At 48.7% G+C, this 70198-nt stretch overlaps 2 protein-coding genes and 1 long non-coding RNA gene across 6 annotated transcripts in view; 2 read left to right on the top strand and 1 right to left on the bottom strand.

Annotated features, from left to right (window-relative positions):
- Nucleotides 1-17202: 17202 nt before the first annotated feature.
- On the bottom strand, nucleotides 17203-44423 carry DNPEP (aspartyl aminopeptidase). Of its 4 annotated transcripts, none has more exons than XM_058438146.1 (15): nucleotides 44270-44423; nucleotides 31078-31171; nucleotides 30900-30988; nucleotides 30672-30785; nucleotides 30294-30419; nucleotides 29976-30106; nucleotides 29641-29716; nucleotides 29434-29541; nucleotides 28378-28455; nucleotides 27114-27197; nucleotides 25961-26121; nucleotides 25527-25566; nucleotides 25315-25416; nucleotides 17866-18033; nucleotides 17203-17351 (listed from the first exon to the last, which is right to left on the bottom strand). In XM_058438146.1, the coding sequence occupies exons 1-15, from the start codon at nucleotides 44327-44329 to the stop codon at nucleotides 17301-17303; spliced, it is 1482 nt and encodes a 493-aa protein (XP_058294129.1). In that variant the 5' UTR covers nucleotides 44330-44423; the 3' UTR covers nucleotides 17203-17300. The 4 variants fall into 4 exon arrangements, with proteins under 4 accessions (XP_058294129.1, XP_032610299.1, XP_032610307.1 ...); XM_032754408.2 differs by lacking the exon at nucleotides 44270-44423 and adding an exon at nucleotides 31765-31936; XM_032754416.2 differs by lacking the exon at nucleotides 44270-44423 and adding an exon at nucleotides 31582-31599 and having other exon boundaries at nucleotides 30900-30956.
- Nucleotides 32511-48048, top strand: LOC131383359 (uncharacterized). Its single transcript, XR_009213358.1, has 3 exons — nucleotides 32511-32738; nucleotides 32829-32990; nucleotides 47005-48048. It is a non-coding gene; the product is annotated as an uncharacterized LOC131383359 (long non-coding RNA).
- Nucleotides 48049-62563: 14515 nt separating this feature from the next.
- Nucleotides 62564-70198, top strand: part of DES (desmin) — an 8328-nt gene continuing 693 nt past the window's right edge. The window contains exons 1-9 of the mRNA XM_032754407.2: nucleotides 62564-63245; nucleotides 64304-64364; nucleotides 64460-64555; nucleotides 64704-64865; nucleotides 65037-65162; nucleotides 65534-65754; nucleotides 67967-68010; nucleotides 69839-69921; nucleotides 70125-70198. The exon at nucleotides 70125-70198 is cut by the window's right edge and continues 693 nt beyond it. Of these exons, the coding sequence (XP_032610298.1) occupies nucleotides 62668-63245; nucleotides 64304-64364; nucleotides 64460-64555; nucleotides 64704-64865; nucleotides 65037-65162; nucleotides 65534-65754; nucleotides 67967-68010; nucleotides 69839-69921; nucleotides 70125-70166 (1413 nt within the window). The 5' untranslated portion in view covers nucleotides 62564-62667 and the 3' untranslated portion in view covers nucleotides 70167-70198. The remainder of the gene's footprint in view (nucleotides 63246-64303; nucleotides 64365-64459; nucleotides 64556-64703; nucleotides 64866-65036; nucleotides 65163-65533; nucleotides 65755-67966; nucleotides 68011-69838; nucleotides 69922-70124) is intronic.

Here is a 70198-nt window from a genome sequence, read left to right as displayed (position 1 = left end):
TGGGTGAATTATATGTCAATAATGTTATTTAAAAATCACTAATAACTGGCCAGGCATGGTGGCTCATGCCTGTAATCCCAGCATTTTGGGAGGCTGATGGGGGCAGATCACCTGAGGTCGGGAGTTTGAGACCAGCCTGACCAACATGGAGAAACCCTGTCTCTTACTAAAAATACAAAATTAGCCGGGCGTGGTGGTACATGCCTGTAATCCCAGCTACTCAGGAAGCTGAGGCAGGAGAATTGCTTGAACCCGGGAGGTGGAGGTTGCAGTGAGCCGAGATCATGCCATTGCGCTCCAGCATGGGTAACAAGAGCTAAACTCTGTCTCAAACAAACAAACAACGACAAAAAAAACACCAAACACTAATAACTTGTTTAACAAAATGGAAGCACAGCTTTCCCCAAACTTTAGTTATTTGAGAACCACTAACACGATTTTTGGCTTATCTTTGTACCATTGTGCTATTACTGGCTTACTCTTCAAGTTGATGATTCATGCTTTTTATTTAAGTGAAATTGTTTTAAATTTATTTATTTATTTAGAGACAGGGTCTTACTCTGTCTCCCAGGCTGGAGTGCAGTGGTGCAATCTCAGCTCACTGCAGTCTCCGCTTCCCGGGTTCAAGCAATTCTTGTTCCTCAGCCACTCGAGCAACTGGGATTACAGGTGCGCACCATCAAGCCCAGCTAATCTTTGTATTTTTAGTAGAGATGGGATTTTATCATGTTGGCCAGGCTGGTATCTAACTCCTGACCTCAAGTGATCCACCCGCCTTGGCCTCCCAAAGTGCTGTGATTACAGTTGTGAGCCACCGCGCCCAGACAAGTGAAATTATTTTAAAGGGCAACTTTGCTACTGTAAATGGAAAAAACCGTTGTTTCTTGGCATAAGTAGAAGCTAATTATAAAATATAAAGACAAATTCCAGAGAAAGCGAGAGAAGATATAAACATGTATAGAGAGGCTCCAGCAACCTACCAGTGAGGAGGGACTTCAGGACTGACAAGTAAAGAGCGACCTTGGGCGCCGCCCCTCTGTCATCAGCGCTGACGCCCTGGGCCCACACAGCGGGGTTTGGTTTGGAGGTGGCTCCCAAAGGCGAGGGCGGAGCGGGGGAAGGTGAGAGCACCCAGGCATCCGCACAGGCGTGACCCTCTGCCCACCAGGCACCCTGCCCACACAGCGCGCCGCAGGAAGCCCTCCGCGTTGGTGTCCAAGCTCGAGCACCAGGTGGAGGCACCCGTGGCCATCAGGTGTGGGGTGTGGGGGGTGCGGAGAAGGCTAGAATTCCTCCCAATCCTCTGCTGCGCCCTCCCCTAGCCGCCTCCTCAGGCTGAGGGGAGGCCCCGGCCCGGGACTGGGCTCTTCCCGAGGTGGGGACTGGATGCCCGCGGTCTGGGCTCCTTCTGCCGGAGATGCCAACCCCCCAGCGCTGGGCACCTTGCCCTGACCCCTCAGCGCGTCTCGCATGGCTCGGATCTCGGTCCCTTGGGCACTCCCTCTTGCCCAACACCGAATTGGAGTTCTAGTTCATCTAGTTTCCACCCGTCTTCCGACGTTTAAGACCCCGCTTCCAAGACGCCCTCTGGCTTTCTTTCCCCATCCCGCACACTTTCCTAGCTTCTGAGCTGTGTGCACCCACCAACCCGCAGCCCTCCCTCAGGATCGCCCCTGCCCTTCCCCCAGGTTTCCTCCTGACCGTGGGGACTAATGGAGTCCCAGCCCCCCGGGCGGCTGCTCAGCAGCAGGAAGCAGAGAATCAGACGCATCCCCGCGGGGCCCCGCGCCCCATGCGCGCGCAGGGGCCCCCACATCTTGTTGGGCGTGCGCTGCCCCGCCTGCCCCGCAGCGACCGCGGCCAGAGCCGGGCCAGGCGGCTCTGCTAGTCCCTCTCTCGGCAGCGCAGCCAATCGAAGGCCGGCTGTAGCAAGGTCCCCAACCCCGGCTCTCCCCTGTCTTGGCGTCAGAGTCCTGCTTTTAAGAGTGGGGTGTTGCCTGAATATGGTCGACCCCTATCTAGAATCCCAACCCCCTACCTGCCTACACACACACGCACACCATATTGCCTCCCCCTCACTCCCACTTCTTATCACCAGGGATTAACGATGGCAGGGCGGGGGGAGCTTGATAAAATTCAGAATTGCATATTGGCAAATGGCACTGGGTGTCCTTCTTGAGAAGCAGTGGCCCTTACTTGTTAAAATAGTGTGCTGGGACCGGGTGCGGTGGCTCACGCCTGTAATTCCAGTACTTCGGGAGGCTGAGGTGGGAGGATAGATTGAACCCAGGAGTTTGAGACCAGCCTGGGCAACATAGTGAGACCCAGTCTCTAAAACAAATTTAAAAATTAGCCGGGTGTGGTGGCAGGCACCTGTGGTCCCAGCTACTTGGGAGGCTGAGATGGGAGGCTCATGTGAGTCGGGGAGGTCAAGGCTGCAGTGAGTTGTGATCCTGTACTCCAGCCTGGGTGACAGAGCAAGACCCTGTCTCTCTCTTCCTACCCCTCTCCCCGCAAAAAACACAGTGTGCTGGAGCCAAATCCAAGTACCTGCAGGCAGCTTTTTGCTTCCTCTGTGCCCCAGTTCCCTCATCTGTAAAATGAGTTTGACAGTAGCGTCTAGCTTACAGTGTTCTTAGAAGGATTAATAAGTTTAACACCTTTGAAGGATTTAGAAATATGATGGCACCGGCACATCATAAGCATACATCATAAGCACTCAATTAACGTTGGCTGTTACTGTTCTTTTTGATTCTCCCTCTCTGTCAGTGGCACCTCCTATGCATTGTTCGGGTTTCTCCCTGCAAAAATTTTCTCCTACAGTTTACATTTTTCCCAGATCCAATGCCATTGCCCTTGTTCAAACCACCATCATCTTTCTTTTTTTAAATTTTTTAAATGTTTAATAGAGACAAGACCTTGTAATGTTGCCTAGGCTGGTTTCAAACTCCTGGGCTCAAGTGAACCTCCTGCCTCAGCCTTACAAAGTGCTGGCATTACAGGCATGAGCCACCATGCCCAGCCGGCCGTCATCTTTCACCTGTTACTGAAATTGCATCTCATCTAGTTGCTTGGAGTAACTAATGACTTGGGGTGTGTTCTAGGAGCCTGGGATTGTGTCTGGTGTACTGTAGGTGCTCAATCATTCTTGTTGAATATTTGTTGTTCCACTCTTGCCTCCCTATAATCTCTTAAGCACCAGGAGAAGCTTTCCAAAATATAAATTAAAGCATGTTACTCCCTTGCTTAACACCATCCAATGGATCACCTCCTTTACACTTTTGAATAAACGCTAAATTCCTGACCACGGCCTATGAGCCCCAGCGTGATCTAGCCTTGCCTTCCTCTCCAGCCTCATTTCCTTCTCTCGTCTTGCTCGCTCTGTTCCCAGCCTCCTTTCCATTCTTTGAACACCTGAGTCCTTCTCAAAGGCCATTTCTGCTTCTCCCCACCCTCCATTGTTATCTCTTCGTTTCAGTATAAATCCCCCCTCCTCAAGTAGTTTCTGGTCCCTAGGAATGATTGTCACTTCATTACCTTCATGACATCACTGTTCCTGACTTCTTCGTTTTTTTGTTTGTTTCTTTTGTTTGTTTGTTTTGAGACGGAGTTTTTGCTCTGTTGCCCAGAGGGAGCGCAATGGCGATCTCGGCTCACTGCAACCTCTGCCTCTTGGGTTCAAGCAATTCTCCCACCTCCGCATCCCAAGTAGCTGGGCTTGTAGGTGCCTGCCACCACACCCGGCTAATTTTTGTATTTTTATTAGAGACGAGGTTTCACCGTGTTGGCCAGGCTGGTCTTGAACCCTTGACCTCAGGTGATCTACCTGCCTTGGCCTCCCAGAGTTCTAGGATTACAGATATGAGCCACCGTGCCCGATGGACTTCTTCCTTTGTTTACTTGTTTATTTGTGTCTCCCCACTGGAGTGTAAATTTCAAGAGGACAGAAGACATGTCTGTTTCATTGCTGTCACACTCTCAGTGTCTGGCTCAGGACCTAGCTCAGCCTGGATGCTCAAAAATGAAACAGACTCTGGGTCCTGAGGCACAGATGAAACACCTCTGCCTCAGTGCTCTTATCTGTTAGATGGGCAGCTCATCAGGGTGACTGTGAAAATGAAATGAGATGATGGATATAAAGCAGCCTCGTGTTGCACAAATGCATTGTGAGTCGAATTCTAGTTCCTTTCAGCTTCAGCCTCTCTGGGATTTGTAGACCTTGGCCCATGCCCCAAGGTTTCAAGGTGAAAGACCTTGAAACCCAGAAGGGCAGAGAGGCCTGGTCTGTTAGAGAATCAGGAGCAGAATCCAGGAGACCTGCCTTACAGTTCACCAGGGGGAAGGTGTGAGACAGCCCAGCTGACCCCAGGGAACAAAGGCTGCCCACCTTGATAGGGAGAGGGCAAGGCCTGAGTCAACCTCACCACAACTGGACTCAGCACCGGAGGCTGCTGAGGAGTTGCCTGTCTGCGGGTCATCTTGTCCTGGAGACAGTGAGGCACAGGCCGCCATGCCTGTGCCTCTTCTTGGATAGCCAGTGGGGATGGTGCTATCATTGCATTGAGGCCTGCAAGACCCAGGCCACCACCCTTTGTCAGGAAACAAGGTCTTCCCTCAAGGACAGGATCACCTCTGGTGGGAATCTCCTAGAGAAGAGGCAGCTCCTCAGGCCAGGTGCGGTGGCTCACACCTCTAATCCCAGCACTTTGGGAGGCCAAGGCGGGTAGATCACGAGGTCAGGAGTTCGAGACCAGCCTGACCAACACGGTGAAACCCCGTCTCTACTAAAGGTACAAAAATTAGCTGGGCATGGTGGCATGTGTCTGTAGTCCCAGCTACTCCGGAGGCTGAGGCAGAAGAATTGCTTGAACCCGGGAGGCAGAGGTTGCAGTGAGCCAAGATTGTGCCGTTGCATTCCAGCCTGGGCGACAGAGCAAAACTCCATCTCAAAAAAAAAAAAGAAAAAAAAGAGTGAAGAGGCAGCTCCTCAGAGATGGGTCAGAGCTCTGTGGGGAGCCCCAGGTGGGCATCTAGATGGTGAAGAGCACAAAGACTCTAGAAGTGGGTTCTCAGGACTTGCGCATGTGTACATGTGTTTATATGCATGTGCATGTGTTTATATGTGTGTACATGTGTTTCTATGTTTGTGCATGTGTGTTGTGTCCACGTGTTTATATGTGTGTGCGTGTGTTTGTATGAATCAATGTGTATTGTATGCATGTGTGTTTGTGTGTGCGTATGTAGGTTTGTATGTGGGGGAGATGTATTTGTGTATGTAGATGGGATGTGTGTGTCAATGTGTATACGTGTACATGTAGTGTACTTGTATTCATTGTCTATTACTTTTTTTAAAAATCCAGTTTTAGCAAAGAATATCTATGGCTTATTGCTACATGACAAATTACCCCAAAGCTTAGTGGCTTAAACTATAAACATCTATCTCACAGTTTCTGTGGATTGGGAATCTTGAGGGAGGCTTAGCTGGGTATTTTTGGTTCAGGGTCTCTCTTGAAGTTGCAGTGAAGATGTTACCCGGGGTTGGCTGTAGTCTTCTGAAGGCTTGCGTGGGGCTAGAAGATCCACTTTCAAGATGACTCACTCACCGTCCTGGCAAGACGATGCTGGCTGTTGGCAGGAGGTCTCAGTTCCCTACCACATCAGCCTCTCCATATGGCTGCCTGAGTGCCTCATGACACAGCAGCTGGCTTCCTCTGGAGTGAGTGACCTGAGAGAGAGAGAGAACCAGGCAAAAGCCACAGTGTTTTTAAAACCTAGCTTTGGAAGTCCCATGCCATCATTTCTGCCATATTATACTGGCCACAGAGACCAACCCTGATACACTGTGGGAGGGACTACACAAAGGCATGAATTCCAGGAGGTAAGGATCACTGGAGGTCAGCTTGTAGGATGGCTATCACATGCAGTATGTGTGTGTGGGTATGTGGGGTGTGTGTTTGCGGGTGTGTACGTAAAGATGTGTGTGTTTGTGTGTATATGTGTTTGTATGTTTTTGCATATGTATATATGGATAGATACATAGCAATATGTTTGTGTGACATGTATCTATGTATTGTTTGCATATGTGTATGCGTGTATTTATGTATATGTATCTGTGTATTGCACGTGTGTGTGTTTTGTGCACATGAGTATGCGTGCATGTATGTATTATGCCTACATGCATGTCTCTGTGTTTGTATGTGTTGTGCATGTGTGCATATGTGTTTGTGTATGCCTTTTTGTACGTATTTGTAGTATGTGAATAAGCATATGCATGTGTGTGTGATGGGATTGTGTATGTATCCAGGTGTATATGTGTGTCTATGCCTGTGGCTGTATATGTTTGCAAACATTGTATGTGCATGTGCACTTGTGTTGTGTGTGTGCATGTATGCTTACGTGTGCGTGTTTCTGTATAAATGTCTATGCGTAAGTCTGCATGTGTCTGTTTATGTGTGTATAGGTGTATATATGTTACGTTTATGTATGTGTGTGAGGTGTATGTGTGTAGGTTTGAGAATATGTGTGTGCATTACTATGTACATATTGCACTTGTATATATAAATGTGTGCTGGCACACGCATACAATCTTAGGAATGTCACCTGCTGTGGGAGGAAAGCCTGGAGTCGGGAGTGGGGAGACCCAAGGAGGAGTCCCTCTTATTCCTGGGGCAGCCCATGGGTGGAAGGGTCTGGAGCCCGGAGAGCAGGCTCTCCCTTGCATTTAGGGTATGTGGATCCATGGTCCTCTGCATCTGGCTTTCCTTTGTCAAGGCTTTCTGTTGTTGTCCATTTTTATTTGAACATTTCAGTCTTTCCTAAGCTGTCAAATAAAGCAGCAGAGAAAGGGCGGTCTCTATTGCCTGGAAGTTGAGAGTTCAGTGTAAACTAGCACCCCTTTGGGGCTGGCCTGCCTGGGGAAAACAAGGGGATTTCCCTGGAGAGCCCAGCTGACCCTCCCTCTCATCTCTTCTCTGCCTAGGGCCACTCTGGGAGCTTCTGGGTTTATTGGGCAAGAAGGGGGGCATTTCTTTACTTCTAATAATCCAGTCATCTTAGAAGCCACTCTTTTCCTCTTTCCATTTAGAATATTTCTGACACCAACTTTTGTGTTTAGAAGCTTCTATGCTTTTTTCTTTTTTAAAAAAGTATTTTTAACTTTTGATCATGAAAGGTAATACACATGAACAGAAGTAGACAGAATGTAAAGATACAGCTCAACAGATTTTTAGAGTGAATAGCCATTTATACTATCCAATGACAGGGTTCAGGACATGCCACCCAAAAACATGGCACACTGGCATGTTGAATATTTTAAGCCGGAAGGATCTGAGAAACAGCATGTGCAGGACAATCTCTGACTTCCCTGATCCTTCTCCCCTGAAGGGATCTCCCTGATCCTTTCCCCATGTGAAAGGTGTCCTTCCTCCAAAGATGGGGACATAGACAGGAATCTGAACACATGGGCCTTGCTAAGTCTTTTGGGTAAATAAAATTAGTTTTAAGATTGTTGGCAGGCCGGGTGCAGTGGCTCACACACCTAATCCCAGTGTTTTGGGAGGCTGAGGCAGGAGCATCGCTTGAACCCAGGAGTTTGAAACCAGCTTGGACAACATACTGAGACTTTGTCTTTACAAAAGTTAAAAAAGTAGGCCAGGCTTAGGGGCTCATGCCTGTAATCCCAGCACTTTGGGAGGCCGAGGTGGGTGGATCACTAGAGGTCAGGAGTTCAAAACCAGCCTGGCCAACATGGTGAAACCCCGTCTCTACTAAAAATACGAAAAATTAGACCGGCGTGGTGGCAGGCGCCTGTAATCCCAGCTACTCGGGAGGCTGAGGCAGGAGAATCCCTTGAGCTTAGAAGTTCAAACCTGCAGTGAGCTGTGTTCACACCACCGCAATCCAGTCTGGGCAGCAGAGTGAGACCTTGTTTATATAGATTAAAAAAAAAAAAAAAAAAGCCAGGTGCAGTGGCTCACACCTGTAATCCTAGCACTTTGGGAGGCCAAGGCACGTTGATCACAAGGTCAGGACTTCAAGACCAGCCTGACCAACATGGTGAAACTCCATCTCTACTAAAAATACAAAAATTAGCTGGCCATGGTGGTACATGCCTGTAATCCCAGCTACTCAGGAGGCTGAGGCAGGAGAATCGCTTGAACTCAGGAGGCGGAGGTTGCAGTAAGCCGAGATGGCTCCATTCCATTGCACTCCAGCCTGGGTGACAGAGCCAGGTTTCTTAAAAAAAAAAAAAAATTGTTGATAAAATAAAAGCAGAAATGTCTTTGGAGTTGTCAGCATTAAATAGAATGCAGAACTACAATTTTATTCTACCTGGGTTTACTGGTCAAACAATGTTATATCAACTAGATGTTTAAGGTTATAAAACTATAAATCTAAACTAAGAATAAAATATACAATAAAAATAAATTGCTTGATGCATATCAAGCATAGCAGTTTTTAAAAAAAGACAGAGAAGAATCATATATTTAACTTTTTAGGTTTTTTTGCTTCTGTGATTTTTTTTTTTAAACAGGGTTTAGCTTTGTTGCCCAGGCTGGAGTACAATGGCATGATTATGGCTCATTGCAGCCTCAACCTCCCAGGCTCGAGCAATCCTTACCACCTCAGCCTCCCAAGTAGCTAAAACTTCAGGAGAATGCCACCATGGACAGACAATTTTTGTATAGATGGGGTTTGGCCATGTTGCCTAAGCTGGTCTCGAACTCCTGGGCTCAAGGGATCTGTCCACTTCGGCATGCCAAAGTGCTGGGATTATAGGCGTGAGCCACCGTGCCTGGCCATTTTTTACACTTACCTAATTTGTCAACAAGAAAAATAACTTGAGATGATGGCTAGCTTTGTTTCGTGTTACAGTATGTCTGCCTGAAACAGTTTCCAAATCTTATTTGGTAACTTGCAAGCTTAAAGTTAGGTTAAATTAAGTAGTAGATATTCATTAAATGAACCATTTGTAAGTAAGATAAACTACTGAAACATTAAGTACTAAGCATAAATTTAAGCGTATATACTTCTGGCATCTTATTTTTATATGATATAGAGAAGCTAAATATATTTGGGTCTACTAATAAGCATGTTCTTTGCCACACTGAAAGACTGTACTATATACGGAAGCATATGTTCCTGAAATTATAAAATGGTATATTCACAAATTTACTAATCTACTACAAGATGCCAATATATGACAGGCAGTTCACAATTGCCTGCTTCCTAGTTTTCACTGCAAATTAGGGTCACTAAGGGTTAAAACTTATAATAAGTATACATAAATAAAACAATTAGACATCATAGGATGGAGGGAAACAACTTTGTATGCAAAGTATGCAAGGTATGAAGAACATATTATTAATTATTATTATTATTATTATTATTTGAGACCGAGTCTTGCTCTGTCACCCAAGCTGGAATGCAGTGGCGCGATCTCGGCTCACTGCAAACTCCACCTTCTGGGTTCAAGCGATTCTCCTGCCTCAGCCTCCCTAGTAGCTGGAATTACAGGCACACGCCACCATACCCAGCTAATTTTTGTATTTTTAGTAGAGATGGGGTTTCGCCATGTTGGCCAGTCTGGTCTCCAATTCCTGACCTCAGGTGATCCGCCCGCCTCGGCCTCCAAAATTGCTGGGATTACAGGCGGGAGCCACTGTGCCTAGCCAGCTGTGGGTTTTTCATAGATGCTTTTATCAGGTTGAGCAAGCTCTTTTCTATTTCTGAATGTTGAATATTTTTATTATGAAAGGGTTTGGGATTGTACCAAATGCTTTTTCTGCATCAATTGAGATCATGCGGGTTTTGCTCTTTATTCTATAATATAATGTATTACATTAATTAATTTTCATATGTTGAAGTAAACCTGCATTCTTGGGATGTCCACTTTATCATGGTACATGACCAGCCTGGCCAACATGGCGAAACCCCATCTCTACTAAAAATACAAAAATTAGCTGGGCGTGGTGGTGGGTGCCTGTAATCACTGCTACTCAGGAGGCTGAAGCAGGAGAATTGCTTGAACCCAGGAAGCAGAGGTTGCTGTGGGCCAAGATTGTGCCACTGCACTCCAGCCTGGGTGACGAGTGAAACTCCACCTCAAAAAACAAAAGAACACAAAACAAAAACAAAAAAAAAACGCACAAAAAACAAATTGCCACCTTTGTCATAAACCAAGTATCAAATATTCATTTGTCTCTACTCTGTTCTATTGGTGAGTTTTATTCTTGAACCAAGAATATACTGTCTTAATTTCAACAGCTTTTGTAATAAGCTTTGACAACAAATAAGGCAGTTGTCTTCTTCGAATCTTTTAAAAAAAAATTTTTAAGATATGGGGCCTCACTATGTTTGTCAGACTGATCTCTAACTCCTGGGATCAAGCAATCATTTCATCTCAGCCTCCCAAGTAGACAGGACTACAGGCATGCACCACTACACCCAGATCAAATCTTGGCTATAAAAAAGTATCAGCTTGTCTACTCCCACACAAAAAGAAGAAAAGCAAGGAGGAGGAGAGAAACTCTTGATATTTTTATTAGAATTGCACTGAATGTATATATCAGTTTGGAGGATAACATATTTTACAATATTGAGTTTCACATCATGAATAAGAGATATCTTCCAAATCATTTGGACCTTCTTTCATAAAATTTTCTCTATAGAGGCCGGGTGTGGTGGTTCACATCTGTAATCCCATCACTTCGTGAGGCTGAGGCGGGCGGATCACCTGAGGTCAGGAGTTCAAGACCAGCCTGACCAATATGGTGAAATCCCATCTCTACTAAAAATACAAAATTAGCCGGGCATGGTGGCACATGCCTGTAATCCCAGCTATTTGGAAGGCTGAGGCAGGAGAATCAGTTGAACCTGGAGGCGAGGGTTGCAGTTAGCCAAGATCACACCATTGCACTCCAGCCTGGGTGACAGAGTGAGACTCTGTCTCAAAACACACACACACACACACACACACACACACACACACACACACACACACACATTTTCTCTGTAAAGATCTTGCATAACTTTATATTTATTGACAGGTACTTGATTTTTATGCTTGTAGAAGTAAACCTTTTAAAAATTTCGTTTTCTACCCATTTTTTAATGGTATGTAGAAATAAAATTGATATTTGTATGTTGATTTTTCAGCCAGCTGTATTGATAAACTCTCTTATTACAGCCGGGTGCAGTGGCTCACACCTGTAATCCCAGCACTTTGGAAGGCCGAGGCAGTCCGATCACAAGGCCATGAGATCAGGACCATCCTGGCCAGCACAGTGAAACCCTGTCTCTACTAAAAATACAAAAATTAGCCAGGCGTGGTGGCGTGTGCCTGTAGTCCCAGCTACTCGGGAGACTGAAGCAGGAGAATGACTTGAATCTTGGAGGCAGAGGTTGAAGTGAACCAAGATCACACCACTGCACTCCAGCCTGGGTGACAGAGCGAGTCTCGGTCTTTAAATAAATAAATAAATAAATAAATAAATAAATAACTTTCTTATTAATTCAAATAGTATAACTTTTGGATTTTCTACATAACAAATAATACAAAAAGAAAGTTTTATTCCTCCCTTTCCACCTTTCTTTTATTCCTTTTCTTGTTTTAGTACATAGCTAAAGACCTAGAGTACAATGCTGAATCGTAATAGAATAGCAGACATCCTTATCTAAAAATCTCAGAAGAATTCTAACTTAGTTTCAGTTTTCCCAGAAGCAGACCTGGAGACAAGGATCTGTGTACAGGAATTTACTGGGAGGTGAAGGAAAACATTGGTTGGGGAGTGGGAAAGTGAGACAAGGAAGGGAAGGTGGCCAATAGAGGCATGTGTTATCAGGCTTAACTCTGGAGCAGAATTCTGCTGGGGGGACTCTGGGAGCCAGTGTAAACTACACGCCTCAGAGTTCTCTCACCCCAGATGGGAGGGAGCTGTGGTATTCAGACACAAAGTCTTGCTAGTTATTGTTTAGAGCTGCTCTGGGATGGTGCTTGAATTCCCCAGCACTTCCAACTGCTATGGGAGTGGAAAACTGTAGTCAAGCAGCAAAAGAAAGCCCTCAGGCGAGAAGTGCAGATGCTGGCAGCTGAAAACGGTACTGTGTACACTTAAATGGTACAAGTGACGGATACAGGTAAGTTGCCAGCAACGTCTTCTACAAACCCCTTCAACATTTTATCGCATTAACAAGTAACATTTGCAGTCCCCATAGGATAACGGCAGCTGCATAAGTCCAGCCTTTCTAGATACGCTCCTAAAATCATTTTGTCAATAAAGAGAGAAAGAAGGGGAAGAATACACATAATTGCTGGGCATGGTGCCTCACACCTGTAATACGAGGCCAAGGTGGGGGGAATTGGTTGAGTCCAGGAGTTTAAGACCAGTCTGGGCAACATAGTGAGACCGTGTCTCTACTAAAAACTAAAAAAAATTAGCTGGACGTGGGGGCGCATGCGTGTAGTCCCAGCTGCTCAGGGGGACTGAGGCAGGAGGATCACTTGAGCCTGGGAATTTGAGGGTGCAGTGAGTCAAGATTGCATCACTGCACTCCAACCTGGGCAACAGACCAAGACATGTCTCAAAAGAAACAAACAAACAACACATACACACACACACACACACACACACACACACACACACACACACACAATCCATGCTTATAGCATAACTAGGAGACAGAAAACACCACAAACTCTGATGGCAAAGGGTTGCCACCTGGCCACTGTTACTCTGAAGTCCTACTAGCACCATTAACACCAGGGAGCTCAGTTCTCTGGTAGCATTCCCTACTGTGAACCCTGGCCTACAAAGGACAGCCACCACTCAGTGAAAGTCTAGTAACTGTCATACTACAGCATGCAGGGTTTACCACCACCAAACTTAGCATTAACAAACAAATAAGAATCCTGGTACTTAGAAAATACACAGAATAGACTAAGTTAAGGAAAAAGGAGAATGGACAAATACAAGAGAAAGAAGGAGGAGGAGGAGGAAAAAAAAAGGAGAAAGAGGAAGAGAAGATAAAAGGGGCTGGGCATGGTGGCTCATGCCTATAATCCCAGCACTTTGGGAGGCTGAGGCAGGCAGATCACCTGAGGTCAGGAGTTTGAGACCAGCCTGGCAAACATGATGAAACCCCGCCTCTAATAAAAATACAAAAAAAAAAAAAAATTAGCTGGGCATGGTGACGCTCGCCTGTAATCCACGCTACTCGGGAGGCTGAGGCAGGAGAATGGCTTGAACCCGGGAGGCAGAGGTTGCAGTGAGCCAAGATGGCATCACTGCACTCCAGCCTGGGTGGCAGAATGAGATTCTGTCTCAAAAAAAAAACAAAAGAAAATTCTAAAAAAGGTAAACTAATCTATAGTGACAGAAAGCAGATCAATGGTTGCTTGGACATCAGGAGTGGAGAGAGAGATTGATTGATTGCAAAGGGGTACAAGAGGATGATGGAAATGTTCTGTATCTTGATTGTGGTGGTGGTTTCCTAGGTGTATATGGCATATCTGTCAAAATTCGTAGAATTTTACACTTTAAGTGTATAATTTCTTTTGAGATGGAGTTTTGCTCTTGTTGCCCGGGCTGCAGGGCAATGGCACAATCTTGTCTCACCACAACCTCTGCCTCCTGGATTCAAGTGATTCTCCTGCCTCAGCCTCCCGAGTAGCTGGGATTACAGGCATGTGCCACCATGCCCGGCTAATTCTGTATTTTTAGTAGAGACGGGGTTCCTCCATGTTGGTCAGGCTGGTCTCGAACTCCAAACCTCAGGTGACCCGCCCACCTCGGCCTCCCAAAGTGCTGGGATTACAGGTATAAGCCACCACGCCCAGCCTTCATGTATAACTTTTAACTCCCTGTAAACTTAATTACTGTTGACCAGAAGCTTTACTGATGACATAAACAGATTACCACATATGAAGTATATTCTATGTATTATACACTGTATTCTTAGAACAAAATAAGCTAGAGAAAAGAAAATGTTATGCCTGTAATCCCAGAACTGTGGGATGCTGAGACAGAAGGAATGCTTAGGCCAGGAGTTCAAGACCATCCTGGGAAATGTAGTGAGACCCTGTCTCTATAAAAAATTAAAAAATTAGCTGGGTATGGTGGTGGGCACCTGTAGTCCCAGCTATTCAGGAGGCTGAGTGGGAGGATCGCTTGAGCCTGGGAGGTGAAGGTTGCACTGAGCCAAGATCTTGCTACTGCACTCCAGCCTGGGCAACAGAGCAAGACACTGTCTAAAAAAAAAGGAGGGGGGGAGCTGGGAGAGAATGTATTTACTATTCATTAAGTGGAAGTGGATCATCATAAAGTCTTCATCTTTGTCATCACGTTGAGTAGGCCAAGGAGGAGGAAGAGAGGGGTTGGTTGGGGCAATAGTGGGAGAAGAGGCAGAGGAGGTAGAATAGGGGGTAGCGGGGGTGGGGGTTCAGGAGAGCCAGGCATACTTGATATAACTTTTTTTTTTTCCAAGATGGAGTCTTGCTCTGTTGCCCAGGCTGGAGTGCAGTGGTGTGATCTCTGCTCACTGCAACCCCCACCTCCCAGGTTCAAGCAATTCTCTTGCCTCAGCCTCCCGAGTAGCTGGAATTACAGACGCCCACCACCACCACAACCGGCTAAATTTTGTATTTTTAGTAGAGATGGGGTTTCACCATGTTGGTCAGGCTGGTCTCGAATTCCTGACCTCTTGATCCGCCCACCTCAGCCTCCCAAAGCGCTGGGATTACAGGTGTGAGCCACCGCACCTGACCGGTATAACTTTTATTGGGAAAAATCCACATGTAAGTGGATGGATTTGAACTGCACAGGTCCATTTATATGTGGATTTTCTTCCACCTCTGGGGTAACATTTCTATCACCCTCTTAAAGTTTTCTTGCACCCTTTTGCAACCAAATTCTCTCTCAATCCTTGACATTCAAGCAACCACTGGTCTGCTGTCACTATAGTTCAGTTGGCATTTTCTAGAATTTATCCCATGGGAAAAACTAAGGCAAATATACAATGATATATGTACATTTATCTCAGTGTTATTTAGCGTTGTCAACTGGAGAAAAAATTAAATGACCATTATTAACAGACTGAATAAATAATGACCATCTATACAATAAAATACTGTATGCCAATTTTAAGAGTAAATATAGTGCAAGGGTAAAATTTTTTACATAAGTAATCCATGGTACATTGTTATACAAAAGGAAACCATTACAAAAAGGGTAAGGCCCTTTTGTCACTCCTAACCCAGAAAATCACTGTAAAAGTTTGATGTGCATTTTTCCAGGCTTTTTCTATACATGTATACATCTACGTGCATATTTATATACACATAAAAATATATGATTTTTTTCTTTGAGATGGAGTCTGGCTCTGTCGCCCAGGCTGGAGTGCAGTGGCGCAATCTCGGCTCACTGCAACCTCTGCCTCCCCGGCTCAAGCTATTCTCCTGCCTCAGCCTCCCAAGTAGCTGGGATTACAGGCACCCACCACCACACATGGCTACTTTTTTTGTATTTTTAGTAGAGACAGGTTTTCACCATGTTGGCCAGGCTGGTTTTGAACTCCTGACCTCAAGTGATCTGCCCACCTCGGCCTCCCAAAGTGCTAGGATTACAGGTGTAAGCCACCGTGCCTGGCCATATAATAATGTTTTGAAGGTACATGGGTTTTGCACAAATTCCTTATCCTGTGTCCAGTTCTGCAACCTGCCTTTTCTACTCAACAATGTCTTTGTAATCTCTTCATGTTAGTACATACAATATACAATTTACCTTTTTCTCTATAGCTACCTATAATGGACGTTTCATAGTGTATTTGGCCTTGCCTTTACTGAGAAATCTTTAGATGAATTCTAACTTTTTGCCATTGCTAAATTAAATTTATATGTATTGATATAGAAATAACTCTATATTATATTAAGTTTTTTTAGAAAGCTGAAGTGGAATATTTATATAGAAATAAGCTTTTACATAGGTATCAAAAAGATTGGAAGGACACCAGTTTGCACAATTATTTTAGTGGAAGGAAGGAGGTTGGTTTATAAGCAGGCTTTGACTTTTTCTTTTTCTTTTTTTTTTTTTTTTTGAGACAGAATTTCACTCTTGTTGCCCAGGCTAGAGTGCAATGGCACAATCTTGGCTCACCACAACCTCTGCCTCTTGGGTTCAAGAGATTCTCCTGCCTCAGCCTTCCGAGTAGCTGAGATTACAGGCATGTGCCACCACGCCCGGCTAATTTTGTATTTTTAGTAGAGACAGGGTTTCTCCATGTTGGTCAGGCTGGTCTTGAACTCCCGACCTCAGGTGATCCGCCCGCCTCAGCCTCCTAAAGTGCTGGGACTACAGGCATGAGCCATCACGCCTGGCCTTTTTTCTTTGAGGCAGAGTCTTGATCTGTTGCCCAGGCTGGAGTGCGGTGGCACCATCTCAGCTCACTGCAACCTACGCCTCCTTGGTTCAAGCTATTCTCCTGCCTCAGTCTCCTGAGTAGCTGAGATTACAGGTGTGTGCCACCATGCCTGGCTAATTTTTTTGTATTTTTTTTTTTTAGTACAGACGGGTTTCACCATGTTGGCAAGGCTGGTCTTGAACTCTGACCTCAAGCGATCCACCTGCCTTGGCCTCCCAAAATGCTGGGAATACAGGTGTGAGCCACTGCACCCAGTCAGACTTTGACTTTTCCAATTTTTTCTGTGATAATCTTTTTTCCTGATAATATGTTCACAATCAAGTAATACCAGGGACTACTGAGAAGTGGATGATGAAGGGTGATAAGGTATAGACTATGCCCTTCTCTTTGCAGCTCCTGAGAGGGGCTGGGAAGGGATTTGGGGAGGGTGGGAAACAGCTTTGTCTGCCCAGAGCAGCTCTGAAGGTGGCCCAGTGCAGAACAGGATATCTGAAGGCAGAGCGGGACACCCATTCTGGGGATGGAAAGAGGGAAGACCACTGAGGCCATTTCCCAGGTGGAGGACTAGGGGTGGGAGAAGTGACCTTCCGCTTGAGGATCCAGCCCACCCATCACCCACTTCAGGCATGGACTTGAGACAGAGAAGAGATTTAAAACCAGATTTAAAACCATCAGCTCCCAGGAGTGTGGCCTCCTTCACCTGCTCCCCAACTGTTCTGGTTCCAAAGGTTCAAGCCAGGCTCAACTCCCACTCCTCTGATCTCCAAATAAGCATAGCACGGAGAGTCTGAGTGAAAATCCACTTTAATAATCCAGCTTCAGCTCAGCTGAGAACTTCCCCTCTCAGGTGCAAAGGGATGGCAGAGAAGTCTTTCCAAGAGGGCTCAATCCACTAAGAGATTATGGCTTAGAGAAGGGAACAGCTCAAAGAAGCCCTATAATGGGAGGCAACATGGAATTTGGAATTAGTGAGTGACCAGATGGAGATGTCCTGCCACCCACCTCCCACCAACACAAGTTCCAGCAAGAGAAGCACCGAGGTTTCATCTGTTCTTGACAGCCACCCCAGTCTTCCCAGCCCTGATCCTCTCTTCCCATCCCCTCATTTTCCATTTCTTTGGGTCAGGGCCCCTGAGCCTTGAGAAGAATAAGGACCCTTGTTTTATCTCTTTTTTCTCTTTTGTAGAGACATGGACTTGCCATGTTGCTCAGGCTGGTCTCAAACTCCTGCCCTCAAGCAATCCTCCCACCTCCCAAAGTGTTGGCATTACAGCATGAGCCACAGCGGTTGGCCAGGACCCTTGTTTTCCTACATGGCCCCAGCATGACAACTAGCCCCCATTACTCAGGCCAGTCACTTTGTGATGGCGATGTTGTCCCAGCAACCAATCCAGGCACTAGAGGGGAAGGATCCCAGCTGCCATGGAGAGGGTCTCGGGTGGGTGTTACCTTGAAGAGGGTGAGGGTCTGGAGGACTCCTGTGGTGCAGGCCATCTCCCGGATAGAGTGCATGGCCAGTTGGGGGCTGCCTAAATCCAGCACCCGCAGCCCCAGCCGAGAAGCCAAGATAGGTCCAATGGTGGTTCCACAGGGGGTGTCATTCCGGACCATGAGATCCTAGGGAGAGCAGGAGACCCATGAGCAACATGCAGTGTGTGCTTATCAGAGCCAAGGAGGACGCCATCTTAGAACTGCAGGGAGGGAAGCGGCCTGGGAGATGGTCCATTTGGAGCATAAAATCAAAGCCAGTGCTAAATGGCAGACCCCAAAGGACAATATATTCGGAATTGGTCCCATTCTATCTGCATTGCCACCACCCTAGTTCCAATCCATTCTTCACGCAGCAGGAAGGGGGATTTTTAAAAGTATCCATCCTTGTCACCCTCTTGCTTAATATCCATACTCACAGAAAAAAATCACTCAGTGGTATTAATGTCTTTAAAAATATTGCTACTGACATTTTGAGATGATTTTATTTATATTGTGGTAAAATAATAAGAAAATGAAAATATAATGCCAGATATCAAGGTTTTCAGTGTAAGAGAAAACAGAATTACAAAATCAAATAGGTAGTAACTATTTAAATAAGAATAATTTTATGAATAAGAATTACAGTATTAACTCATGATTTTTATTTAAAAATTTTTATTTTATTTTATTTATTTATTTTGAGATGGAGTCTCCCTGCGATGCCCAGGCTGGAGTGCAGCGGCACGATCTCAGCTCACTGCAACCTCTGCCTCCTGGGTTCAAGCGATTCTCCTGTCTCAGCCTCCCAAAAAGCTGGGATTACAGGCATGCACCACCACGTCCAGCTAATTATTGTATTTTCAGTAGAGACGGGATTTCGCCATATTGGCCAGGCTGTTCTCGAACTCCTGACCTCAAGTGATCCACTACCTCTCAAAGTGCTGGGATTACAGGCCTGAGCTACCGCACCTGGCTTCATGATTTTTAAAATATGTACTTTTTTCTTGCTATGTCCATGGAAATGGACCCAAAGCACCGTCCCCTCCCCCAAGAACAATGAACACTTGCAGTGCCAGACCATGGTCTCTAATACCACTGCTCGCCAAAAACTACCAAGTCTAGGGGGCGAAATGAACAAGACATGCCTGCAATTTTTGTTGTGCCAAAAAGCAAGGAGACTTCCAAGAGTCAAAGGGTACAGGAGTTATGCTGAAGGGGCTCCCACTGGTCAAAGCCATGACAATTCACAAATAAAATATACTAATTATAGAGGACACTGAATAAATGAAATTCCATGATTCTATGATAGTCAGAAAGGGAAAAGCAGGCCAGGTGTGCTGGCTCATGCCTGTAATCCCAGCACTTTGGGAGGCCAAGGCGTGCAGATCACATGATTCCAGGAGTTCGAGACCAGCCTGGCCAACATGGTGAAACCCTGTCTCTATTAAAAATACAAGAAACAGCCGGGCATGGTGGTGCACGCCTGTAATCCCAGCTACTCAGGTGGCTGAGGCATGAGACTCTCTTGAACCTGGGGGGAGGAGGTTGCAGTGAGCTGCGATCGCGACACTGCATTCCAGCCTGGGCAACAGAGCGAGACCCTGTCTAAAAAAAAAAAAAAAAAAAAAAGGAAAAGGAAAAATATTTCTTTGTCACTATTTGAGATGACATTTCACCTTGAAAAGTGGATAACGGAAAGAATTAGCATCTATCCTACTTTCCAATCAATAGGAATGATATTCCACGATAACCAAAGAACCCTAGTTGATTGGAGGGAAGAAGTTCCACTTCACAGAAGAATGGAAGACTGAAAGAATTCAGGGGAAGCGGGCATTTTTCGGTAAATTCTAATGAAATTACTGATTTAGACAAGGATTACTGTAAGTGTTAAAACCATTAGGTATCTGGTTAATAGGGAACTTATCACTTGTATGGGTCACTGTCAGGTCAATAGGGGGAAAACCACCATATAATGAAAGGATAAGAGGCCATTCCTGGTCCAGTGGTCAATCTTTGCAAGGCTAAGGGTGGCCCACCCAGATATCATGTGTGTGATGCCATATGAATACACCAGCCATGTCTTCTAGCCCAAAATGTTTAACTTGAGGCTGGGCACGGTGGCTCACACCTGTAATCCCAGCACTTTGGGAGGCTGAGGTGGGCGGACCACTTGAGGTCAGGAGTTCAAGACCAGTCTGGCCAATATGGTGAAACCCTGTCTCTACTAAAAATACAAAAATTAGCTGGGCATCGTGGTGCACACTTGTAATCCCAGCTACTTTGGAGGCTGAGACAGAAGGATCACTTGAACCAGGGAGGCGGAGGTTGCAATGAGCCGAGATCATGCCATTAGACTCCAGCCTGGGCGACAGAGTGAAACTCTTACTCTGTCAAAGAAAAAAAAAAAAAAGTTTAACTTGAATCCATCAAGTCTTTAGAAATTCCAGTTGATAGGAAATACGGGGCTTACAGACAAGCTAAATGACACCATGGGGCAGCAAGGAGACATATCCAGAAGTTTCTTGAATAAGCCAATGCTATTTAAAAAGGGGTGGGGGGAACTGTGCTACATTAGAATACATTTAAGCAACATATCAGCCAAATATAATGCATTGTCCTTGTGGGCGGCAAGCCACCCAGGCGCCGAGGCAAGAGACCGAAGACACGAGCTGTTCCAGTATAATAAAATATAAAACAAGTATAGTCATACCAGATATAGATCTTAGATATGATTATATATGAATATCATTAATCATTAGTTGGTAGTAATTACTCTTTATCCCAATATTATAATAATCCCTGCTCTATAATCATAACCTAGGAAAAACCAGGCCATACAGAGATAGGAGCCAAGGGGACATAGTGAGGTGTGACCAGAAGACAGGAGTGCGAGCCTTCTGTTATGCCTGGACAGGGCCACCAGAGGGCTCCTTGGTCTAGCGGTGACGCCAGCATCTGGGAAGATGCCCGTTGCCAGGTGGACCGTGGTCTAGCGGTAGCAAAAGGTGTCAAGAAACAACACCCGCTACTTAGCAGACTGGGAAAGGGAGTCACCTTTTCCCCGGGGGAGTTTAGAGAAGACTCTGCTCCTCCACCTCTTGTGGAGGGCCTGACACCAGTCGGGCTTTCCCGCAGTTATCCGGAGGCCTAACTGTCTCCCTGTGATGCTGTGCTTTAGTGGTCACGCTCTTAGTCCACCTTCATGTTCCATCCTGTACACCTGGCTCTGCTTTCTAGATAACAGTAGTAAATTAGTGAAAGTACTAAAAGTCTCTGATATGTAGAAATAATGGCGTTAAGCTGTCTCTTTGTCTTCTCTCTCTACCTCGGCTGCCGGGCAGGGAAGGGCCCCCTGTGCAGTGGACACATGACCCACGTGACCTTACCTATCATTGGAGAAGACTCACATTCTTTACCATGCCCCTTTTGCTTTGTATACAATAAATAACAGCGAAGCCAGACATTCAGGGCCACTACCGGTCTCCGCGCATTGGTGGTAGTGGTCCCCCGGGCCCAGTTGCCTTTTCTTTTATCTCTTTGTCTTGTGTCTTTATTTCTACACTCTCTCGTCGCCGCACACAGGGAGAGACCCACTGACCCTGTGGGGCTGGTCCCTACAGTCCTGAGTTGGATACTAGGGTGGGTCAAATACCTGTAAAAAAACATTTTGAGGATAACTGGGGAAAACGGAAAGTGATCTGTGCATTAGATGAGGTACAAGTTTACTGAAACAACAATTTCCTGAAATGGGGTTGGGAATGGTGGATCGTGCCTGTAATCCCAGCACTTTGGGAGGCCAAGGTGGGAGGACTGCTTGAAGCCAGGAGTTCAAGACCAGCCTGGGCAACATAGCAAGAACCCCATTTTTACTAAAAATAGAAAATTAGCCAGCATAGTGGCATGCATCTGTAGTCCCAGCTACTTGGGAGGTTGAGGCAGGAAGATCTGAGCTCAGGAGTTTGAGGATGCAGTGAGCTATGATCATGCCACTGCACTCCAGCCTGGGAGACAAAGCAAGACCCTGTTTCTAATTTTAAAAAAAAATTAAAAAAAAAAACTCAAATAGGAAGGTGAAGATGACTGAGTGAAAAGAGGCAACGAAAACATATCCAATATAATATCATTTTTAAAAAGCGTATATGAAGTTTATGCATAAAAAAAATCTGGAAGACTATACCAAATTTCTGCAGATTAGTGTTTTATTTTCTCATCTCTATCTGTATTTTCTAATTTTCTAAAATACATGTGTCCTACTTCTGCTGTAAGTTATTAAAGAAAAATCTCCCAATGTCTTCTCACTGCCTTAGAATAAAATTGAAATGCCTTTCCATGGCCTAGGTATTCCTGTATCATCACTGAGCTGGGCCTCTCCCCGACCCCCTCCTGCTCTCATCCTGGCTCTACCATCCTGCCTTCTCTCCTCCTAAAAGATGAGCTCATTCCTGGCCTCCTTGGGGCTTTTCTACTTGTGCCCTCTGGCTGGGACCCTTCCATAGCTGCCTGTTTCTCAGTGGTTAGGTCTCAGCTCAAATATCACGTCCTCAGAGAAGGCTTCCTGGGGGCAGAACAATTCAGCTTTCTGAAACGAAGAGTGAACACTTGCAGCAGAAAGAGCCCTGGGCTAGGAGTCAGGCTGCTGTGGTTCTACGCCTGCTATGATTGTCACTGGACCACCCATGCCTGAGTCCCTGATATAGACAGGTAGATAGATAAATATAGAAATAGATAGTCATGTACTACATAGTGACATTTCAGTCAAGGATAGACTACATATGACAGTGGTCCTGTAAGATTATAATGGAGCTGAAAAATTCCTGTCGCCTAGTGACATCACAGCTGTTGCGATGTTGTGGCACAATGCATGACTCACTTGTTTGTGGCAATGCCGGTGTAAATAAATCTACTGCCAGTCATATAAAAGCATAATATGTGCAATTACGTACAGTATGCAATACCTGAGAATGATAATAAATGACTATGTTATGGTTTATGTGTTTACTATATTATGCTTTCTATTGTTATTTATTTATTTTGAGATGGAGTTTCACTCTTGTTGCCCAGGCTAGAATGCAATGGCGCCATCTTGGCTCCCTGCAACCTCTGCCTCGTGGGTTCAAGCAATTCTCCTGTCTCAGCCTCCTGAGAAGCTGGGATTACAGGCGCATACCATCATGCCCAGACAATTTTTGTATTTTCAGTAGAGACAGGGTTTCACCATGTTGGCCAGCTGGTTCTGAACTCCTGACCTCAAGTGATCCACCCGCCTCGGCCTCCCAAAGTGCTGGGATTACAGGCGTGAGCCACGATGCCCAGCCTACTGTTATTTTAGAATGTACTCCTACTTATTAAAAAAAAAAAAAGTTAACTGTCAAACAGCCTCAGGCAGGTCCTTTAGGGGCGCCTTGTTATCACAGCAGATAGCAGCTCCCTGCATGTCACTCTCCCTGAAGACCTTCCAGTGAGACAAGATATGGAGGTGGAAGACAGGGACATTGATAATCCTGACCCTGTATAGGCCTAGGCTAATGTGTATGTTTGTGTCTTGGTTTTTAACCAGAAAGTTTAAAAATTTTAAAAATAACAAAAAATTTTAAAAATAGCAAAAGCTTATAGAATAAGGATACAAAAAAGAAAATACTTTTGAATAGCTGTACTATGTGTTTGTGTTTTAAGCCAAGTGTTATTACAAAGGAGTCAAAAAATTTTAAAAATGGAACTTTATAAAGTAAAAAAGTTGGCCAGGCACAGTGGCTCACGCCTGTAATCCCAACACTTTGGGAGGCCGAGGCGAGCAGATCACAAGGTCAAGAGTTCGAGACCAGCCTGACCAACATGGTGAAACCCCGTCTCTACTAAAAATACAAAAATTAGCCAGGCGCGGTGGTGCGTGCCTGTAATCCCAGCTACTCAGGAGGCTGAGGCAGAATCACTTGAACCTAGGAGGCAGAGGTTGCAGTGAGCCGAGATCGCGCCACTGCACTCCAGCCTGGGTGACAGAGACTCCATCTCAAAAATAAATAAATAAATAAAGTAAAAAAGTTACAGTAAACTAATTCATTGTTGAAGAAATACAATTTTCAAAATAAATGTAGTGTAGCCTAAGTGTCCAGCATTGATAAAGTCTGCAATAGTGTACAGTAATGTCCTAGGCCTTCACATTAACTCACCACTCACCAAGGGCAACTTCGAGTGCCATAAGCTCCATTCCTAAGTGCCCTATACAGGTGGACCATTTTAAATCTTTTATACCATATGCTTCCTGTACCTTTTCTTTTTCTTTTTCTTTTCTTTTCTTTTTTTTTTTTTTGGTTTTTTTTGGAGACAGGGTCTCACTCTGTCGCCCAGGCTGGAGTGCAATGACACAATCTCGGCTCACTGCAACCTCCACCTCCCGGGCTCCAGAGAATCTTCCCAAGTAGGGAAGGCCTCCCAAGTAGCTGGGACTACAGGCATGCACCACCACGCCTGGCTAATTTTTGTATTTTTTGGTAGGATGGGGTTTCACCATGTTGGCCAGGCTGGTTTTGAACTCCTGACCTCAAGTGATCTGACTGTCTTGGCCTCCCAAAGTGCTGGGATTACAGGTGTGAGCCAACACGCCTGGCCTTCTGTACCTTTTCTATGTTTAGATACACTTACCATTTTGTTACAATTACCTACAGTTTTCAGCACAGTAAGAAGCTGTACAGGTTTGTAGCCTAGAAGCAATGGGCTACACCACACAGCCTGGGTGTGCAGCAGGTTGTCCGTCTAGGTTTGTGTACGTGTACTCCATGATGCTCACACAACGACAAAACTGCCTAATGATGCCATTTCCCAGGACGTATCCCTGTTGTTAAGCAATGCATGACAGTATATATGTGTATATATGTGTATACACAATACTTTCATGTGTTATATACATACATGTATACAACATATATATGTACACACACACACACACACACACACACACACACAGGAGAAAGGACTAGATGGCTGATTTCTCAGGCAAGAGAGAAAATGAGTAGCTGTGGTTCCATACTCCCCAGCCCTGAACTTTTTCCCTGTGGAAGCCCCCAGTGTGTAGGAGACAGAGGGGAAGTGGGGTTGCTGCAGGGAAGGACAGGCCTACCATGTGCCAGGAGCACACTGTACCTTCAGTCTTCATAGAAATCCAGCAAAGTAGGCATTACTATCACCCCTATTCTACAGATGCGGAAACTGAGATTCAGAAAGTTTAGGAGACTAGTCCAAGGTCACACAGCTAGCACTGCAGCAGAGCCAGCATGGAATCCAGCTGTATCCAAAATCCCTGCTTTTCTCACTCTACTGGGACCCCCTCCACTCAAGGCCATCTACCAGGTTCCCTGTTCATGGGGGGCCCATCTGTTTGTGCCCCCACCAAGCTCCCTCCATCACACCTTCCCAGTCAGGGCCCACCCTCACCTGCAGGGGAACCTTGACTTTGTTGGCCACCTCTCGGATCAGGGCCTCTGACACTGCGTTTGAGGCATAGCGTTGCTTGCTGTTCACCTTGATCACGGGGCCCTGGGGAGATTGTCAAGGTGAGGCAGAGGTAATGACAGGCCCAAAGGGAATGAGTCGGGGCCCAGAACAGCCAGACCTCCAAGTCCCTAGGGAGAAATGGCACGTCTCACCTTGTGGAATAAGGGCCGGTGGTTCTCCTCATGCTTGTCCCTGTAAGAGACAGATAAGGGCCAGACATAGCAAACAGGAGCAGGCCTGTCAACACTCACCACCCTCCCATGGCAGACATCACTAATAGATCACCACTCTTTCCCACCCAGCCCAGTGGGACTTCAGAGTCATTCCACACACAGGGTTCCGGGCAGCCTCTAGCACTAGATGGAAACAAGTTTGTAGACAAAGACTATTCCACACACCTGGGTTAGGCATTGCATGACTCTGATCAAGTTGGTCTCGCAGTAGGGAAAAGGAAGTGCCCCCTGAACCTCCCGAGAGAATGAAGAAGGGAGAAAGGAAGAGGCTGGGGCCAGGGCAGAGCCTCAAGGCAGGTTATGCTTGGGTCTCCAGCTATGTGAAAACTGTGTGACTGGCACTAGAGACTCACAGGTAGTTGGGATGCACAGCATGGGCCATGTCTGCGCTGATCATGAAGGACTTGGGTATGGCTTCCTCGAAGGCCGTTGGGTGCTGGCACGAGGCTGAGATCCGCCGCAGCACCAGCTCTGTCAGAAGTGACTGTGCTCCCTGTGCACTCTCAGACCCCACCTGGCGACAGCAGAGTCCTGACTCTGGGAATCTGGGCTCAGGGGCCTGATCTTGGAAGCCAGTGAGAGGGGCCCACTGCCCACCTGGCCCAAAACCCCACTGAGTCACTGGGTGTTCTTAGCAATACCCCTAACCTGGGGTCATCACTGAACACCGGACGGTGGGCTGAGACCAAACTAACTCGCAGTCTTAACAGTACTGGTGGGTTTCCTGCACTGCTCCCCTTCCTCCTCTCGTGACCCTCACATCTGGAGCTCAGCACAGGTGCCCCACTACACTGGTCAATTTTCTTTTATGTGTATGACAGAGACTGCTAACTGTCCATGATATCTTTTATAACAGAACACCCAAGCTGTAGCTAAGCACTTAACTACCCAGCTAGAGATGACATTTCCAGGCTCCCCTGCAGCTAAGTTCTGTGGAATGTAAGCAGTGATGAATGTCACTTCTGGATCATGCCCTTAAAGCCAGGGGGTGTCTACTGCCCCTTTGCCCTCTCTTCCCTTCCTACTAACTCAGTGTAGACATGATGGCCAGAGCTGGAATGGCCACCCTGAATGCTGAAATAGAAGTCATGTGTTCAGGACAGCAGGGACCCCTCCTAAACTGCTAACTCTGACCTGGGTTGTTACATGAGAGAGCACTATCTGTTCAAGCTCTGTTATGCAGCTGAGACTGCAGCCTCATACACGCAGGCATCATGAGGACCTACTCTGTGCTGAGCCCTGGGACTACGAGGATGGACTGGGTAGAGTCCCTGTCCTAAAGGAAGAAGTTCACCATGTGGCACAAAGAAAGATACAGGAGAGATGGTCACCCTTGAATAAGCAGATCTATATTGAGTCAGAGGAGACACCAAGGGCTAAGGAGGCACACGCAGCATCTCCCGTCTTTGGGGCCCCCAGAAGAGCCCTGGCTCACGGTGGATGCCTGGCACAAGTTGGCTGTGGAAGACTCCACAGAGGTGACCCTCCCCAGAACCCTCCACGTACCTCTTCGTTGTCATAGAGTGTGATCATGCGCACGTGAGGCTCCGTGGCCAGGGAGCCAGGGCCTGCACAGGAATCTATCAAGGCCTGGTTCAGGGAAGGAAATGAGAGCATCATCTCCAACCTCCTTCTGCTGGAACTCAGCCCACCAGCACCTTGGGTGTGCACGTTCCCCCATCCACCAGCACCTTGGGTGTGCACATTCCCCTGTCTGCCTTCCATGGCCATGACTTTTATCAATTAGGGCACTGCCTGGCACAGGGTGTGGTGGGGACCTTTTTTTCTTTTGTTTTTGTTTTTGTTTTTTTTTTTGCCAAATAAATAGCTACATAGGTAGAAACTTTAGGGTGTGGTGGGGACCTTTTTTTTTTTTCTTTTTTTCTTTCTTTTTTTTTTTTTTTTTGGCCAAATCAATAGCTAGGCAGAAACCTTTTCAACTGGGACAGGAGATACCATCCTTTGGGTGTTCTTCTCTACATTCCCATGCAAAAGGCAGTAGGAAGATGTGGAGGACAGAGAGGAAGAGCTGAGAGTCCTGGAAAGCCAAAAGACTACACACATCACATAAACTGATTGGCCTCAGGGAAAAGACTAAGGTTCAAAGAGGTGATGGACTCCATCAAGGTGACGTGACTGGCTGGTTGCCTGCAGAAGTAGATGCAGGTCCCAGGTCCAGCTCTGGTCTCAATTACAGCCCAAAGCCTATCTCCAGCCACAGTATTACAGGGAAGGAGAGGCAGAAAAAGGCAGAGGGAGATCAAGGGCAAGAGGAGAGAAAGAAAGGGAACTGACTAGTGTGGAGAGAAGGTGGGGAATATCAAGGTGACTAGGAAGAGAGGCTACCTGACTGAGATCCCAAGAAACAGGGAGAAGGCTGGGGGCTTAAGCCTGGGGAGTGGAGTAGGAAGCAGAAGGAGGTGGATGATACTACCTTGTGGATGATAAGGCCTTTCCCTGAGGCAGAAGTTGTTAACTTCAGGAAATGCAGCAGGAGCAAGGCTAGGACAAGAGACCATGGTGCCCTAAACAACTTCTTAGCCTTCTTCTTGCCTCAACCCCCTGACAGTGCAAGGGCAGAGACCAAAGGTGGCGATGCTGAGGCTGCAGCATTTAGGGCCCCCTCCTGGTCCATCCAGCACCAGCAGACTGAGTGGGTAGACAATGGCCCTCTCTCACAACCTGCTGGGGCTTTAGGCAGCTCCCCCGACCCCAAACATACCACCTCTGCTGGTGGTTATGTGCTGCCTGGGGTGCCCCGGCTCCTCACCTGCAGGGCACAGAAGCAGCTGTGCAGATTGTCCAGCCGAGGAGCAAAGATGAACTCATCATAGGCACCACCCAAGACCTAGAGAGATAAGACAGTCAGTCCAACCTTCAATCCTCCACCCCCACTCACCTCTCTTTTGCTCCCAAGGGCCTCCTTGGTTTCTTACGCAACCTCTCCCTGACCCTTGGCTTAGGGCACTATTTTGTTTTTTCTTTTTTTTGAGATGAAGTTTCGCTCTTGTTGCCCAGCGTGAAGTGCAATGGCTCGATCTCGGCTCACTGCAACTTCCGTCTCCCGGGTTCAAAGGATTCTCGTGCCTCAGCCTCCTGAGTAGCTGGGATTACAGGCATGCACCACCAGGCCCAGCTAATTTTTGTATTTTTATTAGACAGGGTTTCACCATGGTGGTCAGGCTAGTCTCAAACTCCTGACCTCATGTGATTCCCCCCGCCTCAGCCTCCCAAAGTGCTGGGATTCCTTGCTAGGCAGGACCCAGCAGAGATTGGAGAAGGGGGCTGGGCTGGTGCTGAGGAACAAAAGGGTGGAGGCCAATCGCTCTTGACCTCTTCCTGTGGGTCAAGAAAAGGAAGGGCTGAATTGTTACCAAAAAGGCCAAGGAAGTAAACAGAGGAAGCCAGCCAAAAAACAGAAACTTAGTACATGTTCAAGCAGGACAGAGCATCCAGAGATTTAGCAATCTCTGACCATCAGCAACTGGGAGGCAGAGAACAGATGGCCACATCCAGGCCTCTTTCCCTAAGCAGTTCAATGTCAGTGTGGGTCAAAGCAGACAGGGCCCATGTGTAGAAGAAAATCCTGGCGAATGTGTAAAAAGGGCCAATTCCCAGATAGTCCTAGTAGGCAGGTCTGGGGTGGGGAACTTGTCTTTTTGAGAACCACCGCCCTAGAAGCAGTGGGGGATGTGTCTGCTGGGAAGAACTCGGATGAGAGTCACTGAGGGCTTGGTGGAGGTGACGAGTGCTTCAGCAGGACAGGCTACGAGTGGTCAGGATCCTGGAGGCCCTCCACCCACAGGTTCCTACAGCCAGTCCTCACCGCAGGCTGGGTGTCTGCAAGGCAGAGCTCCATCTCCACTATGTCCTTGGGGCTCAGCCCCAGATGGGCACAGAGCAGGGACATGAGGACCGAATGGTGCCGCTCATCCTGCAGAGCAGAAAGACGCTGGGAAGAGTCCATTCCTCCTCTCCTTCCCACTTCTCAGGGGACTCTGCCGCCCTCTCCATGATCAGGGGACTCTCTTACCACAGCATTGAGAGGCCCTGGCTCAGGAGTCCCCTTCTCCAGCTCCTCCTGGATGGCTGTGGCAAGAATGGGGACTCTGTGGGGAGACGTGGGTTGTGGGGGGATTGAGAGGAGGGCACAGCTGAGTGCGGCATCCATAAGTTCAGGTGCCTCCTGATGGGCAACTGCCTCTGCCCTTCAATTCCCAGCCCACTCCCCAAATGGCAAGGCTGTGAGGACCCTTAGAAATTAACTGGGTCCCAAGAGTAAAATGTGACTGTGGCTACCATTAGGTAATAATCACCTGGTACCATTCTCTATCCCTCCCAGCCACTGCAGCCCCGCCCCAGTCTCACAGGTGCATCTCTGTGTTGGGCCCAAAGTTCTCGTTGATATTTCGCTGCAGATGGATGGCCAGGTGTGGGATGCGAAGAATGGGCCGCTCCACGTGCACAAGCCGCTGCTCCAGCCGACCTGAGGTAGGGCACTGCGGCCAGCCAGGCCAGGTCAGCCCAGGGTGCCTCCTACCCCAGTGGTCAGTCTTCACTTCACTCAGACTAAGCAGGGTGGTCCTCTGACCAGACTGCCCCCACCCCTCTTCCCCACGGGTACCCTGAGGAGTGTGGCAGTCAGTCTTCTGAGGAGGCTCCGCCATCCCCAACCTCGGTTCCCACCTTGACAATGACGCGTCCAGCCAGAGTCAGGTCACGGTCAAACCAGGTGCTCCAGATCCCACCACCATAGGTCTCCACACCGACTTGCTGGAAGCCCACCTGGCTGCGGCGAGACCTACGTTTCACCTGAGTGTAAAGATGGAGAAGAAGTCAGAGAAGGCTTCATGACGAAATGTGGAGATGAGACTTTGGCTACTCATAAGTAACACAGAATATTAGTGTCACATGAAAGGCTCAAAGTGTGGAGGAAGGGGCCAACAAGTTTACCGTCTCCCTTACTCCAGGGGATAGAGGCCCCAGTTTGTACCTCCTAGTTCCCTTTTGCGCTGTACTCCCTCTGACATCTCCCCCCACCCCAACACCGTCCGAGTTCCTTACCCGGAGGCAGGGGCTGTCCGTGTGGGCCCCGATGAGGCTGAAGCCATTGCCAGGAACGTACTGGCCCCCTACAGCAAAAGCTATGATGGTGGAGGAGTTCCTGGTCATGAAGTACTGAGGAGAAAGGGAGGAAAGACAGGGGCGTGAGTTGCATTACCCAGCTGGCACACAGGGCTTTGAGACCCAGCCTAGGGACCTGCCTTTCCACCCCCACCCTACCCCCAGTACCTTGCTCTCGGGCTTAATATTCCATTTCTCAGTCTCCTTGAGTTCACTGAAGCCAGCCTGGAGAAGGCGGTTGCGGCACTCAGCCACAGCTGTAGGAAAAGCACCCTCTCACAGCGATGGAAGCTGGTGAGGGGCCCATCAGCCTCCACCCTCCTCCCTTGCCCTGGCCACCACTTACCGTGGAAAGGAGAGGGACTCCGGTTCACGAACTTGAGGAGTTCCTTAGCCGCAGTCTGCACCGCCTCTTGGCGGGCCTTACAGTTTATGGCCACCTAGGGGAGGGGGCGCTCAGACTTTTACAAGGTCTGGGACCCCTGATCTTTCACCCAAGTTCCGAGGATTCTCCCATCCCCACCCCTAGAAGTGACCACTCTAAGGCACAGACCTCTGCCTCCGCCCGTCCCCACCGAGAGACCCAAACCCAGGGCTGAAACTCTCCGTTGAAAGCTTCAGCCCGCCGGCCTAGGATCATGAGCCGGGCCCGCCCCTTAATCTGAACTTTAGCTCGACTGCCTAAGTCCCACCCCCATGTCCCTGCCCAGCTAGGAAATCCTGTTCTGCTCCCAAACTCCGGGATCCCAAGCGGGCCCCACACTCTGAGGTGGCCTGCATCACGTGCGCGTACCCAGCCCGGGGCCAAAGCCCTGTACCCCAAGGAGCACCCTGACTCCTCTCCACCCACCCAGTCTCTCGCAGGACTCCCCCTTCCAATCCCGGGAAAGTCGTCAGGTCACCCTCCGCGGAGCTTTCGGTTTCGCTTTGGGTCGGGCGGCCCCACTGCAGCACCGCGCTAAGCTTGGGCCCGGAAGGGCGCCGGACTCGGTCTGGGATCGAAATTCTAGTGGGGCCGTCGGGAGCCACCTACCTGCATGGCCCCGCGCGTGGGGCTGTGTCCGCTCATCTGGCCTCTGGGCTCGGCCCGCCCCCACCGCGCCGCCTGCCCCGCCCCTCACTAGCCCTGCAGGTCCCCCGCGTGCCCCTTCAGGCCGCGCCGCGCGCGCAGGCCTTCATCAGGCTTCCCCGGCCGCCCCGCCCCTTGCCGGGCCGCCCCGCCCCATGTCGGGCCTCCCCGCCCACCTCTCCTCGCACCTCGGCAGACCGCCCCGCCCACCTCGGTCAGCCCCGCCCCTCGACGGGCTTACCCTGTCCGCTCCGCCCCTCGCTGGGCCCCACCACCCGCCTTGCCCCGCCCCTAGCTTGGCCGCAGCGCCCGCCCCGCCCCTCGCCAGGCGGCACCGCCCGCCCTGCACCTCGCCAGGCTGCACGGCCCGCCCCGCCCCTCGTCAAGCTTCCTCGTCCGCCCCGCCTCTCGCCAGGCTGCACCGCCCTCCCCGCTTTGCCCCGCCCCTCACCAGGTTTCCCCCATCCGCTCCGGCCCTCTTTACCCCACCACTCGCCCTGCCCCCGCCCTTGCTCCGCCCCGCCCTTCGTCAGGCCTGCACGCCCGCCCCGCCCCTCGTCACGCTTCCTCGTCCGCCCCGCCCCTCGCCAGGCTGCACCGCCCGCCCCGCTTCCGCCCCATCCCTCTCCAGGCCGCGCCTCCGCCTCCGCCCCGCCCTCGTCTTCGCCCCTGCTGGGGCTGCTCGTTAGGCCCCGCCCCGCACCCCCGTCACCCCCGCCGCGCGACCCGCAGCCGCCGCCAGGGCCCTCTGCTGCCGCGGAGGTGCTAGGACAGCCGCGGACGGCCCGCCTCCCAGTGCCCTGGGCCTCGAGGCCAATAAAAAGCTCGCCCCCTCCAGCTCACCGGGTCCGACGGGTACGGTACAAAGTGCTGTCTCTCGCCACAGCCGCCCTTGTGACAATAAAAGCAATAAGGCAGATGTCCATGGGGCGCTCGCGGTGAGCTTTAGCTTTATGATAAAGCTTGGCCTGTTACCTCGTTTAATCTTCACAACTGCCCTATCAACTATGTACTCTTACTGTCCCCAGTTTATGCATGCACAAAGAAAGCTGAGATACGGAGACGGGTGATCCGTCGAGGTAATAAACGGCACAGGTGGGGTTTGAACTCCATCAGTTTGATTGCAGAGGCCTGGAACAACCCTACAGGCTTCTCTCGGATCTTTTCTGGACCTTTTTCTGTACGCTTTGGTAAGTGTTATGTCACACGGGAGGTCCACAAGGGACACAGAAGTTGACTTGCCCAAGATCACATAGCTGTTTGGGTGGATCTGGGATGTGACTCTGATATCTGTGCCCTTTCCATTTGTTAAAACAACAGAAAAAAAAATTCCACATTATTGGCAGTTCCAGTATTCCCATGTCAGGAGTAGTGAGTAGCATGTTTAAACCCCATGCACCTTCCTAGCTGCAGGAACTGATCAGGACTCTTAGTGGCCTCTAGATCCAAAACAGGGCCCAGCTACCAGGGGTCCAATCAAAATTCCAGAGATCCCAGGTTTGTGGAGCAACCTGCCGTTTATATACCTGGGGTGGGGAGTGACAGGGTGGGATGGAGAGAGGCTGGAAAGGTCCTGCAGCTCTCACTTCAAACTAGTAGATATGGCAGGGGAGTTTTCAAGAATTCACCCACTAGATGCTGGCTTAAATTCATGGCATTCCCTAACCGTTTGTTGAAATACTATTATGGGCCTGGCGCAGTGGCTCACGCCTGTAATCCCAGCACTTTGGGAGGTCGAGGCGGGTAGATCACTTGAGGTCAGAAGTTCATGATCAGTCTGGCCAACCTGGTGAAACCCCGTCTCCACTAAAAATACAAAAATCAGCCGGGCGTAGTGGCACGTGCCTGTAATCCCAGCAGCTACTTGGGAGGCTGAGGCAAGAGAATCCCTTGAACCCGGGAGGCGGAGGTTGCAGTGAGCCGAGATCGTGCCACTGCACTCCAGCCTGGGCGACAGAGTGAGACTCTGTCTCTAAATAAATAAATAAATACCATTATGTATAAAGCTCAATGCTGAGCAGGACGTGGAGAGAGCATTCTTGTCCTCCACCTCCTGGGGAGGGGACAAATTCAAGGAGGACAGCGAAAGGGCCGAAACAAGGCTACAATGTATAAGGGAAGGAGACAACCTGAATAAGGAACCACCTTTAATGTTCTTTCTGATCACAGAAAAGAGTACATGCTTGAGTAAGAGATTCAAACATCACCAAAACGCGTAACTTAGAAAGTGAGCCGGGAGCGGCGGCTGACGCCTGTAATCCCAGCACTTTGGGAGGCCACAGCGGGCGGATCACGAGGTCAGGAGATGGAGACCATCCTGGCTAACATGGTGAAACCCTGTCTCTACTAAAGATACAAAAAAAAAAAAAAAAAAAATTAGCCGGGAGTGGTGGCGGGCGCCTGCAATCCCAGCTACTCCAGAGGCTGAGGCAGGAGAATGGTGTGAATCCGGGAGGCGGAGCTTGCAGTGAGCCGAGATTGCGCAGTTGCACTCTAGCCTGGGTGATGGAGCAAGACTGTCTCAAAAAAAAAAAAAAAAAAAAGAAAAGAAAATGAAAGTAAACATTTGATAAATTGAACCTCTATTCTTGATTAAAAAAAAATCCCCTAAGAAACCAGGAAAAGGATAAAGGACATCTACAAGAAATCTACAGCAAATATTAGTGGGGAAATACAGAAGTGTTCCTATTCAAATCAGAAATGAGACACTAATGAGCTATTACTGCTGCTAGACAATGTGGAGCTGTAGTCAGAGCCAGTACCACAAAACAAAATTAACAATTGTATACGCGGAAAAGTAAAATTGGTCATTATTTATAGATTATATGATTACCTAGAATACCCAAGAAAATAAACGATCAAGCTGTTATTAGAACTGGTAGGAAGGGTAGCCTAATTTTAAAAACACTGACTTTCTTGTACAATAATCACCTAGAAAATATAAAAGTAAAAAGGTTCTTATTGACCGTTTTTGGTTTGGGTAAAAAAGAAAAAAAAAGTAAAAAGGCTATATTTACAAGAGCAAGGAATATTGTTAAATTTCTAGTCATGAACATATGAGACACCTAATCTCACTTTAAACAGGCAAATGCAAGTTAAAAATGAGATACTGGTTGGGTGTGGTGGCTCATGCCTGTAATCCCAGCACTTTGGGAGGCAAAGGCGGGTGGATCACGAGGTCAGGAGTTTGAGACTAGCCTGGCCAATATAGTGAAAGCCCATCTCTACTAAAAATACAAAAAATTAGCTGGACGTGGTGGTGGGCACTTGTAATCCCAGCTACTCAGGAGACTGAGGCAGGAGAATTGCTTGAACCCAGGAGGCGGAGGTTGCAGTGAGCTGAGATTGTGCTGTTGCATTCCAGCCTAGGTGACAAGCACGAGACTCCATCTCAAAAAAAAAAATAAATAAATAAATACAAAATAAAAATGAGATAACTTTTTTGTTTTACTTAGCAGATTAACAAAAATGGAAAAGATGGGTAATATCAAGTGTTGGAGAAGGCTTGGGGTAATGCAAGCATTTTCTGGAGGCTAAAGCAACTCCATGTGGGAAGCTAATCTGCCATGTTGACTTTTCAACAACCTCTGTTCCAGGAATGACTCTACGTTTTCTACTTTACCTACTATTACCATAAATCCTGCGCTTAGGCAGATTCACATAGCATTCATGACTTTGCCTGGGGGGTCAACTTCAATTGTTCGACACATTCTTTCCCTATGGTATGTAAGCCCTGGGTTTGCAGGGTAATCCACCATTTCATCTCTGAAACTATGGCCTCTATTCGTAAGTCCTTATGAAATGTTTCTTTCTGAGAGCCTGGATATGTCAGCCTCTTTCTTTGGCTTTTCAGCTTCCCTGAACTTTGGGGGTATGTTTACATAGACCTGCTCACCCCAGAAGACCTTTATACCCAAATTTCTGTGGTGTAAATGTTCCCCATGGCCGATTTCAAGCTGTCGAGATGGTGTCACTGAATGGAGTTGGGAAGAGCTGTGCGGAAGCATGCCATTATGTAGATTTCCACCATGCAGACACAATAGATAGAAATAACATCAACAGCATAGATTTAAGAAGGCAGTAAAATGTTTGGAAAAGTGATGGATTTTTGGTTTTTATTATCTGTAATATAATCTATTTAATTGTAAGTGTATATAATTTAGTTTTTTTAAATGATTGCTGTGTTTAACAACAAGCTCACCAAATTCCTGGAAATTTGACAATCAGTTCTCATGAGCTTGTCTAAGTTGGCCCCAGCACACTATTCCACCTGTACTGTACATCTTTGCTACTAAATGTGTGATCTCTTGACCAGTAACATCAATAACATCTGGGAGCTTTTTAGAAATGCAGAACCTCAGGGCTTACCCTAGAGTTATAGAATCAGCATCTGCATGTTAACAAGATTCCTAGATGATTTGAATGCTTGAGACACAGTATTTTAAAGTGCTGTGTAGCAGTTAATTAAAAAAAAAAAAAAGGAGGTCAGTCTTTAGGAATTGTTACAGAAAAGAATTCCAAATATACTGTTGAGTGAAAAAAAAGCAATTTCTAGAATGTAAGGTGAGGGCATTTAGATGAAACTCAGTGAGCTAAATTTATATTTCTAGATGTTATATAAATACATATGTAAATGGATAGAAACAGGTTTGGAAGGATAATGGTCACCTCTGGGTAAGGGAATGGTAATAGATTTGGAGTTCAGGTAGGAAAGTCATAGGATGACTAGGGATCAAGAAAGAAAAAGTTTCTGAGAATCGTTCTTGCCCTTGGCCTTCTGAAGAAATCTTCCCGGGCAGATCTTAGCTGATGTTTACAATGCTACCATTATTCATTCATTGTTTTGGTTTAACACATATTAAAGTGCAAATACTTCTGCGTGAACATAGCAGTCAGTTACATACACTTCAGTGTGAGTTGATAAGATACATACGTCTTTTTTTTTTTGAGATGGAGGCTAGCTCTGTTGCCCAAGCTAGAGTGCAGTGGCACCATCTCAGCTCACTGCAATCTCCGCCTCCTGGGTTCAAGTGATTCTCCTGCCTCAGCCTCCCATGTAGCTGGGTTTATAGGTGCCCGCCATCACACCCAGTTAATTTTTTTTTTTTGAGACGGGGTCTCACTCTGTTGCCCAGGCTGGAGTGCAGTGGTGTTATTTTGGCTTACTGCAACCTTCATTTCCTGGGTTCCAGTGATTCTCCTGCCTCAGCCTCCTGAATAGCTGGGATTACAAGCACGCATCACCACGCCTGGCTAATTTTTTGGTATTTTTAGTAGAGACAGGGTTTCACCATGTTGGCCAGGCTGGTCTTGAACTCCTGACCTCAGGTGATCTGCCCACCTTGGCCTCCCAAAGTGCTGGGATTACACGTGTGAACCACTGTGCCCAGCCTAGAACTACAAACTATTGATCCTACCTTTCCCTATTCCTCACTCCTGTCTTCATGTCTCTCCTACCTAGGATGAGCCATACATTCCACTGTTGTGCTCACTCCCTTGCACACACCTTCAAGTGCCTGCTCTAGATTTGCGGACTTGCCTGGCAAAACCCCAACCCTGACTGCAACCGGCTCCTCCCCTGCTCCAACCTGTGTGGCTGGAGAAACATCCAAGCCGTGCTGCCTGGTCTCACTTTAAACCAGGGGTGTCCAGTCTTTTGGCTTCCCTGGGTCACATTGGAAGAAGTGGAATAGTCTTGGGCCACAAATAAAATACACGAACACTAACAATAACTGATGAGCTAAAAACATTTCAAAAAAAATCTCATAATGTTTTAAGAAAGTTTACACATATGCATTGGGCTGCATTCAAAGCTGTCCTGGGCTGCACGCGGTCCATAGGCAGTGGGTTGGACAAGCTTGCTTTTTTTTTTTTTTTTTTTAGTTTTTTTGAGACAGAGTCTCGCTCTGTTGCCCAGGCTAGAGTGCAGTGGCATGATCTCAACTCACCGCAACCTCTGCCTCCTGGGTTCAAGCGATTCTTCTGCCTCAGCCTCTCAAGTAGCTGTGATTACAAGCATGAGCCACCATGCCTGGCTAATTTCTGTATTTTTAGTAGAGACAGGGTTTCACCATATTGGCCAGGCTGGTCTCGAACTCCTGACCTCAAGTGATCCATCTGCCCTGGCCTCCCAAAGTGCTGGGATTACAGGTGTGAGCCACCACATCCAGCCAGACAAGCTTGCTTTAAATTCAACCACTAACCTAGGTGTGTTCTTTGTACTGCCCAGAGGTCCTATTGCATCTCCTGGGCCATTTGCTGCTTTGCTCTCCTGGAGGACAGTTTCATCCAGTGTCCTCCTCCATCCCCACTCTCAGCTGAGGACCATGGTTCCCATTTTACTGTGAAAACAGAAGCCTTCAAAAGAGAATTTCCGCAAGTTTTAAGCTGCCACGCCTAGGCTCCTACCAGGATCTGAGCTCCATATTCTGCTGTCCTCGTTTCTGTGGGGACCATCTGTGCTCCTATCCAAGGCCACCCTCTCCACTTGTGCACAAGATTCCACCCCTCTTGCTTACGTAAGGGCACCATGTCAACTGTTCTTCCCTTTCTCCTGCATTATCAATCTCCACAGTTCTGGTGGGTCAAGCTGATTAGCATATACATGTGCTATAATTTCTCCCAAGAAAAAATAATCCTCCCTTAACCCCCAGTCTCCCTCCAGCAGTGGCCTCATTTTCCTTCTCCTCTTTATGTAAATCTCCTCTTTTAAAAAGAGCTATCTAGTCTTATGTTTTCCCAATTCCTCTTCTCCCATTCTCTTGTAAACCCTCTAGAATGAGGTTTTACTGCTATCATTCCACCACAACTTTTCTTGTCAAGGTCAAAAACAACCTCCACGATGCTGAACCCAAGGTCGATTTTCAGTCCTCATTGTCCTTGACCCATGGGTCCTATTTGACATAGCCGCTTGCTCACCTGGGGACACTCTCTTCACTTGGCCTCCCAGACACTTACTACCCTCACCACCACTCCTTTGGGTCTCTTCTGGCTCCTGCTCATCTCCCATCTTTAATGTTATTATTATTTTATTATATTCATGTTTTTAAAATAGAGATGAGGTCTCACTATGTTGGCCAGGCTGGTCTCCAACTCTGACCTCAAGCAATACTCTTACCTGGGGCTCCCAAATTGCTGGGATTACAGGCATGAGCCACCTTGCCTGGCCTCATCTCCTGTCTTTAAATGGAAGGCCTCAGGGCTCAGTGCTTAGAAATCTCTCTACCGTCACTCCCTTGCTAATCTCCAATCTCATGACTTTAAATAGTATCCATACCCTGACAATTGTCAAATTTACATATCCCTAGCCCAGATATCTCTTCTGAACTATATATATTCTCATATATACAATTGTTTTTGCACAGTCTCCATGTGTGTGCCTAATAGGAATCTCCAGTGTAATATGTCTTAATCTGAACTCCTTGTTCCCCAAACCTATTCCATCCACATTCTTCCCATCTCAGTGTTGTGCTGAACCCCTGTCCAGTCCAATAAGGAAGGCCCCAGGCTCAAGAGGCCAAAGAAGAGACCCAGAGCCAGCAAATGAGACAGGGTTTGTTTTTTTTTTTTGAGAGGGAGTCTCACTCTGTTGCCCAGGCTGGAGTGCAATGGTGCGATCTCGGTTCACTGCAACCTCCACTTCCTGGGTTCAAGCGATTCTCCTGCCTCAGCCTCCTGAGGATTACAGACATGCACCACCACGCCCAGCTAATTTTTGTATTTTTAGTAGAGACAGGGTTTCCCTATGTTGGCCAGGCTGGTCTCGAACTCCTGACCTCAAGCAATCTGCCCTCCTCGGCCTCCCAAAGTGCTGGGATCACAGGCGTGAGCCACTGGGCCTGGCCGACATGGGGTCTATTGAGGAGAACTTACATACAAGATGGTCCAGTGGTGGCGAGCTGGACAGTAGAACCACCGTCACCTGCAGAAAGCATGCATTTTCACTCAACACCTGCTCCCTAACAACCTCCACCTGGCACCTTCATTTAACCCAAAACAAAGCACCTCGATCCCCTGTATGGCCCTTTTTCCATAGGATGGGAAGGGGGCTCAGAGGTTCCTCATAGATGAGGATCTCTAGGTTGCCCACTCCAGGATTTCTTAGCTCAGAACTCCAAACACACATCAAGTATATCTGCCATTCAGGGTCATTCTCAGGGTGTGCTTCGGTTATTGCTGTCAGGTGCATCTGCCATACATTCAGTAAATGGCAACTTTGTCCTTCCAGTTTCAGGTCGTAACTCTTGGCGTTAGCCTTGGTGCATCTCTTTCTCTTGCACCCCATGTCAGATCCATCAGCAAACCCTGCCTCCCAAGCTCCTTCACAAAGCCTTCCCTAGCATCTCCAGAGGGAAGTGCTTAGGGAGGCCAATCCTCCCCTCCTAGTGCCAGTATCATCTCCTGTCTTAGGATCCACAGGAAGAGGTCTCTGTCAACTGGAAGTAACCTGTTGGCCTGTGATGTGTAATCAATTTTACTTTGCTGCTGCAATCCTCAGTGCCTGGCAGGTAGTGGATATACAATAAACACTTACTGAATTAAATAAATTTTGAAAAATAATTGTTCTTTGTGAAAAAGGGCCCTCATGGGATAATACTCAGCAATAAAAAGGGACAAGTGGTTGCTAAATGCAACACTGTGGATGGATCTCAGGTGCCTTATGCTGAGTGAAAAAATGACAAAATTATAGAGATGGAGAACAGATTAGTGGTTGCTCAGGGCTAAGGAGGATTTGGGGAGGGATTTGTGTGACTATGAAGGAGTAGCTCAGGAATATCTTGATGGTGATGGATAGTTCTATGTCTTGATTATAATGGTGGTTATGACTCTAACCATGATAAAGTTAGGGTTGCCAAATGAAATACAGAATGCCCAGTTTAATTTGAATTTAAGATAAACAAGGGCTGGGCGTGGTGGCTCACGCCTCTAATCCCAGCACTTTGGGAGGCCAAGGCAGGCGGATCACTTGAGGTCAGGAGTTCGAGACCAGCCTGACCAACATGGTGAAACCCCATCTCTACTAAAAATACAAAAATTAGCCGGGCATGGTAGCGGGCACCTGTAATCCCAGCTACTCGGGAGGCTGAGACAGGAGAATCGCATGAACTTGAGAGGTGGAGGTTGAAGTGAGCTGAGATCGTACCACTACACTCTAGCCTGGGCAACAGAGCGAGACTCCATCTCAAAAAAAGAGAAAAAAGATAAGGAATAATCTTTTCAGTATAAGTATGTTCCAAATATTGCATGGGATATGCTTATACTAAAAACAAAATTTAACTGAGCTTCCTGTATTTTCATTTGCTAAATCTGGCAAACCTAGAAAAAAATGGCATCGAACCCTATGCACACACATTTTACCTATGTCACTTTCCTGAGTGTAATACTGTGCTGTGCTTATCTAAGATGTCACCATCTGGGGAAACTGAGTGGAGGGCACACAGACCTCCGTGTACAATTTCTGCAACCTCTTGGGAAGGTAAAATTATTTCCAAATAAAAAGGTTTTCAGAATGGCCCTCAAAGGAAAACCAACTGCTCCTGTTAGTGATGAAAACAAAGAGGTATAGGAAAGTGCTGGTTACTAACCTTGCAAGTTTTATGGAACACTGTAAAACTGGCACTTCACAAAGGTGTTAAGATGTATCCCCCTTGAATGTCAATGCTCTTGTATAGTTAGTGACAGTATAACAAAGTGGTTATGAGCGTAGGCTCAGGATCCACACACCTGGCTCACATCCTGGCTCCTGCATTTATTAGCTGTGGGTCGTATTTGCCCTGTTGTGCCAAAGCCAGCCCCCCTCCCCTCCCACCCCCGTCTCTTTCCCGTTCCACATTCAGAGACATCAGGCAGGAAGCTTGAGACAGGCCTGCAAGTAGTTACATTACTGAGATTGGCAAACACTACAAATCAGGGCATTTTTTTTTCTTCCGGAGAGCTAGTTGGTTTTTTGTTTTGTTTTGTTTTTTTGAGACAGAGTTTCGCTCTGTTGCCCAGGCTGGAGTACAGTGGCGTGATCTTGGCTCACTGCAACTTCTGCCTCCTGGGTTCAAGTGATTCTCGTGCCTCAGCCTTCCAAGTAGCCTCCACATGATCAAGAATGTGGGTGGAATAGGTTTGGGGAACAAAGAGTCCATATTAAGACATTACACTGGAGATTCCTATTAGGCCCACACGGACACTGTGCAAAAACAATTGGATGTGTGAGACTATATATAGTTCAGAAGAGATATCTGGGCTGGGGAATATGTAAATTTGACAATTGTCGGGGTACAGATGCTTTTTAAAGTCATGAGATTGGAGATTAGCAAGGGTTACAGGCATCGGCCACCAGGCCTGGCTAATTTTTGTATTTTTAATAGAGACAAGGTTTTGCCATGTTGGCCAGGCTGGTCTTAAACTCCTGACCTCAAGTGATTCATCCGCCTCTGCCTCCCAAAGTGCTGGGATTACAGGCGTGAGCCACTGTGCCTGGATGCTTTTCTTTTTTTTAATTTTTGATTTTAGATGGAATTTCACTATGTTGCCCGCGCTGGTGGCAAACACCTGGGCTCAAGCAGTCCTCCCATCTTGGCCTCCCAAAGTATTAGGATTACAGTTGTGAGCCATCACACCTGGCCCAGAGAGCTAGCTGTTAAACGTCTACCATCACACCATAGACTTAGAGCCTTAGCTTCCTCATCTGTAAACGGGAGGAAGATAATCATAACCTCATAATGTTATGAGTAAATGGGATAATGCATGTAGGGTGCTCATCACTGAGTTCTTCAAATAGTTAAGTGGGCAGTACTTGTGAGCTCATATTATCTCTCATTTTAAACTGTGAGCAACTTAAGGGCAGGTCTCTGCGCTACTTATCTTGATATCTTTAGTGTCTGGCCTGACATGTAGTAGGTTCTCAATGAACGTTTACTAAATTAGTGAATAAATGGCAAATAATAGCAACTTGGGGCCGGGCGCGGTGGCTCACACCTGTAATCCCAGCACTCTGGGAGGCCAAGGTGGGTGGATCACCCCTGAGGTCAGGGGTTCGAGGCCAGTCTGGCCAACATGGTGAAACCCTGTCTCTACTAAAAATACAAAAATGAGCTGGGTGTGGTGGTACATGCCTGTAATCCTAGCTACTTGGGAGGATGAGGCAGGAGAATTGCTTGAACCCAGGAGGTGGAGGTTGCAGTGAGCCAAGATTGCACCACTGTGCTCCAGCCTGGGCGACAGAGCAAGACTCCATCTCAAAAAAAAAAAAAAAAAAATTAACTTGGGGTAATATGCCTCTAGAAAACCTGGACTTTTTCAGAAGACTTTTAGGACGCACTTCTTAATCTTTAAACATGAGGGTTTTCAGGCCCTGTGGCAGGATGCCAGGGGGGCCTGGGGTGCACTCCTACCACCCAAGGGTAATGTCTGCCCTTGCAGGCCCGGCTCTGAGCCCCCAAGGAATGCAGCTTCTGATGCACCCCCTCCAGGTGGCAGGCACAGGCCCTCGCCTTCCTCCGGGAGCCAAGATGGGGCATTTCTGGCTCTCAACCTGACTAGAGGTCATTTAATCCTCGCTGGATTTGTCTTGTTTATTTTAGTGAACAGGGCTGTTTACTTTCAGTTCGTATTTCTAGGGATGCTTACTCATTTTGCTTCCCGTTTATTTACTCTTTGCAAGCACTTGAGTTTGAGTAAATATGTCTATAAAGTTCTAGGGACTGGGTGATTCTGTGTCTGCTATTTTAATGGTCTTTAAACAGTGTCTGCTCAGGTAGGCATTTTATAGATAGGTTGAAAAGATAGGAAATTCTGTTCTCAGTGGCCTCTGACTCCTTTCCAAGCTGACAGCTGGCCACCAGCAGCTTATGAATCATGGCTTTTCATCAGTAATAAAAATATCAAAGGCCAACACCCATCTCAAACAGAAACCGACCCACCCTGGTCCACCAGACATGGGGCTTGGAAACTGGCAGGTGTTTAAACTCTAAGGCAGTGTTTAGGGTGCGAATCCCCCGGAGTGCTATTTAAAATGCAGATTCATGAGCCCCATACCTGAAACTCCTGATTTGGAAGATTTGGGCTGAGGCCCAGGGATCTCCACTTTTAACAGGTGCTGCAAGTAATTCTGCCATCTTTAGATCACCCTGAGAAACACTAATCTAAATTATCAAAAAACACTTGTGCCGATGGGTGGGCTGCCCTTGAACTCAGTTGTTGGGCAACGTGGAGAGAATAGGGCACCAGACAGGGTTGTTTGGAAAGATTAAATCCTCCAAAGTTAGCCAAGATGATGATGAGTATTATTCTGTTAAGCCAGTTGCTCGAGGTCTAGTTTGTTAGCAGACTGAAAGCAGGGGACCCTACCTCATTCATCTCTTTATCCCCATAATGCCTAAGCCAGTGCATAGCTCATGGAAGGCCAGCGCCCAGGAACATGTGTCTGCACTGGCTGGGACACTCCCGCTGACCACAGAACTAGACAGGTCCCAGTTACCTTGTGGTAGCCATTGAGCCAGCTGTTGGGGACAAACATGGTGGAGAGGCTCCGAGCCATGGTGACCTGCTCGCCTCCTCCCAAGGCTGGAGACTGGGTCTGAGTGGACAGGCCTGAACCGGGTGCCTTTGTTGCCGAATCCTCCCCCTGCCTTGGGCCCTAACTTCCGGGGCTCTCCGTCATTCCTAGAGCCCATTATGACATCACCAGTGCAATTTGAAGCAGTAACATCCTCAGGGCACCCCAAGCCTCAGGCTGACGTATGGTGGCCAACGTCTAAATGTTGACACCTGACCTAGGGGTGGGGGGTGTCTTGTATTCTGGGATGCTAAGGTTAGAGACTTTCTTCTTTCCTTGAAGAACTCCTCCCTCATTCTCTATTTTGGCCCCTTTGTTTGCTTCCTGCCAGCCAACGCTCTAATTATTTCACTTATCCGTGTTTACCTTTTTATTATCCGTCTCTTCCAACAGAATGTGAGCTCCAGGAGGACACGGCCCTCCCTGTTTCCTTGTTCCCTGCTGTGTCCCAGTACCAAGTACAGTGTCTGATATAGTAAGTGCTCAATAAAGACTTTCTGGGGCATGAAGACATGAATGAGAGGCTTCACTGGCTCTGGTCAGCCATTTATTTATTCATTCGAATGCATGCCTGGCGCATCTGTTGTGGGCCAGGCTCTTGTCGACCTGAATAACTCCAATTTCTGCCTTGAGGAGCTGCCAGCCTGGTGGCGGGTTGCTGGAGACACATCCTTTGTGTAATGCACTCTGACAGGGGCTATCTCTGAGCTCTAACAGAGATGGGGTTGCTTGGAGGAGCATGCTGTGGCAATGACAGGCTCTTAAACCAGAGAAATGGTATCTCGTCTAGCAGGATTTCCCCCGCCTGATTCAGGGAGCCCCATCTGCCCCGAGGCCTCTGCCTGTGCTGACAACCACTGGTGCTTGTTTCTGCTAATATTGCAGCAGGGTGCTTCTATAGAAGCAATCTATAAAACACCATTTACATCCATAACTGAATCAAAAAATCAATCCCCAACGCTCACTCCCATCAACAAACACGCTTTGAGGGCCTCCTGGGTGTGGGGCACAGTTTGATGGTGCCCTGGGAGACAGAGGGATCAGTAAAATGAGGACTCTGCCCCTGGGGGAGGAGGGGTTTCGAATCTCCCAAGGGAGACAGGCCACATGGGAATGGGATAATTACTGGACTCAGCGAAAGCCTGGATGCCAAGTAGAGAATGAAGGCTCTAGAACTGTGCTGGCTAGTACAGCAGCCACCAGCTATGCAGGGCTATTGAGCCCTTGACATGTGGCTACACCTTCAAGTACCTCTCACATTGAGAAGTGCTATACCTATAAAACAATGTACCACTGGATTATGTACAAAATATATGAAATATCTCCATTTTAAGATATTGCTTACAGGTTAAAATGATAGTATTTTGGATACATTGTTAAATATACTATCATTGCTATATTAGTAACATTAATTTCACCTGTTTTTATTACTTTTTTTTTTTTGATACAAAGTCTCGCTCTGTCACCAGGCTGGAGTGCAGTGGCACCATCTTGGCTCACTGTAACCTTCCCCTCCTGGGTTCAAGCAATTCCCCTGCCTCAGCCTCCCGAGTAGCTGGGATTATAGGTGCCTGCCACCATGCTTGGCTAATTTTTGCATTTCTAGTAGAGATGAGGTTTCTCCATGTTGGCCAGGCTGGTCTCGAACTCCTGACCTCAAGTGATCCACCCGCCTCAGCCTCCCAAAGTGCTGGCATTACAGGCGTGAGCCACTGCGCCCAGCCTGTTTTTATTACATTTTAAAATTGCAGCTACTAGAACATTCAAAATGACATACATGGCTTCCATTGTATTTCTGTGAGACAGCACTGGTCTAGGAGTAGAGGACCCAGCAAGGGACCAATAGCCTCTGTGACTGCAGCTGCAAGAATTCTGAGGAAATGGAACAATGAGGAGCCTGCAAGGGGAAACTGAAGATGGGTATGGGGAGGACATTTGAAAAGTTTGATCATGAAGGGAAGGAGGGAGGCGGCAGTTCCGGGAGGCCACCAGGGTCCCAGGGACAATCAGTAATAGATGCTCACCAGGTCTTCCTCTCCCTCCTGCCATCTTCCAGAAAGATAGACCCTGGGCACTTGCAGACACCCCCCCACCACTCACCCCCCGCACACCCCTGGCAGTGCTCTAGAGTGAGGCTCCTTCATTTCAGTCCTTGGCAAGGGGGAGTGAGCCAGAGATGGCATTAAGCTGCATGTGGCTGCTAAGTCATGGTAAGTAACAGCCTTGGCCAGGCCATCCATTACAAGGTGGGTTAAAAACACATCTCTCCTCCCTGACTCCCAGCTCTGGGCTCTGGGTAAAGGGCAATGGTGGGGAAGGGGAGAGATCAGGGATTCTGATATAGATGCAGCTGGGAGTTTGGTCAGTGTTTGAGATCAGGGAGGATTTTTCAGAGTAGCAGTGTGGCCCAGGAGGAGGAAGTCAGTTCCCTGACCTAGCCAGACAAAGCTCCCATTATGGACACTGTTTGTCAGGGGAAATCAGGCAGCCTGGATCTGATGTTCATTTCTCTGCCTGTGCCCTCCCCCTCAGCCATACACAGAAGCTGTAAACAGTCGAATACAAGGATTAACTCTGCGTGTGGTGTCTGGGACATTATGAACAACTCTTGGTGGCTGTGTTTGTGTCTGTGTTAAATTGATCTTTTTAACCCCCAGCACCTAGGACGTGAGGCTGCCAAGCTCGGTATTCAATAAATATTGATGGATGAAGGAACAATGGAAGAAAGGAGTGTATGGGTAAACAAATGACAAATATGTCAAAGCACGGACGCAGATTCTTAGAATGGGCTAATGCTGTTTTCTGCTGGATTTTTGGATGTGGGCAAGCGAGTTCTCTCACAATACAGATCCACAGTGTCTGGGTCAGAGGAGAACTGATGCTCGGCATGGCATTTCACCATCTTGCCTGCCTGCCTGGGGCCCTGGGCCTACAGGCTTTGAGGACAGTGTATGGCCAGGCTGCAGCCTTCTTGGGCTAAAGGTCTGCCTTTTAGTCTCTTATCCTACTTTTTAGAAGCCCTTTAAGGTCTTTGTAAAAGGAAATCTAATGTGAAGAATTCCAGGAAAACTGGATAAGCCTGACTATGGGTGGGCGTGACTGAATTACTTCCCGGGCTGGCTAAGGAAGGGCTCCCCCGAAGTGCATCGGAAGCCTGCAGCTTCTCCTTATGGCCACTGGAGGGCACTTGGACCATGAAATACGAGATCGTCTCAGCGTCCCAGGTCTTTGGAGATGGTGTGATTCAATTCAACAAACGTTTCGAAATCATCACCATAATGATAGCGCTTTTGTATTGAATATCCAATATGGTGCTAAACACCTTATATATATGTGTGCGTGTATATATGAACTTGCTTAATATTCACTACCATTGTTGTGAGTTACTTAGGCTATTTAGGAAAAAAAATCAAGGCTTAAAGAAGTCAAAGTACTTACCCAAGATTGCTTAGCTAAATAAAATTTGGGAGTAAGGACTTGAACTCAAGCCCTTGGGCACCAACCATAAGTAATAGGTGCACACAAAGCTGAAATGAGGACTCTCTTATAAGCAGAAAGACGCACACACCACACAAATATTATTGTTCCTGAACAATTTACACATTCTGAAATTGGAAGATGACTTACAATTTGTACATTACATGGTAATGTTTCTTTTTTCCCTTGAAATGATGTTATTAAATAAATGAAGTGTCTCACAATTCATGGTGTCTTAACTTGGAGGAAATAAAGTCATAGTAATACAAGACAGGGAAAGATAATTTTCATTTAACATTTAAATAGCACTTACTATGTCCCCGGAACTATTCAAAGCACTTTACATCAAGGAACTCAATGAATCCTCATAGGCACCCTCTGAGAAATGCATTATCACCCTCATTTACAGATGAGAAAATGGAGACACAAGGAGGAAGGCAATTGTCCAAGGTCACACAGCGAGGAAGAGCTGGGATCAGGGTCTCTGGTAGTCTGTTTCCAGTCTGGGCTCCAAACCACTCTGGGCTCTGAGAAGAACTTGGGAAATGAGGCTGGAGCTGGCCGTGAGAGGGAGACGGTAAGTGTTGCACTGTGGTAAGAAATGCCCTGTGGAGGTGAGGATGTTCCAGGCAGAGGAAAAGCATGAGCAGGCCAGGCGCGGTGGCTCACGCCTGTGATCCTAGCACTTTGGGAGGCAGAGGCAGGCGGATCATCTGAGGTCAGGAGTTCGAGACCAGCCTGGCCAGCATGGCAAAACTCCGTCTCTACAAAAATATAAAAATGAGCTGGATGTGGGTGGCAGTAATCTCTACTACTAGGGAGCCCGAGGCAGAAGAATTGCTTGAACCTGGGAGGCAGAGGTTGAAGTGAGCTGAGATTGTGCCCCTGCACTCCAGCCTGGGCAATAGAGCGAGATTCCATCGCAAAAATAAATAAATAAATAAATAAGAAATGCCCTGTGAAGGGGAGGGTGTTCCAGGCACAGGAAAAGCGCAGCAAAGGCTGGGAAGCAGGAAAGCACCAGGTGAGGACTTGGGCCGGGCTTGGAGATGGGGGCTCGGGCCTCAGGCCTGGGCTACTTAGAGGCCAGGACAGCAGAACAGAGTCTTGCAGAGCCAGAGCACCCTGGGGCCTCCTAGGGGTGGGGAAAAAGAGAGGAGTAGAATGTTGGGGCAGGAGGGTGGGGGGTGCTTCAGTCCAGGGAAGAGCTGAGGCCACTCTGCCCCGGCCACTCTCCAGGGAAGGGCCATTTGGGAAGTGCAGCGTGTGCTCAGGAAATGGCCAGATTGGGTTACCGGCAAGATTAAAGGAGCTAAATTGGGCCTGGGCTTGGGAGAGGTGTCCAAGAAGGGAATTGCACAGGACCAGCAGCTGGAAGGCCAGGAGAAGCAGCCTGGGACCTAGGGGTGGGGGCAGGGATCCTAGTCCAGGCTGGAAGCCCTCTCAACACCAAAAAGCTAGGATGTGGGGTCACCAAATAAGGGCCTCCTCACTTAGACGGGGCTGGGGCTGGGGTGGAGCCCCAGAGGAGAAAAGGAGAGGTTGGGAGAAGTTGGAGCATAGATTCAGCCCCATTCTGAGCTGGTGTCTGGAGCTCCAAGCCCTGTTCTGGCTGGGGAGTGGGGGGCACTATTGCTTGTAGGGTGTTGGTGGGAGAGCTCACTGCACAGCACAGAGGAACTGCTGGAAACAGCCTGGGGCCCTCCAGCGCCCTCTCAGTCCCAGCACCAGCCTGCCCACTCCTCTCTGCCTGATCCCTCCCCCAGCCTGAGTGGCAGCACCGGCTGTGGCCCCTCCCAGTCCCAAGGGCAGGCGGTCAGTGGTCTATTCTGGTACCCAGGGTGGCTGGGGCACCTGGGAGAGGGCAGAGGGAGCACCTGCCCCATTTCTTTGAGGCCGGATGAGGTGGGGGCATTAGGAGGGCCCTTTGGGATGGTTGGGGTATACCGTTCTGACTGCTGTGGGTGGGAAGAAAGAAGGCCAGCACTCTACTTTCAGCAAATTGTAACTCTGGGAATCTTTAGTTGGGAAGGGAAGTGTATCTGGGACACTCCTGATGCACTCTGGGAGCATCTGGCACTCACGAGCTTGGGCAGTGGGAATCCCCAGGGGCTGGCAGTGGACCCCGGAATCTTTTTGGAAACTTGAGGCCACAGATCAAGCCTGGACTTTGGTCTCAGTCCTCCTGGCAGCCTCTCCAGGACAGAGGTGTGATTGCTGCTACCCGAGGCTGCTCCCAGGCCAGTTGGGGGCAGTCTGGGGCCAGGGTGGACTGAGGGGAGCCTCTGCAGCCTGTGGGGAGCCCCGTGCCTGGCTGGCCTGTGAGTGGCATAGGGCAGAAGAGCCCCCACTGGATTCTTTATCCCTCAGATGGGAATAAAGAATCCTCTCCACCCGCCTTTCCTGTAGGCTAAAGTTCGGACTCCTCTGTCAATGGGGCCTGACTCCCTGACAGCCTCCCCCTCCATGCCTAGACCGTCTCTGGAGGGCAAGGGTTTTGGGGAGAGGAGCAGGGCAGAATGTTAGGAGGGACTTGTCCAATACTGGACAAGGGGCTTTTTCCATGGAGAGCCCCCGATGGGGCCGAGTTAAAAGGGGATAAACCTAGGGCTGTGTCTGCCAAATCAATATGTGGTAAGGCCTTGGAGACCACACAGAGAAATAAGCAGGACTTCTAGGAGACACTGACTAGGGCTAATCCAGGCTTTGTTTTTTACTTGCTATGCAACCTTAGGAAACTTACCTAACCTCTCTGAGGCTAGTATCCACAGCTCTAAATTGGGGATAAGAGTTACTTCAGTGTTGTAAGGATTAGAGATACCGTTATTCTATGTGGCAGCTATCCATAATACTGTGCCTGGTATACAGTAGACGCTCAGCGAGTGGTAGCTGTGTTATTCTCGGAGGCACCATAGCCCATAGGAAGAGCTAATGTTTGGAGTCAGGCAGTCCTGGGTCTGAATCTTGGCCTTGACCTGCTGACCTGAAGCAAGGACTTGAGCAAGTCCTTGGCCCCCACTGAACCAGTTTCCTTATTGGTCAAAAGGGGATACAAAAAATACTCGTGATGGCTGGCACTTACTGAGCACTCGAAGTGTGCTGGGCACTGTGCTAAGTGCTTTGCAGACAAGTTTCTCATTTAATCTTCCCAACAACCCTATACTGTAATTACCATTTCACAGATGAGGAAACAGGCTCAGAGAGGTGAGGAAACTAGCCCAAGAGTGGGAGATCCAGGATTTGAACTCCGGCCATGGCCTATCAGATGCTTCTCAAATTCCTCCCCTTGCCCACACCTCTGCAGAGTCCAGTGGAATTGAGGTCATGGGCTGCCTATCTGGCGGGTGAGAGAAGACAGAAGGATGAAGGGCTGGGCTATAAGAACATACAATGCTGAGGGCCCAAAAAAGGGTGTTGTGTGGAACCCAACCCTCATCTTTATTGTGTACTCGGATAGTTCAGAGAATAAAGCATCCTGCACAGCGGCAAGAACAGTTCAGGGTGCCATGGTGGACTGGGGTCTGCAGTGGCAGAGAAGGCCCTGGGGTCTGAGTGGACCCCAAGCTGACCGTGACTCAGCTGGTTGGAGGAAGAGGAGGATGATCCTATAAGGCTATAAATAGCAGCTGTGCATAGTGGCCCTGTGAGGTCATTGCCAGCCTGCTCAGGCCCTGTTTAAAGCCTCACAGCCTCAGAGGGATGTAGGAAACCTGGAAGGGGCCCAGGAGGGCAGGGATCTGACCAAACTGGAGGGGCTGAAGCAAAAAAGCCTATGAGGCAAGATGAAAGGAATGGGGATGAATCAGGAAGAAGAGAGAATGGAGTGATGGCACTGAGATCCCAACAGAAAATTCCAAGGAAGGGGTGCAACCCCTTTTCTTCATCTAGGTTGCAATATAAGAAAGAAAGAAGGGGCCCGAGTGCAGTGACTCATGCCTGTAATCCCAGCACTTTGGGAGGCCAAGGCAGGTGGATCACTTGAGGTCAGGAGTTCCAGACCAGCTTGGCCAACATGGTGAAACCCTGTCTCTACTAAAATATAAAAATTAGCCAGGCATGGTGGTGGTGGGTGGGGGGCGGGGGGCACCTGTAATCCCAGCTACTCGGGAGGCTGAGGCAAGAGAATCGCTTGAACCTGGGAGGCAGAGGTTGCAGTGAGCCGAGATTGCATCATTGAACTCCAGCCTGGGCAACAAGAGTGAAACTTTGTCTCAGGAAAAAAGAAAAAAAAAAAAAGAAACAGACCTTTCTCACCCCTCTCTTTGGGGTCAGAGTAGGGAGGTATGTCCAAGGATATTTCACTTTAAGCAAAGATAAACTGAGACCCAGAAAGGGGAGGTGACCAGTCCAATGTCACACAGCTTGCCTCAGAGCTGGTCCAGGACAGGTCCCCCAGTTCAGCCATGTGCTCCCAATGCATCAGGAAGCCTTCCCTGGGGCGTTTTCTTTTTTTTCTTTTAGAGACAGGATCTTTCTCTGTCACTCAGGCTGGAGAGCAGTGGTTCAGTCATAGCTCGCTGCAGCCTTGACCTTCTGGGCTCAGGCAATCCTCCTGCCTCAGCCTCCCTTGTGCAGTGGACTTCAGGTATGCGGCACCATACCTGGTTAATTGTTTTAAAAAAGTTTGTAGAGACAAGGTCTCACTTTGTTGCCCAAGCTGATCTTGAACTCTTGGGCTCAAGCAATGTTTCTGCCTCAACCTCCCAAAGTGCTGGGATTACAGGCATGAGCCACTGTGCTGTCCTGGGACCTTTCTTAATGTTACCAAAGCCCCCTTCCCTTCCGTCCACCCTTCCGTCCCAACCTCTCTTCCCCATCATCTCTTACTGGGTGAATAACACCTGAAATGTACAGGGTACTGACAGTCCACAAAGCCCTTTCATCTCCATCATCTCATGAGCTCTTCCCCCTTGAGGCCCAGCCTCCTTCTCCTCCTAGCCTCCTTCCTGAGCTGAGCTGTCCTATTTGGTGGGAGAAGTTGGGGGTTGGGGAGGAGGTGAGATTAGCCCCAGACTTGTCCTACTTTGGCAGAAAGTCCACAGCACTCTGTGTCTGTAAAAGGAGCGTGGGGCAGGAGGGGGCAGGAGTCGGGGCTGTGGGGCCTTCCTTGGAGAAGGAGCAAGGTCAGGGTGTGGGGGTGATGAGGACGATGAAGGAGGGGTTGGTGAGAATTGGGGTGGGGGTGCCAGTGAAGGAAGGGGCCCAGGAGAGGGTCTGGGGGCTGGAGGTGGAAAAAGTTAGGAGAGGGAGGATATGGCCCGAATGTCTTAAGCCAATGAGATGTGGAGCGTGGCCGATGGGAGGGGGGTGGATTGCTGGCTGAGCCTGGGGAGGAGGCAGCACAGCAGGAGAGGGATGAGTTTCAGGGAGAATCCTGACGCCATCCCGGCTGGGCCCCCAACTCTCCAGCCTCCCCCCGGGTGATATCAGGGAGAAACAACCGCCTCTGGACATTCCTTCCCTTTTACAGTCACTCCGGCTCCTCAGCAGCCTGTGGAGGTCAAGCAGCTGCTCCAGCTGGGGGAAGGTGGATGGAGGGGATGGGGATGCATGGGAGGGGGCTGCTGGAGGGAGGGGCTCTGGGCAGGGAGGCTAGGGGACATCAGACAGTGAGTCCCAAGAAAAAACTCAGCTGAGACCACTCACCGTTCTCACCCCCTGCTGGGGCCCAGAGTCTCAGGTTGTCAGAAGTTGAGGGGACCCCAGAGGTGACTTGGCTTTGTCCCTTCTCTCACACTGGGATCACAACAGGGCCGAGGCCAGGGACTTGCCCAGGTGGCCCAGGTGGTCAGCTGGTGAACCCCCAGGATGTCCACCTGTATCTTCGCCTCCAATTGACCACTCTACCCCCAACCTCTATGCTTGTGCCTCCTGCCACCACCACCTCCTCACTCCACTGTCAATGACCCAGTGCTACAGTTGATGATGAGGGCCTAGGCCCCCAGAGTTCATCCTTGCCATGCTGTTCCCAAGACTCTCTCATGCAATGGCTGCCTCCTGGCCCAACCCAGCTCAAGGTGGAGGCACGAGGTTCCCAGCCAGAAAAAAGAGAGAGAAGGAGAGGGGCCCTGGAAGAAGGAGCAGAGGGTGCCCCTGTGGGTGGGTATTAGTCCACAGAGGGAGGACGCACAGCAGGAGGAATTAACACTGCCTCACACCTGGAATCCCAGGGCAAGTGAGGCTCTCTCAGACAGGGTAAAGGGCCAGATCTCTGCTTTTTGAGTTCTTTCAGTTTTTCCTAATCCAAATGCCCTATGCCGGCCAAGCCACCTCAGCTATCCACCCATACTAGCCACCTGTCATCCATCCATGCCATTCATGGAATATGGGGGCTCCTAGGTAGAGCCAGGGCCCTCATTTTCCAGAGAGCCCTCTGTGAGGTTCAGAAATCTGCCGGGGCATCCTGAATCCCTCCAGACATTGCGCTCGGGGGACAGCAGGGAACAGCAAAGGCCAAGGTCTGGAGGCTGGAGAGAGCTGGGCAGCCTCACCCAACAGAAAGGAGGCTGAAGCAAGGGGAGTCTGAAGGAGAGGTGAGTAAGCTGCAGTTGACAAGGGCCAGTCCTGTGGGGCCCTCAGAGGCCATGACAAGTTTGGGTCTTGCTGGTTCAATTGGTCAGGGAAAGGAAAGAAGCTGGGAGTGGCGAAACAGGCAATGTTCCAAAAGGCATGAGCTCTGCCCCCAAATGTTTGCAGGGCAGATCTGTGAAAGTGGGGTTCTTGCTCTGCTTGGCTCCCAGGTTAGAATATGTGGCATAGCAGAGACATATCATCTGGCTTTGAGTATAAGGAAACGTTTTCTTTCTTTCTTTTCATTTTTTTTTTTTTTTTAATTTTGAGACAGAGTTTCGTTGTTTCACCCAGTTTGGAGTGAAGTGGTGTGATCTCCGCTCACTGCAACCTCCACCCCCCAGGTTCAAGCGATTCTCCTGCCTCAGCCTCTCGAGTAGCTGGGATTACAGGCCCGTGCCACTACACCTGGCTAATTTTTGTATTTGTAGTAGAGACGGGGTTTTGCCATGTTGGCCAGGCTGGTCTCAAACTCCTGACTTCAGGTGATCCGCCCTCCTCGGCCTCCCAAAGTGTTAGGTTTACAGGTGTGAACCACCATGCCCGGCCAAGGAAAGGTTTTCTAACAGCAGAGCTGCGGTGGAGACATGTTAGGTACTCAGGGACTCTTTGGGAATGGAATGTGCTGCCCGGAGACAGTAAGTTCCCAGGGACTGGAGGGATTCAAGCTAATCAAGTGCTTGCTGGAGCCACAGTAAAGAAGACTTCGGACTTCAGCGAGAAGTGGGAGCATAAGACTGGTCAGCCTCATGACCTGCTGAGGTCCAACTGTAAGCTTCTAAAACTCTGAGGTTTGAATAATCTGGAAATATTTCAAACAAAGAGCAGGACTAACTTCTTTCCTTAATTCCTTTAACAAAAGTTATTGTCAGTACCCACTGTGCAAGGCACCATCCCACATACATAAATTTATAAATCGTCCCCTTTTCTGGTAAATGCTGAATGAAATTGTCTGTCCTGGTGGACCTTTCCATTTCCAATATCAATTAAGGAAGAGGCCTGACCACTAAATAATGTGACTTTTATGTTTTTTTTTTTTTTAAAGTGGCCGGGTGTGGTGGCTCACGCCTATAATCCCAGCACTTTGGGAGGCTGAGGTGGGTGGATCACCTGAGGTCGGGAGTTCGAGACCAGCCTGACAACATGGAGAAACCCCATCTCTACTAAAAATACAAAATTAGCTGGGCGTGATGGCCCATGCCTGTATTCCCAGCTACTCAGGAGGCTGAGGCAGGAGAATCACTTGAACCTGGGAGGCGGAGGTTGCGGTAAGCCGAGATTGCACATTATACTCCAGCCTGGGCAACAAGAGAAAAAGCCTGTCTCAAAAAAAAAAGTACCAAAATTTATGTTCAAAGGTGTCCTGAAGATGTTCACAGCAGCATTGCTTATAATAGCAAAACACTGGAAACAACATAAATGTCTACCAGTAAGGAAGTGGCCAAATAAATTATACCAAGTCTATACAGTGAAATACAAATAAAGATGTTAAGAAAAATGACTCAAAATCTCACAACAAAGAAAAGTGCAGGACCAGATGGCTTAACTGGTGAGTTCTAACAAACATTTAAAGAACTAACACCAGGCTGGGCATGGTGGCTCACACCTGTAATCCCAACAGTTTGAAAAGCCAAGGTGGGAGGATCACTTGAGCCCAAGAGTTTGAGATCAGCCTGGGGCAACATAGGGAGACTCTCTGTCTACAAAAAAATTAAAAAGTTTGCCAGGTATGGTGGCACACGCCTGTGGTCCCAGCTACTAGGGAGGCTGAGGTGGGAGGGTGAGAGGGTTGCTTGAGCCCCAGAGGTTGAGACTACAGTAAGCCATGATCACACCACTGCACTTCAGCCTGGGTGACAGAGTGAGACACTGTCTCAAAACAAACAAACAAAAAACCTAACACCAGTCCTCAAACTCTTCCAAAAATTAGAAGAGAAAGGAATGCTTTCTAGCTCATTCTTTTTCTTTTTTTTTGAGACAGAGTCTTACCCTGTCTCCCAGGCTGGAATGCAGTGGTGCGATCTCAGCTCACTGCAACCTCTGCCCCCGGGGTTCAAGCGATTCTCCTGCCCCAGCCTCCCAAGTAGCTGGGATTACAGGTGTGCGCCACTATGTCCAGCTAATTTTTGTATTTTTAGTAGAGACGGGGTTTCACTATGTTGGTCAGGCTGGTCTCGAACTCTTGATCTCATGATACGCCCGCCTCAGCATCCCAAAGTGCTGGGATTACAGGTATGAGCCACTGCACTCAGCCACTTTCTAGCTCATTCTATGAGGCCAGCATTATCCTCATACCAAAGCCAGACAAAGACACTACAAGAAAACTACAGACCAATATCCCTTGTAAATATAGATGTAAAAATCATAACAAAATACTAGCAAACCAATTCAGCAGCAAATTTAAAGGATTACACACTATAATCAGGTGGGATTTAGTCCTGGAATGCAAGGATAGTTCAACATATAAAAGTCAATCAGTGTCATACTTCACATTGACAGAATGAAGAAAAACCCCACATGATCATCTCAATGATAAATGAAAACCACTGCATTTACAATAGCATCAAAAATAATAAAATACTTAGCAATAAATGTAACTAATGAGGCACAAGACTTGTACACTGAAAATTATAAAATATTGTTGAAATAAATCAAAGAAGACAAAAATAAATGGAAAGACATCCCATGTTCATGAACTGGAATGCTTAATATTGTTAAGAATACCATTACTACCCAAAATGATCTATAGATTCAGCATAATCCCTATCGAAATCCCATCAACATTTTTGCAGAAATAGAAAAATCCATTCTAAAATTCATAAGGAATTTCAAGAGGCCTCAAATAGCCACAAAGTTTTGAAAAAGAACAAAGATGGAGAACTCACATTTTCTGAGCTCAAAATTTACTACAAAGGTACAGTTATCAAAACAGTGTGTGATACCAGCATAAAGACAGACATACGGACCAATAGAATATAATAGAGAGCCCAGAAATAAACCCTCACACATGTGGTTAAATTATTTTCATCCCAGGTGCCCAGACCATTCAATGGGGGAAAGGATAGTCTTTTCAACAAATGGTGCTGAGAAACTGGATATCCACATGCAAAAAAACAAAGCTGGACTCTTACCTTATACCATACATAGAAATTAACTCAAAATGGATAAAACAGCCAGGTGCGCATTGGCTCATGCCTGTAATCTCAGCACTTTGGGAGACCGAGGTGGAAGGACCACTTGATCCCAGGAGTTTGAGGTTGCAGTGAGCTATGATGGCATCACTGTACTCCAGCCTGGGTAACAGAGCAAGACCCTGTTTCAACAACAACAACAACAACAACAACAACAACCAGACAAGATACCTAAACATAAGAGCTAAAATATAAAATTCTTAGAAGAAAACAAAGAGGAAAAGTTTCATGACATTGAATTTGGCAATGATTTATTGAATATGACACCAAAAGCACAGGCAATAAAAGAAAAAATAGATAAATAGGATTTGATCAAAATTACAAACTTTTGTGCATCAAAGGACATTATCAACAGAGTAAAAAGGCAAACCACAGAGTGGGAGAAAATATTTGCAAATCATATATCTGATAAGGGATTAATATCCAGAGTATATAAAGAACTCCTGCAACTCAATAACAAAAAATCCCCAAACAACCCAATTCAAAAATGGGCAAAGGATTTGAATAGACATTTTGCCGAAGAAGATACACAGATGACCAATAAGCACATGAAAAGATGCTCAACATCACTGATCATTAGGGAAATGCAAATCAAAACCACAATGAGCAGCCAGGTATGGTGGCTTGCTTCCATAATCCCAGCACTTTGGGAGATTGAGGCAGGAAGATCTCTTGAGACCAGGAGTTTAAGTCCTCAGTGAGGTATGATCATGCCATTGCACTCCAGCCTGGGCAACAGAGTGAGACCCTATCTTTAAAAAACGAAATAAGGCTGAGTGTGGAGGCTTACAACTATAATCCCAGCACTGTGAGAGGCCGAGGTGGAAACATCACTTGACCTCAGGAATTTGAGACCAGCCTGGGCAACATAGGTTTGGAGACCTCATCTCTATGGAAAAGTAAAAAAATTAGCCAGGTATGGTGGCTTGCACCTGTACTCCTAGGTACTTGAGAGGCTGAGGCAGCAGGATCGCTTCAGTCCAGGAATTTGAGGCTGCAGTGAGTGATGATCGTGCCATTGCACTCCAGCCTGGGTGACAGAGTGAGGCCCTGTCTCTAAAAAACAAAACAAAACAAACAAACCACAATGAGGTACCACCTCACACCCATTAGGATGACTACTATTAATATTATAAAACAAACAAACAAATAGAAAATAGCAAGTGTTAGCTAGGATGTGGAGAAATTGAAACCCATGTTCATTGCTGGTAGCAATGTAAAACAGTGCAGCTGCTGTGGAAAACAGCATGGCAGTTCCTCAAAAATTTAGACATAGCATTACCATATAACATAGCAGTTCCACTTCTGAGTATTTACAGAAAAGAATTGCACGTAAGTATTTGAACAGATATTTGTACACCAAAGTTCATAACAACATTATTCACAATAACCAAAAGTTGGAAACAACCCAAATATTCATCAACAGATAAACAAAGTGTGGTGTATACATACAATGGAATATTATTTAGCCTTAAAAAGGAAGGAAATTCTGACCCATGTCACAACATGGATGAACCTTGAAGATGTTATGCTAAGGGAAGTAAGCCAGTCACAAAAGGACAAATATGGTATGATTCCACTTGCATGAAGTACCTAGAGTCAAATTCGTAGAAACGGAAAGCAGAATGATGTTTACCAGGGGCTGGGAGGAGGGGAAGGTGGAGGGTTATTTTTAATACATATGGAGTTTCAGCTTGGGACAATGAAAAAGTTCTGCAGATGGATGGTGGGGATAGTTGTACAACAGTGTGAATGTACTTGATGCCACTGAACTGTATACTTAAAAAACGGCTCAAATGGAGATCGCGCCACTGCACTCCAGCCTGGGTGAAAGAGCGAGACTCCGTCTCAAAAAAAAAAAAAAAACGGCTCAAATGGTGAATTTTATTTTATGTATATTTTATCACAATGTAAAAGTGACTCAGCTGTCAATGTACTAAAATGGAACCATCTCTAAGCTCTATGTCATTGAAAAAAGATTGATTCAGAAGTGGGGGCTCCACATAAGAAAATGTGGTTGTGTGTACATGAAGTATCTCTGAAAGGAACTGATAACAACCAAAACCTGGTTGTCTCTGAAGCAGTGTTTGGGGTGGCTAGGCGTCAAAGTGGGAAGGAGACTTTTCATTTTATGCCTTTTTGCACATCTTGAATTTTGTACCATATACACTACCCATCCAAATAAATTGTCGGTATTTTTAGTGTGCCCCATCCTGAGTGGTCCTCTCGGGAGGCTGAACTCTCCCTCCAGCGGTGCTGCCCAGCTCACAGCATATTTTGGAGTGCTCCTCTTTCACCTGCCTTCCAAGCCTCAGGGTGTTGATCTGCAGCCCTCCATGGTAGCAAATCCTCAGGGGTGGAACTGAATTTTGAAAACAGTCCCAAGTGGTTCGGGGCCAAGTCTGGTGGTTGCTGATTTTGACTAGAGAATAGATGGCATGATTTATTTGTGTTCTACCTCATTTCACCAAGGAACTGAGGCCTTGGGCTGGTCCAAAGGCCAATTTCCTTATGTGGTCTGGAGATCATTCACAGAGAAGAGCTCCAGAAATGTTGTCCCAGTAGCATCATAGAAATAGGTGTAGAGTCCCCTTCAGAAGATTAATCTGGTTCTTTGGGCTGTAAGTGATCAAAGCAATACCAAGTGCCTTAAATAAAAAAAATAAAAAAAAAAGGAAAGTTTGTTGGCCCAAGGCCAGGAAGGACAGTAGGGGAGCTCAACTCACAAAGTTGAGGGAAGCACTGCAGGAACCAGGGGGCTGGCCTGCTCCTCCTCTCCAGCCTCCTCTGCTTCTTGCATATTGACCTTTCTTCCTACTCTCCCAGGGGGCAGGAAACATGGCTTCTACAAGTTCCAGTTGAAGAATCCCAGTTCCATCATAAATTCCAGGGAAGGTCTCTGATTGGCCCTGCTCATTCCCAGGCCCATTCCTTGACCCAGTCACTGAAGTCAGGGAGATGCAGTAATAAGACTGGCTGGAATCAGGGTCTTTAGGGGTGGAGGGATGGGGAGGAGGCACAGCATGTCATCAAAATAAGGAAATTGCAAAAGAAAGCTTGCAGGCTACTTGAATGACAGTGAGAAAGACCGTGCTGCCTGAGTGTGTTAAGGATCCACATGGTCTCCAAAATCCTCCAGGAGCGTACAGTCTAGTCTGGGAGATGAGACATAAAAATAACCAGAACACAACAGCTTGCACTGACTTGAGGGCTGGATAAGAATATCTGGAACTCCCCCATCTATTTCAGAAGCTTGTCGCTTGGATGAAAATTAGATAATTAATGGGAAAGGGCTTTGAAAAGAGTGCAGTAACAAAGCCCCCTTTACAATTTACCTGGCACATTCACGCCCATCCTGAGGCCAAAGCCAGAGGCTGTGAGGTCAGACCGCCTCAGCTTCCTGAGCTATAAAATGGGAATGATGCTAGTCCCTACCTCCTAGGGTTGGAGAATTGGGGGTCATGGGTGTGAAGTGCTCAGCAGCTTGGCCCACACTAGGTGGTCAGTACATGTAAGGTATTATTGTTGCTACATACATTAGTAGGGCCTGGGCCTCTTTAAACATTTATAGGGTAGCATGGCAAGGCTAACCATCCTCACTTTATATCTGACAAGCTGGGGCTCAGAGAGGACGTGCCTGAGCTGGGGCTCAGACAAGGACGCACCTACTAGTAACCCCTCCAGCTGGTGATGGCAGGGCTAGGGTAGGACCAGTGACTGGCTCCTAATCGAGCGCTCTATTTCCAGGGTTTGCATTCCAAAAGGGTCAGGTCCAAGAGGGGCCTGGAGTGCCAGGTGGAGGTGTAGAGACACGGCCAGTGCCCATGGAGAATGGTGGATGTCCTTAGGGGTCAGCCAGTGCCCTGTGCTAAGGAGGGGGCTTTGGAGGTTGGGCAGGCCCTCTGTGGGGCTCCATTTGTGTGTGTGTGTGGGGGGGCCTGGAGCATTACAGGGGGGTGGGAAGTGATTGGGGCTGTCACCCTAGCCTTCTTGATTATCTGACGCCCACCCATGCCTCCTCAGGTACCCCCTGCCCCCCACAGCTCCTCTCCTGTGCCTTGTTTCCCAGCCGATGCCTTCTCCTCTATAAATACCCGCTCTGGTATTTGGGGTTGGCAGCTGTTGCTGCCAGGGAGATGGTTGGGTTGACATGCGGCTCCTGACAAAACACAAACCCCTGGCGTGTGTGGTGTGAGTAGGGGGATAAATCAGGGAGGGGGCGGGGGACCCAGGGGGCAGGGGCCAGACAAGGTCTGTGTGGGGAAGGGATCGGACATAGCAATTGGAAACTGAAAGCTTATTAGACCCTTTCTGGAAATCAACCCACTGTTTATAAACTTGAGGTCCCGCCCTGGACAGTAGGGGGGAGGAAGAGGGCCTGCACTAGTCCAGAGGGAAACTGAGGCTCAGGGCTAGCTCGCCTGTAGACATACATGGCAGGCAGGCTTTGGCCAGGATCCCTCCGCCTGCCAGGCATCTCCCTGCCTCCCTTCCTTCCTAGAGACCCCCACCCTCAAGCCTGGCTGGTCTTTGCCTGAGACCCAAACCTCTTCGACTTCAAGAGAATGTTTAGGAACAAGGTGGTTTGGGGCCTTTCCTGGGAACAGGACTTGACCCTTTAAGAAATGACCCAAAGTCTCTCCTTGACCAAAAAGGGGACCCTCAAACTAAAGGGAAGCTTCTCTTCTGCTGTCTCCCCTGACCCCACCCCCACCGCCCCCCCTAGGAGGAGGAGATAACCAGGGCTGAAAGAGGCCCGCCTGGGGGCTGCAGACATGCTTGCTGCCCTGCCCTGGCGAAGGACTGGCAGGCTTGCCAGGACCCCCACTGGCTGACTCAGGGGCGCAGGCCTCTTGCGGGGGAGCTGGCCTCCCCGCCCCCACGGCCACGGGCCGCCCTTTCCTGGCAGGACAGCGGGATCCTGCAGCTGTCAGGGGAGGGGCAGCGGGGGCTGATGTCAGGAGGGATACAAATAGTGCGGACGGCTGGGGGCCCTGTCTCCCCTCGCCGTATCCACTCTCTGGCCGGCCGCCTGCCCGCCGCCTCCTCCGTGCGCCCGCCAGCCTCGCCCGCGCCGTCACCATGAGCCAGGCCTACTCGTCCAGCCAGCGCGTGTCCTCCTACCGCCGCACCTTCGGCGGGGCCCCGGGCTTCCCGCTCGGCTCCCCGCTGAGCTCGCCCGTGTTCCCGCGGGCGGGTTTCGGCTCTAAGGGCTCCTCCAGCTCGGTGACGTCCCGCGTGTACCAGGTGTCGCGCACGTCGGGCGGGGCCGGGGGCCTGGGGTCGCTGCGGGCCAGCCGGCTGGGGACCACCCGCGCGCCCTCCTCCTACGGCGCGGGCGAGCTGCTGGACTTCTCACTGGCCGATGCCGTGAACCAGGAGTTTCTGACCACGCGCACCAACGAGAAGGTGGAGCTGCAGGAACTCAACGACCGCTTCGCCAACTACATCGAGAAGGTGCGCTTCCTGGAGCAGCAGAACGCGGCGCTCGCCGCCGAAGTGAACCGGCTCAAGGGCCGCGAGCCGACGCGAGTGGCCGAGCTCTACGAGGAGGAGCTGCGCGAGCTGCGGCGCCAGGTGGAGGTGCTCACTAACCAGCGCGCCCGCGTCGACGTCGAGCGCGACAACCTGCTCGACGATCTGCAGCGGCTCAAGGCCAAGTGAGGGCCCGGCACCCCAGACTCCCCTTTCTGCGGGCAGGGCACAGGAGACTAGGCTGGGGGCTGGGGTCCCGCTGTCAGCACCTGCCTTCTCCCGGGGCCCTGGACCCTCTCCTGCCCCATGCGGGGAAAGGGTCCTCCCCCGCCCCGTGTGTTTCAAGGGGCCGTGACCTCCAGGTCTCTCCCCCTGCGATCCGATCTTGCACAGGAGTTTTCTTGGAGACATAGATCAGGGGGTGGATATGGGAGAATTTAGGGGACCCGGTGCCCTGTGGACAGCCCCCTTAAAAAGCGTTTTAAGATGCTGGGGCGATGTTTATGGGGTCAGGTAGTTGATGGGCAGAGGAAGGGCTGCAGGAGGCCCAGAGGGCAGTGTAGCCAAAGGGAGAAGGGAGGCTGATAGGAGACAGGGAAAGCAGGGCAAGGGCCCAGAGTCCAAGCAACAGCTCTCAGCTCAGCTGTGATGAGGCCCTGGGGAGGGGGGTGGAGTAGGGAGCTTGGCCCTGGGGCTTTGCTAAGACTGTGTCTTTTTACAAGGTGAATAGACAGGCCGGAGAAAAAGGGAGTAAGGTGGGGGCCGCAGCTCTCAGAGAGCTTGGGAGGACCTGACTGTAGGCTTCACCAGGCTCCGGGAACGAAAAGGGCAGCAATTATGGCATACTTGTTGGTCCCACTTCTGACAGGCCAAGTGAGCAGAGTCACCCTCCTGCCACCAAAGTCATAAATATTAATTGAGCAGCTATATTGGCCAGGCTGGAGCTGGGAACCAGAAACACAGAGGTGGATAAAATAGACACAGTTTCTAACCCCAGGGAGGTCACACAGTCTGGTGGGGACATAGACTTCAAGGGTGTGGCTCCTGGGCAGAGATTGGGCCACTTCCTGTGCCCTCCCTGGGTGGGTGGGGCCTCTCCACTCCCTTTCTCTCCTGTCTCTACCCAGCAGCCAGGCCCTCCCCCTCTGTCCTGGACCCACTCCCTGGTCAGCCCCCGGGCCAGTCGTTTCCACTGCCAGCTTTATCGCCCGCAACTGTCTGTCTTTCTGTCTGTCCCACCCAGGCTGCAGGAGGAGATTCAGTTGAAAGAAGAAGCAGAGAACAATTTGGCTGCCTTCCGAGCGGTGAGTGCCCTTCTTTTCCCCTTGCATGGCCTCTGGCCTTGCTCTGCCCTACCTGGGTGGTGGTGACCATGTCCTTCTCGCTTGGCCTCTCCCAGGACGTGGATGCAGCTACTCTAGCTCGCATTGACCTGGAGCGCAGAATTGAATCTCTCAACGAGGAGATCGCGTTCCTTAAGAAAGTGCATGAAGAGGTATGCCTTGGCCCCTCTTCCTGGGGTCACTGGGCCATGGGGAAAGCAGCCAGAAAGTGGGGCTGGGGTGAGGCTCTGGCTGCGAATAGGGGTGTGAGGGCACTGTGTGGGCCCTGAGAGGGGACTGAAGCCCAGTCATGCCCTACAGGAGATCCGTGAGTTGCAGGCTCAGCTTCAGGAACAGCAGGTCCAGGTGGAGATGGATATGTCTAAGCCAGACCTCACTGCCGCCCTCAGGGACATCCGGGCTCAGTATGAGACCATCGCAGCTAAGAACATTTCTGAAGCTGAGGAGTGGTACAAGTCGAAGGTGGGTGGCCTCACCCAGGGACTGGCATCTCCGTCCCCCAGAATCCCAGCTTGGATGTGCTGCCTGTGGTTCCATCCATGCGAGGAGAGCCCAGAGGCTTCATGCTCCCTTGCTCATCCCTACCCGTGCCCTGCATCCTCCTCATTTTTGGGCCCCTTTCTCTGCCCTTAGGTGTCAGACCTGACCCAGGCAGCCAACAAGAACAACGATGCCCTGCGCCAGGCCAAGCAGGAGATGATGGAATACCGACACCAGATCCAGTCCTACACCTGCGAGATTGACGCCCTCAAGGGCACTGTGAGTCCCTGCCCACCTGGCCAGGCCCTGCCCCTTCCTGTCTGCAGTTCACACCCTCATTTTGTGACCTTGGGCCCATCATAGATCCTCTCTGGGCCTTCATCTACTTAAATCTACAATAGGGGTACAACCAGACAAGTGGATTCCAGTTGGATGCTAAGGAATCAGGGGTTCCTGGGGACTGTGAGGCTGAATGCAAATGTTCCTTTTTATCTATTTTATTCTGAGTGTTCACATATAGACTTAATTTGAGTTCAGGGTTCAACATGTCCTGGACCTGACCATCTAGAGTTGCCTGCCAGCCCCAAAGCTTTCTTTGGGCTCCCAGTGTCCTCTTCCCTTCCTTGACCTGGGTTCCCCCTCTCCTGCAGAACGATTCCCTGATGAGGCAGATGCGGGAACTGGAGGACCGATTTGCCAGTGAGGCCAGTGGCTACCAGGACAACATTGCGCGCCTGGAGGAGGAAATCCGGCACCTCAAGGATGAGATGGCCCGCCACCTGCGCGAGTACCAGGACCTGCTCAATGTGAAGATGGCCCTGGATGTGGAGATCGCCACCTACCGGAAGCTGCTGGAGGGAGAGGAGAGCCGGTGAGGGGCCAGGCAGGAGGCCGAGTGGGAGGTGCGGGGTGCTGGGTGGCCCATTTCTGTCCCCAGGAGGCTCGAGATTACTGATTACCTCAACAAGACCTGGAAACAATTTTTTTTTTTTTTGAGACAGAGTTTCACTCTTGTCACCCAGTCTGGAGTGCAATGGCACCATCTTGGCTCACGGCAACCTCTGCCTCCCGGGTTCAAGCGATTCTCCTGCCTCAGCCTCCTGAGTAGCTGGGATTACAGGCACCTACCACCACGCCTGGCTAATTTTTGTATTTTTAGTAGAGACGGGGTTTCACCATGTTGGCCAGCTGGTCTCGAACTCCTGACCTCAGGTGATCTGCCTGCTCAGCCTCCCAAAGTACTGGGATTACAGGCGTGAGCCACTGCTCCCAGCATGGAAACAATTTTATACAAGAGGCCACTGCTCTATTAATTGCAGAGAATTAACCAAGGCCACCTGGGTAAAAAGCAATTTAATTAACAGCAGTTATAAAAAGAGAAATATAAGTATTCCCTTATCCACCTTCAGAATTAAGAACCAGCAGCAAAAAAACCATATTCGGCAACCAATAATAAAATATTACTGCCAGTCAAGGGAGAGATGAAAGCAGAATGGGGAGTGATGAGGAGGGAAACGGAGGGAGCAGATAGAGGCAAATAGAGAGAGGGAGGGAGAGAAGCCTTGCACAGGGATAGGCTAAGAGAAGGTAAAGAAATGCATACAGAAGGCATGAGTTTGCACACACATGCACACACATCAGCATATGCACATGCTCAGAGGAAAAGACACATCATGCTCAGATCAACCCACCTCTAGACACAGAAAACAACATACAACTGGAAAGGGATACCAGGGAACCTTGTGGGATAATAGAAGTGTTCTGTATCTTTTTTTTTTTTTTTCTTCGAGACAGAGTCTTGCTCTGTCGCCCAGGCTGGAGTGCAGTGGCGTGATCTCGGCTCACTGCAACCTCTGCCTCCCAGGCTCAAGCGATTCTCCTGTCTCAGCCTCCCTAGTAGCTGGGATTACAGGCGTGCGCCACCACACTCAGCTGATTTTTTGTATTTTTAGTAGAGATGAGGTTTCACCATGTTGGTCAGGCTGGCCTCTAACTCCTGACCTCAAGTAATTCGCCTGCCTCGGCCTCCCAAAGTGCTGGGATTATAGGCATGAGCCACTGGGCCTGGCCTAGAAATGTTCTATATCTTGATTTGGACTGGTAGTTACACAGACGTGGACGTTGATCAAAACTCATTGAATTGTACATTAAAGATCTGTGCATTTCACTGTATGTAAATTTAACCTCAATTTAAAACAGATCAGTTACTCCAAAAACTGGTACCCCTTGATACTCATAAAAATAATATCTGAAATTTTTAAAAAGCAGCAGACATGTTTAGATATAGGTACACACATAAAGAGAAACTTCAGATTTTGTAAAATGATGTCTACATATGATGGCCTTTGAAGGTAGCTAAAGGCATGTTGCATTTTCCCAGCATTAGGCCTAAATAGTAAGCTCTCAGAACTAGCCTGGCTGGAGGGTGGGCATGAGCAATGGATATCACCCACAGCTGCTACTGGTACGAACTTCAGTGCCAGGAGCAAGAAGGAAGTCCCAGTGCTCTGGAGGGCCCAGTGGGGTTGCGCATCCTAGTGTCATGCCAGCAGTTCACAGTTGAATGATCCTTCCAGAAGAGACTATTCCTGGGACAGCTGTAGCTGGCCTTCGACCCCATTCCTTGAGCAGTATGGGTGGTGGGAGTGCTGGGGTCCGTGGGACTGGGACAGCTGAGGATGGTGTTTAGAAAGGACCAGGGTGAGCCTTGATGGGTGGTCTCAGGGAAAGATGGGAGCGTTCTTTTTTTGTTGTTTTTTTTTTTGAGACAGGGTCTTGCTCTGTCCCCCAGGCTGGAGTGCAGTGGGGTGATCTCGGCTCACTGCAAGCTCCACCTCCCGGGTTTACACCATTCTCCTGCCTCGCCCTCCTGAGTATCTGGAACTACAGGTGCCCGCCACCATGCCCGGCTAATTTTTTGTATTTTTAGTAGAGATGGGGTTTCACTGTGTTGGCCAGGATGGTCTCGATCTCCTGACCTGGTGATCCGCCTGCCTCGGCCTCTCAAAGTGCTGGGATTACAGCCGGGCCCGGCCGATGGGAGGGTTCTTAACTCTTAGGAGGTTTTGTCTTTTCCCTTTTAGGATCAATCTCCCCATCCAGACCTACTCTGCCCTCAACTTCCGAGGTGAGTGTCTGCTGGCAGGTGGTGGAGGCTGGAGTTGCGGGGGCCAGGAGTCCAGCATGGGCACTGCCCAAGGCCAGCCAGGAGGGAGGATGGGACCCTGGGGCTAGGGACAGACCTGGACTCTGGGGAAGAAAAAGGGGGCCACTGCGGGTAGGTGGGGAAGTTTAGGTAGAGGTGGATGAGGCACCTTATGACAGAGAGCTTTTTATGTGATTATATTGTATTGCATTTACCATTACTCCACCTTCTTGGAGTATTGGGCATCAGGAAGCAGCCTCTGTTCTGAATCCCAAACTCTGAAAGTAGCAGGAGTGTCCTTGGGGACCTGGCTTCTAAGGCACCCACGGCCCATTGTCTGTTTGGCACATTGCCAAGCCCCACCTTGGCTACTTGTTGAACACCTCCAGTTTGCTGGAGCAAGATGTTGGATGCACATTTGAAAAAAAAAAGCCAAATCTTAGCAAAGCCAAACAATGAAAAGAATGAGCTCTTTGGGCACTCTGCCATTCTGACATTAGTAATACGCAGATCAGGTGGCTTTCCAACCCCAGAGAGCAGAGAAACACACGATAATGATGCATTAGGAAAGCAAGTCGGAGTCCTTGGCAGCTTCTCCTTTCCTAGATCAAGCTTTTCTATCTTCGATGTGCATTTCCGTCAGGAAAAAATACATGCTATGCTCCACCGAGTCACAATGTTCATCACAGGCTAGTTGCTAGCTGAGGCAATTCGTGAACACCAAACTCATAATACTAAGGACCTCCATTTGACCTTTCCTACACAACTCAGAAGCTCTCTTTTCGGTTAGTTGTTTATACGGACACCAAGTATGAGTCTTGCATTTTAAAACTTCATAGTACAAAAAAACCCCAACCACATTGCACAGTGCTTTTCCAAATTAATAGCTTATGGCCATGATAGGGCAAATATGGTTGGTACCACTTCACTCCGTGTCCTCAGTGAGGAAACTGAGGCACAGAATGGCAAGTGACTGACCATCAGCACAATGAGTCAGTGCCTTATTCCTGCTCTGTCTCACTTTAAGACATCAAGTTGCTCATCTGAATTTTTTTTTTTTTTGAAACGGAGTCTCGCTCTGTCACCCAGGCTGGAGTGCAGTGGCGCAATCTCGGCTCACCGCAACCTCCGCCTCCCAGGTTCAAGCGATTCTCCTGCCTCAGTCTCCTGAGTAGCTGGGATTACAGGCGCGTGCCACCGAGCCCGGCTAATTTTTGCATTTTTAGTAGAGACGGGGTTTCACCATGTTGGTCTCAGGGTGGTCTTGAACTCCTGACCTCATGATCCACCTGCCTCGGTCTCCCAAACTACTGGGATTACAGATGTGAGCTACCGCACCTGGCCCTGAAATCTTAAAGGGAGATGGGTACTGTAAAGTCCTCTAAAGAGTGTCTTGAGACTAGGCTTTGGGGTTCTATCTTGAAGAAGGGGAGTCCCAGGAGGCAAATGTGTGCAGGGCTCTCCTGGGGCCTGGGGGTGGAGAGGAACTAGGAGGGATGGGGAACGTCAATGCTGTGCAGCCTGGGCCTCAGGGGTCCCCTCCCCTCCTACACCATCTGGCACGTGGAGCAAATCTGTTGGCTCCCGAGACTGTCTAAACTATGGGACAGGCCCTGGGGACTGCAGAACCACCTGCTGGGTGCTGGGCTGAAGGACAGGTACTAAAGTCTTGAAGAAGTAACAAGCCTGTCTTGAGGGGGGTTGGGGTCTGCTAGGGCTCTGCCCAATGTGGCCCCAGATGGACTCCCAGCCCCTGGTACAGCCCAGCCTGGACTTGGTCAGGCTGAGTGTGCGATGGACCCTATTACAGAAACCAGCCCTGAGCAAAGGGGTTCTGAGGTCCATACCAAGAAGACGGTGATGATCAAGACCATCGAGACACGGGATGGGGAGGTGAGTGGTCTGTCTGGGCTCCTTACACTTGGTGGGGGCTATGGATGTGTCTGAGGGGACTGTCGTCCACCCAGCTGTGCTGGTCTAGGTCCCTGGCTAGTGGGGCAAGAGAGATCCTGCGGCCCTGGGGTGGGGATGGCTCAGGGCTGAGGCTCCATTCTCTGGCTAGCACATGGTTGGACTGGGCTTCTGTTCCTCCTCAGGTCGTCAGTGAGGCCACACAGCAGCAGCATGAAGTGCTCTAAAGACAGAGACCCTCTGCCACCAGAGACCGTCC

The sequence above is a fragment of the Hylobates moloch genome, unplaced genomic scaffold (assembly GCF_009828535.3).
Source record: "Hylobates moloch isolate HMO894 unplaced genomic scaffold, HMol_V3 SCAFFOLD_1, whole genome shotgun sequence".
Taxonomy (NCBI): Eukaryota; Metazoa; Chordata; class Mammalia; order Primates; family Hylobatidae; genus Hylobates; species Hylobates moloch.
The sequence above is the reverse complement of the archived record's forward strand: the minus strand, read 5'-3'. Positions and strand labels throughout refer to the sequence as shown.

What these genes read in the sequence shown, in the direction of transcription:
- DNPEP (XM_058438145.1), bottom strand. Translation starts at nt 31,371, where the DNA reads ATGATCCTAGGCCGGCGGGCTGAAGCTTTCAACGGAGAGTTTCAGCCC. An exon ending in TTGCAGACACCCAGCCTGCG is followed by an intron (nt 28,456 to 29,433) that starts GTGAGGACTGGC and finishes TTATCTCTCTAG; the next exon opens with GTCTTGGGTGGTGCCTATGA. An exon ending in AGACCCTCACCCTCTTCAAG is followed by an intron (nt 17,352 to 17,865) that starts GTAACACCCACC and finishes CTCCCATTATAG; the next exon opens with GGCTTCTTTGAGCTGTTCCC.